The sequence below is a fragment of the Eriocheir sinensis genome, chromosome 5, assembly GCF_024679095.1.
Source record: "Eriocheir sinensis breed Jianghai 21 chromosome 5, ASM2467909v1, whole genome shotgun sequence".
NCBI classification, from domain to species: domain Eukaryota; kingdom Metazoa; phylum Arthropoda; class Malacostraca; order Decapoda; family Varunidae; genus Eriocheir; species Eriocheir sinensis.
The window spans coordinates 26,273,709-26,345,797 of NC_066513.1; the positions used below are offsets into that span (position 1 = coordinate 26,273,709).

A 72,089-nucleotide genomic window follows, 5' to 3' on the forward strand; every position below is an offset into this window, starting at 1 on the left:
TGTGTATATGTGTGTGGGGAGAGAGAGAGAGAGAGAGAGAGAGAGAGAGAGAGAGAGAGACCGACGCACACACACACAGACAGACACACAGACACACACACAAAAAAAAAAATACACACACACACACACACACACAGACTTTATTGCTAAATATTAATTTCTTGGAACAGTCGAGGAAACTGACTTAATATCAAACTTTGGGTCTCCAGAGCAAGAGTTTCATCTCCCGCTTCAATATTTTGTTTCAATTTTTACTTTCCGGGTCACTGCAGATGGAAAAGGATCCGTCGCCGACTGACTGACCGTGTGTGTGTGTGTGTGTGTGTGTGTCATTCACCGGGCTTTTTTTTTTATATCAGGCTTTTTTTTTTCTTTACGCCCTTGAAGTGTCTCCTTAGGTGTAAAAAAAAAAATGGTCTGATCGCCTGCTAGACTCATGATTGCCGGCCTGTACCCTTATTGTGAGCTTGAGTGTGGTGCTTGCCGTACACCATAGTCACGGATTTTGGGATACAGCTACACAAACACAGCCCCCTCCCCCTATGTTTTTCTTTTCTTCTGTATAGCAAATATAATAGTGTTTCTGAGTGCCTTATTGGCCTATCATGTGTCCTTTTGTTTCAACTCTAAGCACTTAGAGTCCTCAGAAATAACCCCTTCAGGTCCTCCCCCTTTCTTGCTGCATTTGTTAATAATATGAATGTTTTTGCTGCTGATAATGAGTCAGTATTAGCCCTGTCATTTCTATTAGATCAAAGCAGAGAAGTACATTTTCTTACCCACCATATCACTTCATCATTCATAGTTCATAGGGCTTATTTTTGTGTGTGTTTTTGCGCTTGAAATGTCTCCCTTGCTGGAAAAAAAAAAAAAAAAAGCATGATCACATCACATCAGTTAAGCCACACAAGGTATCTACAATTGTATATTTCACCAGCGTGAGTCACCCGCCTTTGAGACCTGTCTTTGTTGTGATTCATTTTAGTCCCCGTGGAGGCTGTCACAGCAAACACACCAATTCAGAAATGTTAATAATACACAGGCTAGGAAAGATGGTTTATTAGTGTTACCTTTCTATCAGCAATACTATGGAAGGTGTCACTGATTCTTTGGTCACCGTATGGCATGGAATAGAGGTTACCTGACGAAAAAATTTGAAACAATGTGCAAGAAATAGAATAAAAATATTTCTGAAGGTGTGATCAAAAGATGACTGTTTTCTCCCACATAGTCCATCCACAAGGGAAAAAAATACCTGTACTTCATTATCAAGTATTTTGAATCAGTTGCTTCAAACTATATGTTGCATGTATTTTTCTTTTTTCATAAATATGATGTTAATGTTTGAAATGTGTTCATGAGGAAAAAATTAGCCACAGCTCTACTAATCATTGCACGGAAAGTATCGTTACAATCACTGGTGAGCATGGCATCAGCACCACAAAAACCTGTCCTTTTTAATACAAGACCAATCCTGTTAAGCTACCTTTGAGTGGAGAATCAGTTTTCTACACTCAAAGCTGAAGTCTAGCCAAGTATGTATGACACCATTAATTTGCATAATTAACAATACCTAGACAATAACAGTACATAAATAGACTTTACTATATAAGTTTTCAGTAACAACAAACACTGTGCTGAAACTTGCTAATCATGGACGCAGGCAGATAACGTGGCACGTCTGCAGTGTTTGACTGAAGCGTCACCACAGATCAGAGTGCAGGGTCTTGTGCTGCCTCACCCACACAAACCTAAGGTGATGCATAGAGGTCCTGATAAGTACAAGCTGTCCTTTCCTTCAATTTGTCACTGTCAGTAAATAAAGGAGGCACAAAAACTTCTGTATGTATGTAAGGAACTTCTCTCAGCTTACCATATCACTATTTGCAATCTTTTCTTATTAAGAACTGGGGAGAGAGCTCACCAAGCCCCATTAGTCTATGTAAGTAACAGTTTCATCTGTCATACACATTAAAAATATACAGGCATGGATCCTTTAAATTTAAGTGAAAATTTACTCTGTTACACAGTATGACTGTTTACTTGTATCACTGAGTGACATTTCAAACAAAATTCAGAAACTTTACACAAATATGAATATACATTGTCCAGTTCTTAAGAGTGCCTACCAATCACATACTACTGCCAGCACCATGCACTCATATCCACCTGCTTTATGTTACTCCAAGGACTAATATTATGCAATCACCTGTCCCCATCAAACTGCATCACTGTAGCCGTCCATCCATTCAGTATCTCTCTGATCACACCTTAACAAGTTGACATTTGCATTATCATTGACACTTGAGTGACTAGAAAACACAATAGCAAAACTATATGTATGAATTCATAGTTTGAAATTTCCTTTTCTGAAGCATGTGCAATAAATTCATCAATGAAATACTAACTTCCATGCATACAGACTAACATTCAGCCAGCGGAGAAAAGGCAATCCTGAAGGAATGGTAAGTAAATATTTTCTGCAGCAGCTCTACGGAAGCGAATCTTTAATGCAAATCTCTGCCTTCAAGCTTTTCTACTCTTAAAAACCGACTAATCATGAAAAAGACAAACCTATCAGTTTTGTGACTGTATGCTTGCTTACAGAGTCAGTTGTGAATTCAGCATACCTTCAAAATTCACTTAGTATGTAAATGAGAAAATAAACAAATAAAACATATAGAAAATAAAATAAATAAGCAATAAATGCCATTTTTTCATGCAAAGAACTGATTATAAGTTTGGCATCACATCCCAAAGCCTTGTCAATACATTTAAAACTAAAACTACAAATTCACAGCACTGGTGAGTACATTTTCAAAATATACAGAAATGTCTCCAATCTCTTTATGCATCTTAACTGAAGCCACATTTCACATCTCTTACTTGGAAATGGCTGCAATGCATGAACAGCAAAGCCTAGTTAGTTGTATATATATAACAAGCCACTCATGGATAAATTTGTGCGGAAAAATAGTATCTACTTGGGCAATACTTTTATAATACGTATGTAGTCCTTTTAGAAACAATTAGTACTGACATCATTAGTACAAAATTACTAACAATAACAATCATGTGTTTTTTAAATGTTGCAACCAGTGAAACTTTACTTAAACTTTATGCACTAGAAAGTTATGAGTTAGGTAACATATCACCTTAAGTTATTTTTTTACATGCAGCCATAAAATCCGTACATTTGATGTCATAAAGAGTAACAGCAAACAGACTGAAGCAGTACTCATGACAAATCAACATTCTTCCCTTATCCGCTTTATACACTGGCGCTCGACTTGTACAAAATAAGTTTCGACTATTCTCTATGCCATTAGGGTTGTAGTCAAATAATTGTGTACTGTTCTTCCCTTCACGAGATAACAACAGTCAAGTTTGTAGCATATGTACATATGTAAAGCTGTCAACACACTCCTTTACAAATGATCCCATGTAACATGTAACAGTTAGTTTGAATTATAATCTTGAGCATATCTCCCACACAGACACACACACGCACACACACACACTTTTTCTTGTCCTATTTCACATTTTAAACTAATGCCCCTACACTCGGACACATACAAGAAAATACAGAGTTCTCTTAGCTCTACAAAACCTAAATCTAGTTCAGCAGTAATAGTGGTAACTGCTCATAGTATACTGACCAATCCAAGGAGTAACTAAGAAAATAAAGCGAAAACAAACTTCTCTGGGCTACGAAGGAAAATTATAAATAAAACCTACAGCTGAGACGTTAAGTTAGCTAAAACTACCTGCAATGATCTATATTACTTTCCTGCAGTAACGATTAGTGGATAGACACAAGACTAGACAGTGGAGAAAGAGAATAATACAGGGCACAAATCAGACTAGACTAATAAAGGAATCTGAAGCCTGTATCCATGGCATTGTAATGTTAGAATCAGTGATGAACAAATAAGTAGAGCTGATGGCTGATGAATCAATATATATATATAATGGGATAAGAGTGAGAGTGCACGGGTAAGAGATGATGACCAAGCCATATAATGACTCTTATCACCCACCTCCCGTAATCTCATTATTATACTTGCCTCTTCCAACCACACAATAAATGTTCATGCAAAAGTATCAGCAACAGATGCCATGGATAGGTGACACAGGTGATGGATAAGCCTCACTTTTATCTTAGCAACAAGCCCCTCCTTATCAGTTACATCAGTAGAGTGTTATCTCTGTAAGCCATGCACTCCCATTCCCCTATACAAGTGAAGGCTGCAAACAGTGTCCTTTATAGTCTGGTCAATATGTCCTTATCTTTAAATAGCACATTTTCCCATCCCTTCTGGCATTCATATTCAACATCGTCATATATTAAAGTATAAGTGTAGATATTTAACATGAAACTTAACCGTCACTGACCAATTTCCTTAAATGAGTAGTGAAATGAATATAAAATAATAACAATAAAAAAACATTATGTGAGTGAGAGTTTAAAGTTGCTCTGATAATTCTAAGAGAACTGGAAGCTGCTTTGAAGAAACTCAAATTAGTATTTCTTCAATACATAAAATACACATGACTCACCTTCCTTAACTAAGATAGCCATTTAAAAAAAAAGGCAAGTAAAATAAGCAGTTTAAAGCCAAGCCTCCAGGCCCACTAATGACAGTTCTCACACTTATCATAAATAGATATGTGTAAATTAGTAACTTAAAGTCCTTAATGGGCGGAATAGGTTGCAAATAATGAATTATTTAGCCGCCAGTAGCTTCTGTTTTGGCTACTCCCCTGCCTTGTTGGTGTGAGGTAGATAGAAGAGTTTTGGGTACTGGGTATGGATATGGCTCTAGGATCACATGGGCCGGGGTTAGACGAGAGAGATGCAAAGTGAAAGACGGTCCTTGAGTTGTTTTAATTAATAAAAAATAAAAAAAGAATCCCACTATACGAAAATTTTAAGGCAGAGTACTTTACTCTTTCTTGCATGCATATAAGAATATACTTATATTTATTTTATGCCCACTTAAAGATACTTCACGTGAGCACTAATGACTCCAGTGTGGAGGTACAGTGTGAATGGTATTGCTGTGCATCCCATCGTCCCTGCAGGCTGGTCTGGCTTCGGCAGTTTCAGATGGTTGCCCACATTAACCTCTTTGGGTTTAATTCTGATCGCATGAAGGATATAGTTAAGAGGGCCCCATGGCAGCCCTCATATCCATTAACAATAAGATAACAAATCACTATATGACTTAACTTGAGGTGTTCCTACCATGCACTTCAGCATTGCCAATAAGAAAGGAATGAGTACTTTATATCAATGGCTACTTTGTCAAGTTATGTGCTTGTCAAAGCTATTTGACTGACTACTGTGTTGATTTGGCAACTGGGAATAGCATTGTAACTGTGAGGCTCAGTCTGCACTGCTGCTGACAGGTTCAAGGGAACTATCAGAAGATGGAGTCTTTTCTGAATCCTCGCAGCTTCCAGCCTCCTCCGGGGAAGAGCACGGCGCCTCACTGCTGGACACGTAGTCTGGGGAGACAGGCGGGTCTGGTGTGGCAAGAGGGGCTAGAGATGTCTCTTCTTCCAAGGCCCCTTCATTACTCTCCTCATTACAGTCTGGGAGGGTGGAGTGGAAGCTAACCTCCTCCTCAGGGGAGTTGCCTTCTGACACCAGTTTGTGAGGGGTGTCTGGAGCATCCATGGAGGAAGAGAAGGCTGAGGTGTGGGAACTTCTCCTTGGTCTGGTGGGGGTGGGCAGGGGGCCAGTATCAGTTTCAACCAAGAGAGGTTTCAGCTGAGCGAGGACCTTGGCCTGTGCCTTCATATAAGCCCGGGTCTCCCACATCATCCTCATAAGACACTCATCATCATGCTCATCCAAGGCAATGTCTTGAGAAAGCTGAGGATTAAAGCGGAAGAATGGCACATGTATGTTTGAGCACCATGAACGGGCACGGTCCGTGACTCGACCCTCGGAGCTGCATGCTTGTTCCACCAGCACATTGAACAAGTTGTACATGGCCTGCAGCCCTCGACGCACGTCCAGGATACTCGGGATGGTCACATCAACTGTGTCAACCTGTGTAGAAGAATATTAGGGCCATTGTAAGTGCCTTCCTTTATCAGATCTAGATATTCTTATGAGATCTCTCTACACACAGAGAGAGAGAGAGAGAGAGAGAGAGAGAGAGAGAGAGAGAGAATCACCTTGGATTGACATTATCTTTGTAAATTAACGATACAAGAACTGCATGGTGCTAGAATGTAAGCATATCAAAGAATTAGTCTAATTTTACTTGGAATTAGATGAAAAGGGAAAGAAATGCTGACTGTGTATGTAACTCAGCAGCATGCAAGGGAGGGCATATGATGATGTGACATGTGATCCATGTGACTTACCAACATGACTGGAGGCTTGCCACAGCCCAAGGAGACAACCACAGTGGGAGTGAAGACCTCGGACTCTCTCCCCTTGGTTCTCACGGCCATGTTCCACTCCTCTATCTCTGTCAGCGTGTCAAGGATAGGGTTGTTGCCCACCAGACCACCATCAAGGAACTTTTCACTGGCACTGCAGGAAACATGAGGTAGCTGACACCGGGAATGGGTCTGGTCTTCTGTCCTTCTAGAGGTCTGACTAGTTTCAAAATTTTTAATAGTAGTTTTTATTCCAAACAGTACTCATTAAAGTCCAGGCACCATTTTTTGCAAGGCAGTCATTCTTCTTATGACTCGGTCCAGACATTCTATGGACTAGTGGCACCCACCAACCCAGTGATGGAAAATAGCACTGTCAGGGCAAGTTTTGATTGAAATTCTGGTAAAATTGAAAAATACATATTCCACTAATGTCATGTGCATTACATTTTTCATAGTATTACTTTTCATTAATGAACCTCTTCATACTATGATGAATAACTCTGCACTATTCAAACTAGACTTCTTACTCTAAACAAAAGTAAATAAAACCCATTCCATTATAATAAACTCTGACTGCAACAACTTGTGCTTCAGCAGGATATTCCTGTAACTTGCTTCATATGATGCAGTGATGTATGAATACACACAAATAAGATGCTTTTTATGATATGCTCATTAAGAAAATCTTGACCAGAGGTAAGATGCTTCCCAATACATATATGCTCATTAAGAAAACATTGACCACCACAAAGCAGATTCAAGCAGTATGAGTATTCTTATTTTTCTTTTCCAGATGAAACAATTGTGGAACTTTTAGGTGGCACACGCCTGTCTGGAAGTAAGACATAGGCATCTCATGTCCAGCTACACATACCAAACCAAGTTTAAGTGGCTCGCTATGCCAGGTATTCAGTAGAATGGGTTAATCATGGAAAACATGTTAATACCACCACTACCCTGCATTAGGTGTAATAGGCACAGGATCATAATTTTCAATGCTTGGAAAACACATATAATCATGCCAGGCCAAAGAGTTTCAGGGAACAAGTAGCCACATGCAGCACGTTTTGGGGGAGGTCCCAGAGGCTATGCTTGTGGTAACTTCTCCAAAGTGAGTTCAGGTGTTGAGACAAGTTCATAATTACCATATATCAGAGGAAGACTGTCGCACTCTCTTACTTGCTTCCTCTTTCTTAACTGTCCTGCCACAGCCAAGAGAGCGATTCCATTAATCCCCTAAGATTTGTGTCCTCTGCTAATCATTAAACTCTTTGAAGTTTGTCCTCAAAATATATGCATGCTCATGACTCCATTCTTATGTGAACATGTACAACCAGGGATGATGCAGCAGTTAAATAATGTGTGATAGGGAAGTATAGGAAAGGATGTTGATGTGATATAGAACATAACAAAGGTTTACTGAATATAAAGTATCTGGAGAGAGCATAGGGCTGATGATGGAAGGGAATGAAATGAAGAAAAATTTTCTACAATATGAAACAGATTTTAGTTTGGGACATCTTGCATTTTTCCCTTCTAATGGGGTTGGTTTGTGCAAACAAATCCAGGGTGTGAGAGTAGCCTTGGCAGAATGTGGATGATGACAGCACCAATGGGAACTGATCACTTAGAATTCATAGCTCAATAAATGTGTATTACTTGAACCACTTCATTATGGTGAAAATTGGAAAAAAAGATTTATAATCAGCCTAGTAAAGCTATCTTAATTTTAGAAATATGAAAATATATATTTCAGTGCCAGTGAAGGAGGGGTGACTCACCTGAAATATGTTGGGGCAGCGCCCGAGCACCGAGCTGCCAACCATATCTTTTGTTTGTCTGGCGGCTGAGTGTGCATGAAGACATTGTCTTCCTGGATACCTGTGGGGACAGTCACAGTGAAATGCATTTCAAGCACCTTCTTTCCACAACACACAAATCCTTAAGTTAGAATAGCCAAAACCAAGCAGACAAAATTTACTGAAATATTTCAAGTATCTTCTCCCAACAAGATAAAGACTGGGAAATAAATTGTGAAATATAAAAGGTAATTATATATAAAGCATATAAAGGTAACCAAATACTGAGAGATGAAGCACAAGGGAGTCCGTACAATGTTTCCTTTAAAGAGTAATTAAAGAAATGTCGCAAGCCTCACCCAGAACACTCATGGGGGACTGGTAGTTGCGGAACAGGTGGAGGTCTGGGGGCAGGCGGTCGGCCAGCGTTGAGGTGACCATGACTCGCGGTGACTTGATGGTGCTCATGACTGTGTCTTCCCCGAACTCATTGATAAGGATCTCCTCCAAGGGTCCTGCCTCGTAGGGCCGGCCACCCACAAACACCTTCTCCTTCAGGTTGTAATAGAGTGACTGCACGTCCTGCACTGACTTCCCTGCAGAAAAGGAGAAGGATTGTGTAAGGAAGCTTGGAAAGTGGAAAATAAACTCACTCTAAGAGAAAACTGACTCTGTGAAGAATATAATGATCATGGTGTAGCAAAAACATATAGTACCAAGTCCTTAAGAGGATAAAAGTGAACAGCTCTACATGCTAAACCCCCAAGAAAGGACAACATGGAAATAAGACAATAAGATGAAAACTAAAAATACATAATTAAAAAAGTTTAGGTCTCACTACTTATATATGTATGCGTTTATGTTTTTTTTCTGTTCTGCTTTCACTGTATTTTCTAAGTGTGTAAGTACGTATGTTCATAATTCCTCACCCATGCAGATCATGAGGGCCAGGAACCCGCCTGTACTGGTGCCGGAGATCCAGTCGAAGCACTCCTGGATGGGTTTGCCAAGAATCTCCTCCAAGACAAAGAGCATCTGTGTCATGACGAGGCCCTTGATGCCACCGCCGTCCAGACACAACACCCGGCCAGTCCGCTGAAGGTGACGTCGGTTGGTCATCTGCCACCTGCAGGAGGAGGAAGGTACGTTATTTCATGGTGAGTAATGGGGTGAAGCTTGTGTGTCTTTAATATGGGGATAAAATGTCATGGCTAGGTGAATATACTAACAACACATCTAATAAAGTATTCATCTGTCTCCAAATGTTTTTAACAATACATTTCAGGGTAACATTAAGGGAGCAGCTCACCTCATGGACTCGGCGGTTTGGCGACGGTACAGCTGCTCGTCCATGATCCACCGGGACCTTAGCAGAGGCTTCTCATACAGAGGAACACCATTAAAGTTTCCTTCCTCCACGCAGCCATCAGAACACGCTGCAAGCTTGACTGCACACCTTCACCACCAGGTAGGAAGGAGAGAGATTAAATTTTGCCCTCTGCTAACTGCCACATCACTTAACGATTTTTTTAAGCACCTGTTTCCTAAAGATATTTGCCTGTTGACCAATTGATATTTCTGAATACTGCAAAATTAGAGAAAATATCTGTCATGCTGTCACACTGAGGGGAAGGACTACAGGCTTGAGAAATTTTGAAGAATGATGATGATGACGTTAAATATAAACATTTCAAGCACATTAAATGATGGCAGAATCAAAAGACAGTGAGTCTCTTTAGAAAAGTATATGCCATGTTCATTCACCTTTTTGCCCCAACCGTGTGCAGGAGGTAGATGACCTTGTCCCGCTCAGACGCCTTGGTCTTGTCCTCCACCTTGCAGGCCGCCGCCAGGTGCCTCGGTGTCTCTCCCCTCCTGTTGGGGGCATTGATCTCGCCCCCAAACACTATGAACGCCTAGAAAAAATTCAAACATGATAACAGAAGCCAATTAAGTAGAAAATTACTTGAATTTAATCAGTTGGGTGCAATTAGAGTAAATATGTTTAAATAAATCAGAAGTTTCCAGCTTGGTCACAACATGAATTGCATAGTCACTGCCAGAGCCCTGTTAAAAAGAATGCACCAGCCAACAGATTTTTGGCTGCTACAATGATTAGTAGAATGGAAGTGAAACTGAGAACTCATAAATAGAGATGCGTCTACTGAAAACACACAGGAAACCAATTTATTCCATGTTCTTTATTTATAATTATCATAATATAAAGTTATGGATGAGTCAAATATAACTCATCTAGTCTTGAAGCAAGCCAACCCCTGATGAAGTATGTTGCAGTAACCAAGCTCAAGCATAAAACCTTACAATTTCTGCTCTCCCCTACCTGAACCAGGGTGGCGGAGCACAGTCCTGCCGCCATGTGCAAGGGGGTGATGCCTTCCTGGTCAGCACAATTAGCTTTTGCTCCCCGACAGAGTAGAGTCACGATGCACTGCATCCTATTCCTCAATACCTGAAAGCACAATCTTTGTTATGCAATGGAGTGGCATGACAATGTTGTATATATTCCAGTGTGCAAAGGTATCCCTTTTATGATTACAATTGTCACCATAATATGAGAAACTCACTTTCTATACAACACAGTGAGGTTATTCTTCGTGATTTATACCATAAGGTGCTGGCTATCATGTGTTTGAAGATACCCTAAACTTAACCTAACATATCCTAACAAAACAACACAAACATTATAGGTCTTGACTCAGAAAATTTATATATGCTTCCTTACTAAAGAGACTTTCTATACAACAAAGTGAGGCCATTCTTTGTTGATTTATGCCATTAGGTGCTGGCTATCATGTGTTTGAAGATACCCTAAACTTAACCTAACAAAACCAAAACAAACACTATTGGTTTTGACTCAGAAATATCATATACGCTTCCTTACTAATGAGACTTTCTATACAACAAAGTGAGGTCATTCTTTGTTGATTTATAACATAAGGTGCTGGCTATCATGTGTTTGAAGATACCCTAAACTTAACCTAACATAACCTAACAAAACCAACACAAACACTTATACGCTTCCTTACTAATGAGACTTTCTAAACAACAAAGTGAGGTCATTCTTTGTTGATTTATACCATAAGGTTCTGGCTATCATGTGTTTGAAGATACCCTAAACTTAACCTAACATAACCTAACAAAACCAAAACAAACACTATAGGTCTTGAATAAAAAAAAACATAAATGCTTCCTTACTAATGAGACTTTCTATACAACACAGTGAGGTTATTCTTTGTTGATTTATACCATGAGGTGCTGGCTATCATGTGTTTGAAGATACCCTAAACTTAACCTAACATAACCTAACAAAACCAAAACAACCACAATAGGTCTTGACTCAAAAATATCATAAATGCTTCCCTACTAATGAGACTTTCTATACAACACAGTGAGGTTATTCTTTGTTGATTTATACCATGAGGTGCTGGCTATCATGTGTTTGAAGATACCCTAAACTTAACCTAACATAACCTAACAAAACCAAAACAACCACAATAGGTCTTGACTCAAAAATATCATAAATGCTTCCTTACTAATGAGACTTTCTATACAACACAGTGAGGTTATTCTTTGTTGATTTATACCATAAGGTGCTGGCTATCATGTGTTTGAAGATACCCTAAACTTAACCTAACATAACCTAACAAAACCAAAACAACCACAATAGGTCTTGACTCAAATATCATAAATGCTTCCTTACTAATGAGACTTTCTATACAACACAGTGAGGTTATTCTTTGTTGATTTTTACCATAAGGTGCTGGCTATCATGTTTGAAGATACCCTAAACTTTTCATCCAATTTGCCTTTATGGAAGCTCATAGCCAATATCCCTGACAACACATCCTTTGGCAACAGAAGGTGACGGGGCAATGGTGTGTGTTCATGTGAGCGGCTGGTTATCAGTAATTTAGCTGTCTGCTTTACAGTTGAAATGGTTACCTGAACTTGTTATGTGAGTGTTTGCTGTACTAAAATTTCTTAAGCTGCTCATGCTCTCACCAGCACATGTAAAGGTGTCTGGTGCAGGGAGTTTAGGAGGTCAGGGTTACAGCCAATGTCAAGGCAGAGGTCACAGAGCTCCCTCGTCTTGACCCAGTGAAGCAGATTCCCTCCTTTGTGCAAATCCTGTGAATAAAGTACAAATAACAAAGATGCACACCACACTGGGAAATATTTCTAGCTGAGGCATTCACTCCTTAGCTTATCAATCTGGATGGCAAAGGAAGACTAGGAAATAAAACCAACAGCAAAGAACAGTAGGGAAAAAAGAAGAGGAGGAGAAGGCAGATATGGAAATTGAAGACTAGAATCATTCCTTCATAAACTATCAATCAATCAACCATTCCTTCACCTTTGAACTGATATCCTTGGACATACACAGCCTGTCCACTTTCTCCCAGTAGGACGGGTTGGTGGCGGGGTCAACCATCTCCTCGTGGTGGTTCACATTGGCGCCAATCTGTATGAGGTGCTTGATGTTGTCTAGTTTGCTGCACTGAGCCGCCAGAAGCAAGGGAGTCTCCTGGGCATTGTTCTTCCTATTCAGCACAGGGTGGAACTTGACCTTGAGTGCCTAGGAAGAGAAATGGTGTCAATCTTAACCCCTTGACTGCAGATTTCCTACAAGAAGACATCACAAAGCTACAGGAATGGAACATAAACTGGCTGCTACAATTCAATGAAGAAAAATGTAGTCATGAACATTGGGAGGGGATATCCAGCATACCAATACCACATGGGAAACACTCCACTATCCACCACAGAGGCAAAGAGAGACCTGGGAGTATATGTTACCAGGCTACCAGTGAAAGCCAAATCCATGCCAGTCGCAGCGGATAGGTTAAGTACACTGTGAATTAATCTGCCAGTCAACAAATGTTGATGAAAAACTGAAGTGTGTAAAGGCAAGGTAGTATTTTTGTTATCAGAAGGATACAAGTCGATATGCTAAAACAGTAGGATTAAAAACTGATATCTTTACAACAGACATCAAGATCCTCTCTCCTTCTCTCTCACCTGGATCACCCCAACAGACTTAGATGCCGCCACATGCAAGGGAGTGTTGCCGTTCTTGTCAGCCACGTCCAGGGATGCACCGGCCGCCACCAGCGCTGCGATGGTCTTCTCGTTCTCATTCTCGACAGCCACATGTAGCGGGTAAAGGCCCTCCTCACTCTCAGGCAGGTTAAGATAGCTGCAAAGGGAAACAAAATAACTATTAAAATGCCAGATTCTTGCTTCTTTTTGTGATTTACTTGAAGAAACAGCTTAGCAATTCCATGTAGCTAGATTTCCACTCTTGCAAAATTATTCATTGTAGAAGCTGAAATCCTGCTCTCTCAATGCAATTAGTTAACCCGTCTGCTGCGATTGGCATGGATTTGGCCTTCACTGGCAGCCTGGTAACACATACTCCCAGGTCTTTCTCTGTCTCTGTGGTGGATAGTGGAGTGATTCCCATGTGGTATTGGTACACTGGAATTCCCCTCCCAAGGTGCAGGACTTTACATTTTTCTTCATTGAATTGTAGCAGCCACTTTTTCTTCCATTCCTTTAGCTTGGAAATCCACAGTCAAGGGGTTAATACTGCTGAACAAAGAGATGGGTTAAAGGGAGCTAAATGTATCCGTCCTCACCTGAGCACCTCCTCATTCTTCAGGGCCTCCAGGAAGCCAAAGTGAGTGGTGATGTGAGCCATGTGCCATGACGGGTGTTCTCGGTGGAAGTCCAGGATCTTTTGCAGGACATTATGGCTGAGGACTTCCTTCCCACAGGAGTCCACAAGGGGCAGCAGGATCTTGCAGTAAGCCTCATGTGCCTTCAGCGCCTCCCTCTCAGTGCATGTTCTCAGGAGGCTGCAGGGATTGGGTGTAGTATATCGGATATGAATTTACTTTCACCAGAAATAAGATTAATTGTAGCGATCACTAACGGTGCTCTCAAATGGCTTGTTAGGGTGTATGGCTTTGTGTCAGTTTGCATGTGCCTATTGTTTTTAGATTAATGAGCCTTAATTAGGACCATTGAAGGATATTGAGATGCAAAAATAATTCATATATACTTATGGAAAAATAACTAGAGCACATATCATCAGTTGTTACTCATGAGAACTCTTAATTAATAATCTAAAAAAATAAATGAATATTACAGGGCAAGCAGTACCCAGAATCAGAGAAAGGAGAAGGAGAGTGGTGGTGGTGGTGGTGGAGGAGGAGGAAACACAACCACCATGCACTATTAAGACACCCAGCCAAGACCAAGATGCGGCAGATGAGTCTAGTGCGGGGGATGCCGTTCAAACAAGGAAACATTAGCTTATATTTTTCATTTTGCCATTATAATCTTGAATATGAAGATAATTTTACTACAGCTGGCTTCTCTCTATCTTTTTTTACAGGAAAGGAAGCAGCTCTCAGCCAAAAAAGAAGACCAAACAAAAAAGCCCACCGGCGACACTCCTGTGAATAGATGATAGGGCAGCCGAAAGAAGGTCAGAATCAGAGAAACGTCTTGATGTTCCCCTCATCATATTCATACCTGACACTGCACAAGATGATAGACACAATTTTGCACTGGTACAACATTACCTGATGACGTTAATCACTCAGTAATGGCAGAGTCTTTATTGCTACAGTGCATGTGCCTAAAAGAGTCCCACCAGTTTGATTTCCATGCAATAAAATTTACCACCACCTTCACCACCACCACCACCTGTGCCAAGCCTCTCAGCACTACACCGCACCTGTAAGCATTGCGGGAGCTGTTTATCTCCTTATGTATGATGAGCTCAAAGGCCAAATTTGGGTCTTCCTTTATATCGTCATCAGCAAGTGGAGCAATGATAAAGGGACCCTCGACAAAAGTGAAAGCGCGGTTGGCATAATCACTCCAGTTGACGCTGTTCACCTGTTGGAGGAGCAGATGGGATGCAAGGGGAATCAGATGCAATGTCGGCGATGGTGGAAATCGGAATACCATGTCTGAATGGCTGAAAATCTCGTAACCATTTGTGCGTGAAGCTCTCCTCTCCGACATGAAGACTGTCTAACTGTCTAATATCACAGTAACCATGCATTATTTTTTTCATGTCACAAATAACTCAAAATAAGATATGAAGGAGGAATATCTTTAGCGTAATAGCATGTGATATTTTGATACAGCCAGACAGATTTCATTCAGGAGAGTATACAATATGCTCAGACTGTGTAAATCCCAATGGCAGGTGATCCAATCCATTCCCAATCAATCCCAAGAGTGTTTTGGAATCATGCCAGACATAACCTTTGCTGACCTTGGTTGGCTGTGGGCCCCAGCCGAGGCCACGCGCCAGTTTCCCAAAGAACTGCGACATCTTGACCTGCAAGCTGTCTTCGCATATCACCGCATCGTCGGACAGAAGCTGCAAAGGGTAAGTGATTAGCTCAATATGTGAATCAATTTTCTTTATTAATTATTGCAAGTTAAAATGTTTGACTATACTAATGTGCTCCTCACTGTCACCCATAATGCCAACAAAGGAGTTCTCTCAAGTCATTCATATACATCTGCCAACCTCCCCGTTGAAATACCTCTCAATAGTTCATGTAGAAGGCTATCTGTTTGTGTATGTGCCATGGAGCAGCAGGAATTAGTAGCGTTTTCATTTATAAATACATTATCAATCACAAACACATACAAAATGCCAGCATTACATTTTGCAAAAATTTGGCAAATTGGTGATCGACAAGTAGTCCAGGTAAATTTAATAAAGAAAATGGAAAAGATAACAAGGCAAGAAGAAAATACCAGATGTATGCATACGTTAGCATCAGCAGTGTACAAAGAGGACATCCAGCATTAGAATCAGCCGTAATGTAATTAAGGACACATTTTTAGAAGCGTTTCACATAGACTCCAGGAAAGACGTATATCCACAAAATTAGAGCACTTGCATGTTATTGTTCTGCAGGGTCAACCTTCCTCACCTACCTGCCCCATCTGCTGACCATAAAGAGAATGTCGGGCCAGAGTGCTGGCTGCTCTGAGGTGCCAGCACAGCACTACAGCAACTAAGCACTATGTGAGGCCCCAGTGCAGGCAAGCAAATGGTGAGTCTTTTTTTTTTTTATCTCTTCTTATCTCTTTCTCAACTTTTATTTACTTATATTTTATGCAATTTGTTGTAACAGCAGTCTTGGCTGTAAAATTCATTAGGTTTAGTATACTATACAACCACAATCTTGGGATGCCAAAGTTAGCGTGTGCAAATTCTAAATGTTTTGAGGTTATATGAAAATTCAGTGTAAAAGAATTACCTACAAGAAATATCAACCATTATCTTCCTCCATATCATTACATACAAGGCTAATCTCTGTCACCTTATCTAAAAAGGTCAGCTTTATGATGACAGCTCCTAATCATCATTCAGCATATCATTTACAGCTGAATAGATAAGAACACAAATTAATATAATCCATCACCTATGTGTACTTCCAGAGCCTGGGGAACTTCTATAATGTGAAGTGCACCTAATTTAGACATAAATGTTATGGATAGGCATCAGTATCATGGCCCCACTCCTTGCTCTGAGAAGGGTTTGTTTAGGGCTCCAGTGGGAGATTTAAAAGAAAAAGTCAAAGAGGTAATTGCCCAGTGCAGCTGCTCATGTTATCATTCATTCACAATAAAAGCAGTGCCTCCCCCCGTAGCAGTGCCTCCCCCTCCATCCTGACCAGTTAGGAAAGCAAACACAGGTGAAAATTCATATTAAAACTTTCACCTTCATAATTATGTAAATAAGTTTTCTTTAAATATGAAAATGTGCAATGGTTAAGTGTCTGCTCCATATTCATGTATAACACCTGCTTTAATAACAACAGTTCCAATATTTTTCATCTTGCCATTGGTATTTTGTGGTTATTAATCAAGGTAATGTATTAAGTTTGCAGACCAATTAAATGCTGGGATACTTTTGGTTGTAGTGCCATAAATTATTAGCAATTTTAAGTCTACATTATTGTTCCTAAGCAATAAATACTATTGATACTACAATAAAATAGTGAATAACTACATTTACATAGAGTAATATACAAAAAGATTCAGTATAGTTTCCAAAATATACATGTAAAAAAATAAATCAGGGAATTTATTTGCTCATAAACAAAACTAGTTCAAGGTAGCAGATGGGATCCCACCTTTCACTCGGATGTACATGGAAATAAGCACTACGGAACAGCCGATACACCCACAAATATTTCTTCAAGTGGCAAAATACTCTCAGTAAGCCCTAAAGCCCTCTCCATACAAGCTCCACTACCATACAGGGTAGGCTACATGTTCACTTGCACCTACACCCATCCACACCAGTCCCTAACAACTGACCTCTGAGTGAGCATCCAGGACGTCTTCAAGCGCATCCATAATGTAGTAGTTCCCTGCCCTACCTATAACGAGGCACCATTAGCCACAGCTCCTCACACGGCCAACTGGCACAGCACACCCACCAACTATACCAAATAAAATTGTGCTCTTCTCATGATGATTATACATGTACGTACTATTAGAATGTGTATCAATTTCTCTCATATATACACAATTCATTATATTTTGTCACCCTGTTGGGGGTTTGAAAAAGCACGAGGGTTATTTAGTAGTAGTTTGGTAGAGTCTAATGCAAACAGCAACATGAACAGCCATTTGGTATGACACAGGTAAAAAAATCTCCCTCGTCCAGCTGTCGCTTCACATTAACAAGCAAAATTTGAGTACGAGAAAGCCACTGGTGACGCCTAATACTAATAATTCATGTCTATGCACCCTCTGTTCATGACTGTTCATTGCAATTTGGAAAAATGCATATACATATCCTATATTATAAAGACATGTGTTAGTGCAACATATTGGTTTGGATAATTCTGTCAGCAGGCGTCACTCAAGTGGTGAGTGTGACGAGCTGGGCCAGGGAGGTTTGACCTGTGCCATGGGTAAGAGTTATATTTTCTATGAGGCAAAATGTTATTAATCCATGCATGTGGCAGCCCTGCTAACAAAATATGTAATTAATTTATACATTAATTATAATAATAGAAAAAGCTAAATATATAGCGACTGATATGCAAGTTATAAGTGGTTATGTATGAACAAACTAAGAAAGCTAAATATCTTTCAGCCACTCAGTAATAAATATTATTAATTAAAATTATGAGAGAGAATAGAACTTCACTACAGTACTGAAAGACCTTCAAAATTATCATAAATATAATATATATGATCAAGCAGAGATAGGGAATTAAATATCACATAAGGGGACACTCTGTAACATTTAAATCCCCTCTGTAGCATTTAAAATCAGGTAGCTACTTATGCCACACCACGCCTCACACCGTAAAGTAACCAGTGTATTTTAACCTAAAAAATAACATTAAAAACAATATATATGATCAAGAAAAGATGGAATTAAATATCACACAAGGGGACCCTCTCTAGCATATACCTCTCTAGCATTTAAAATCAGATAGCTACTTATGCCACACCACTTTTCACTCCCCAATGGAACTTCAGCCTTGTATTTTAACCTTCAAATTAATCTCAAAAATAATAATAAGCCCAAGCGTGGATGGAGAATCAAACGTCACCCTCTGTAGCATTAAAAATCAGGTAGCTACTTATGCCACACCACTGCACTTCACGGCTGTATTATAACACCTTCAAAACACTCTTAAAAATTATATATATGACCAAGCAGGGATGGAGAATTAAATGTCACACTCTGTAGCATTTAAAACCAGGTACATATATGGTTACTTATGCCACAATATATCTCACTCACCAAACTTAACCTCCAAAATGACCTTACAAACAATAATATGACTAGGCAGAGATGGGGATTTTTATGTCAAAGAAGGGAATTTTCTGTAACACTTAAAATCAGGTATATAGCTACTTATGACACACCACTTTTCAATCAAGTGGGCAAGGTAATACTGAACAATGATGGGCAGGTAGAGGAAGAGGCTGAGTGTTATAGAATGATCCAATTAACTCATTAAGCCTCATCACACTTGGCACGGCAACACGCAATCTAATCTCTGGACCTTGACAGCGTGTGTGTGTGATTTAATTAGACTTCCCTTGCACGTCATTCTTATATTCAAACTTCCTTCCTTTGCCTTTCATTATTCATTTAAACTTCCTAAGCTTCTCATTATTCATTAAACTTTCCTGGCTGGTCTTTGTCTTTTTTTACACAAAATTACTATGTTTAAACTTACTTTGCTTTCTTCTCATTATTAATTTAAACTTCCCTTGCATGTCATTTCTATATTTAAACTTCCTGTGTCTCAGTATTCATTTAAACTTCCCTGGCACGTAATTGTTATATATATTTCCTTTACATACCATTCTTATATTTAAAATTTCTTTCTTTTCGTCTCATTATTCATTTAAACTTCCCTTGCATATCATTCTTATATTTAAACTTCCTTTGTTTCTCATTATTCATTTAAACTTCCCTTGTACGTCACTGCTATCCTTCCTTGACACGCCATTCATATATTTAAACCTCCTTTCCACATCACAATTCATTTATAAACTTCCTTTCCACGCCATTAATTCCCTTAAGCTCATTCATGTATAGCTTTCATTAATAAGCCACGGGAGTTCCTTGACGCGGAATTAAAACCACTACGAAATTGAGGATGAGCTAGTTATTACGAGGGCCATAATTATATGACTAACTGCACAGGATGTAGTTATTAATTAGTGTAACGAGAACACCAATTACATCAAGCTCTCTGGACTTGTTAAATTGCATGGGGTCAAAACGAGGCAAACTGTGAGTATTTAAATGACTATATAGACAGTTAAAAGCCAATATTCCAATGGTCACAGAGGTAAGACAGGTACTTCAATGGTTACAGAGACGCAGAACAGGTAGTACAGTTGTTTCAAAGACGTAAAATTAAGTAGCTAAAGGCGCAGAATATGTATTTAAATGGCTATAGACACAAAGTTAGTTATTCCAATGGCCACAGGTACAAGACAGGTACTTCAGTTACTAGATAGATTCAAAAATAGGTATTCCAGTTATTACAGAGACGCATTTAACTGGATAATGACGCACAACACTTATTCCAATGGTTACAAAAACGCATTTAACTGGATAATGACGCACAACACTTATTCCAATGGTTACAAAAACGCATTTAACTGGATAATGACGCACAAGTTATTCCAATGGTTAGAAAGACGCAAATAACTGGATAATGACGCAGAACAGTTATTCCAATGGTTACAAAGACGCAAATAACTGGCTCAAGACGCAGAACAGTTATTCCAATGGTTACAAAGACGCATTTAACTGGATAATGACGCAGAACAGTTATTCCAATGGTTACAAAGACGCAAATAACTGGCTCAAGACGCAGAACAGTTATTCCAATGGTTACAAAGACGCAAATAACTGGCTCAAGACGCAGAACAGTTATTCCAATGGTTACAAAGACGCAAATAACTGGCTCAAGACGCAGAACAGTTATTCCAATGGTTACAAAGACGCATTTAACTGGATAATGACGCAGAACAGTTAGTCCAATGGTTACAAAGACGTATATATATTTAAGTGACTAAAGACGAAGAACAAATATTCCAGAGGTACTAACACGTAAAAAAGGGGTATTTCAGTGGCTACAGAGGCACAAAACAATTATTCCAATGGTTACAGAGACGCAAAAGAGGGATATTAATGACCCCAATGACGCGGAAGAGGTGATACAGTGGTTAAAATGACTACAATGGCGCAAAACAAGCAATACAGTGGTTACAGAGGAACAAAACATATATTCCAGTGGTTACAGATACGCAAAGGAAGGATATAAATGCCCACAGTGACGTAAAAGAGATAATACAGTGGTTGAAATGACTACAATGGCGCAAAACAAGCAATACAGTGGTTAAAATGACGCAAAACAAGTACCATTCCAAAGGTTACAGGGACGCAAAAAATTAACAGGAATGATGCAACAAGAATATTATCCTCACGACTTCATTATAATACCCCCGATTCCTCGCTTATTTCACCCCCTTTTTCCTTATTTATTGGACTGGCGGGAAGGTTAATGAGTTGTCTTGCCTCTTAATTACCGTATAAGCCAATGAGGTGCTTGGAAATAGGTGTTAGAGGCGTTAATTAAGGGAAAGGTGCACATCCGCTCACCTGTGCTGGGGTTTGTTGTGACTGTGCAGACGACAAGTTTTACATAGACTTACATAGATAGTCAGGTCCTAATCTGCGAATTCATATATTTTAGCCTTTTTAACGTTAGACAGGACCGCACCGAGAACTGTAATAGGGGCAGGGGGTCTTGTTCCACTAAATATGATCTTTGTAGCCATTTGAGGAGGTGCGAGTCTATAATTCTTGCCCAGGTCCCAAGGTGCGACCTCGTATAATTTAGGCTTTTTACTATTAGACATGACCGTACCGAGAGCTATATTAGGGCCAGGGGGTCTTGTTCCACTAAATATTGATCTTTGTTAACATTTGAAGAGGGGCGAGTGCATTTGGAGTGAAGCGGTTTCGAAAAATAAGATTTGAGATTTACATAGATACTCAGGTCCCTATGTGCGAATTCGTATATTTTAGCCTTTTTACCATTAGATAGGACCGTACCGAGAGCTATAATATTGCCAGGGGGTCTTGTTCCACTAAATATGATCTTTGTAGCTACTTGAAGAGGGGCGAGTACAAGGCGAGTGAAGCGGTTTCGAAAAAATAAGATTCGTTTTATTGGTTTCTTACTTGATCAGCTGCTCTTCTGTTGTCATATTCGTGTTCTGCTAATCTTCAAACCTCCCGGAACTGAATAGGAAAGAGCGTAGAGATCGAAACTCTACCATGTTGCCTCTGTCTTCAGCTAAGTTTAAGGTTGTCTTTGAAAAAATTCGCTTTGCACTGAAATTCTGAAGGTGGAACTTTTTTCATTCCCATAGAACATTTACACCTACGTTTTGCGCCATGAAGGACAATGTTTGAGAGAGAGAGAGAGAGAGAGAGAGAGAGAGAGAGAGAGAGAGAGAGAGAGTGTTACATGGTCAAGGTAGGGTTACCTGTCCAAATATCTAAACCTGAACTTCCCTGCCTACGGAGAAATTTACTCAGTAGGAGGAAGTTGGGCCATACGCACATAGGATCGTACAAGTAGGTCAATAGACGTTAATTATACAAGCAAGCTGTGTATCACTTAACGTGTTTTTTTTTTTTTTTTTTTTTTTTTACAGCAGAGGGAGCAGCTCAAGGGCAAAAAAAAGGAAACAATTATGAAAAAAAAAGCCCGCTATTCGCTGCTGCCACAAAAAGCGCTCAGAGGAGTGGCCAAAAGAGAGGTCAACTTCGGAAGGAGTATTTTATGTAGCAGAGGGAGGCCCTCAAAACGTGAGTGATTTTAGATTTCCATTCAATGTTTGTTTTTTTCCCTGGTATCACCTGTCTTTTTTTATGATTTTAATGACTTCAGGATCATTTCTGGAGCAAACCGCTTGGATCTGAGTACCTTCTCCCTCCTCCCCCTCGTCAAACTTGCGGGACCTGTAGGAAAGCTGTTTTCTCTCTCTCTCTCTCTCTCTCTCTCTCTCTCTCTCTCTCTCTCTCTCTCTCTCTCACACAGGGTAGCAAGAACACGTAATCTCTTAGTCTTACCTTCGTTTTGAGAGTTTTTTTTCACTTGGCAGCACTGGCGATGGTCGGATGTTCTCCCCACACGCAAGCCTTCCCTTTGTTCACCCAGCTGGTCTCCGTCATCCTTATTTTCCCTCTCGCCTCTTCCTTCTGCTGTTTTTCCTCGCCTCTTCCTCCTCTTGATTACCTCTCTCCATTTTCTCTCATCCTCTGATTGTTTCTCTTCCTTCTTCCTAACTCTCGTAAGCCAAGGTAAGTCTCCGTAGGGAAGATAGTTCCTTGCCTGATACTACAGTGTTGCCAAGGGACAGGTGACTGCGATGTGAAAAATAGTTCTTAAGGAAAACAAACAAGCTAATTTGTATCCACATTTAGTTTTATTATAAAATAGATTCATAATTCTGCACACCATGTTAAATATTGTGTTTATGTGTATGAGTACATTATTTTGTTGTAATAAATATAGTATCATGCCAATATAATGCCTTGTCTTGCTTGATGTCCACAGTGGAAGAACGGGATCGTGATAACATATCATTTCCCAGTTGCAGAAGTTCACATGGATATAGTATAATGGAATACAATTTAGCGTGGAGGTGCATGGAGCGAGTATATTGTCGGGTATATTGCAGGACTTGTATCACGAGCGAGTGCAATTGTGAGGAAAAGGTCATGGCAGCAGTCAGGGAACATCATGCAGGTTACAGCTAGAGATGAATCCGTCATGCACACACACACACACACACACACACACACACACACACACACACAGTAGGTTACCATTTACAATCAATGATATGCCTACAGCTTCAAATGCACCTTTGTCTTTTCCTTCCATCACACTCTCCTTAAAATAAAAATGGTGAATATTTCTCCATCATTGACACAGGTTGACTCGACCTAAGACTAATGATGATGTTGGTAACAGGGGTGATGATGATTACAGTTATTACAATGAGGATGATTATAATAAGGAAAAACAGCGTGTGACCAATTGCCTTTCTCTGACACACTTCACAAAATATAAAAGTTTCCTTCCTATTACTTTGTGCCCTTTATGTGTTTGGGCTAAGAATATAATTTCCAATAAACTGGAATTACGATCTGGGGGTTGAATAAATTTATCACGACTCGGTATTCAAAAGGTTTCGTTCACGGTTCACTGTTTGTCCCTATATCGTTGAGGATCAGATTCCATTATTATGTTTTCTATGGAACACATGGAAAACACAATGGAAGGTTTATATAATCAGCCACTCTCGAGAAAGGGTTGAATAACACAGACAAGCTTAACACAGTCTTGCTTTGCAGGAGGAACTGCGGCGGGAACACTGACTCGAAGCTTTTATGGTGAAACAACGAAACAGTCGCCCTTTCCTCCCCGCGTCAGCGCCTACCCGTGTCTGGGCGGCATGTCGGGGTGGAGACTGTTGAACTTGTCCCAGTGGCTGTCCACCACGTTGGCGTGGAGGTGCGGCACGCTGTGGTCTGAAAGACACAAGGTAATTATAAGATTTTAATTAAGAATGGTCCAACTAAAGGATTAAGATAATAAAAATTAAGAAATACCTAGATGCTGCCGAAATGACTCTGGGATAGTTAATATTTTAACATTTGACTCAAATTTAATTAATTAAAATAAGGAAATGTTGATTGATGCAGGGACAACTTGCCGTTCAAGATTGTAATTTTTTTTTTCAGGGTATTCCTTCACTTATCATTCATTAAGACGTCACAAAGCTACAGGTAACTAACTAAATAAATAAATAAATATGTTGTTAAATCTCCCTCAAACAAAAAGTGCTGGAGGCCGTGCAGGTTCGCCTTGACAAGCGGGAAAACCTGCCGCCCCGAGTAGCTGCCAGTCTTACCGTTGGCCGGCACGCAGAAGCTGCACGCCCGGGCACACGTGGCGCGCATGTACGAGTAGTTTTTCTTGCACTCGTTGTTGTTGGCCCAGGCGGGGCACTGCTCGTTATAGTCTTGGCATGCTTCGTCTGGGAGAGAGAGAGAAAAGGGTTACGAAAACTCTTCGCCATTTTATTAGGGTCAGTGGAGGTAACTATTTCCGTGTTTCTAATCCTCAAAGGCCAGTGCAGCTACCGCGTGGTTACCTGCTCTTGCAATACCCCTCCCACTTGCAACCTCCCGCACCTTCCCCCATGTCTGGAGGGCTGGGTCAGCGAGCAGCGCCCCGCTAACCATACCTTGCGGCACGTCTGTATATAAAGCGTATTTCCCAGCCCTCCACAACCTGCCGCTCTACAGGTTCGCCAAAGTTTGCGGTATACCATTAACCTAAAATAGAAGAAGGAAAAAAGAGGCTGCTTACGAGCTCAAAGATAATTGCTGCAAATTGTGGGTCGAAATAGAACATCATCCATTTATGCCCTCAGTGTCAGGATGAAGTAACAGTGTCTCCCAACCTCCTTCATCGATTGGTAGCTTGCAAGAAGTGCCTGACATTCCTGGACGGGTTAACAGGAAGAAAAATAATTCTCATCTACTGCAACTAGTTTTTGCGAAGACTGGAAGGACACCTCGCTGGCCTGGCTGCCATCTCTTAACTCATAACCTTTGTCAGCCCATACTGCCTCGTATAACTGTCTGCTGCATAAACACGTCATCCTTTTCATGTATGCAAGAAGCTCTCCCTAGCAGCCAAATCTCTCTTTAACCTCTACAATTTTTCTTTTCGTCTCTCAATATGACAACAAGCTCTGAGTCTTGCCTTCTCTCGATGAACATCTGTCTGCTCATAAAGCCTCACATAACTGTCTTTTGCTTAAACACTTCACCCTTTTTATATATGCGAACAGCTCTCCCTGACAACTGACCTCTCTAACTACAGTCATATTTCTTTCCTTCTTTCAGTATGGCAAACTCCTGAGTCTCGCCTTCTCTAGACGAACCTTACTTAGTCTGCCCATAATGTCTAGTATAACTGTCTTCGGCATACTCACACACCTTTCAACACCATTTTTTTGTATGCGAATAGCTCTCCCTGGCAATTTGACCTCTAACCCACACCATATTTCGTTACTCCTTACAGTCTGACAAGCTCTCGAGCCTCACCATCTCTTGACCCCCGCGGACAAAGCTTTTCATACCTTGCACGACGCATTGGTGACACGACTCGGCGCAGTGGACGTGCATGTAGCCGCGGTTCTTAATACACTCGCCGAGCATGGCCCACTGGAAACACTTAGGGTTCCTGTCACTGCAACCTGTGGGGGGAACGGTGCGGGGTGAGTACATTGAAGATGAATGTTAAGTAAGAACAGTATACATAAGGCAGCAAAACATATGAGAAGGTATTTTAGTATAAGAAAGATGGGTAGTTTAGACGTTAGGAAAAGTAAGTGGGAAGAACAGTATATATGACTGAAAAAATAAATGGGGGAGGCAATTTAGTATAAGGAAGATGGGTTTGACATTACGTAAAGAAAATTTTAAAGAGTATTATAATTGGCAACAAGCATAAGGACATTTTTAAGTAAAGGACTGATATGCAATCGTGTTTATTAAGAAAAAAGAAGCGTGGGAAATAAAACGAGTGGAACATAAGAAAACAGAACAAAAAATAAAGAGTAAATTCATCAAGCTAATCATGTCGCGGAGGAAGCAACCGGCAACACAGAACAGAAAAAAAAAAAACACCGGTATTCACGTCTAATTACAGGCTCCAATTAGTCTGACAGAGTAGGTGGCGTTAAAAGATACACGAAAATACCTTTAATAACACCACGTACATAGCTTAGAGCACTCATTAAACGTCAAGCCTCACATTATAAAAGAACTAACACTAGTCAAGCGTCAGGAACCCGCGGCGTTTATTGGATTACATCACGAGAGAGAGAGAGAGAGAGAGAGAGAGAGAGAGAGAGAGGGTGAACGCCCAGCCCCTACCCAATGCCCAGTCAAACCTTTCCCAGTATCCCCTCCCTCCCCTTCTCTCCCTACGAGTCTCCCAGTCCGTTCAGGGATTACCTCACAAGCTAATAATACACGCTTTGACTCTCCTCCGCCTCCTCCTCCTCCTTCCCCAGCCTCTGAACGCTTCACCTACCAGACCGTTAGCCAGACAGGGTCGGGGAAGGCAGTGGGAATTCAGGAGAGTCTTCTTTGCTTCGGCCGTGAGGGATAGCCGCTGACCTTCCCTCTGCCACTCCCGACGCCTCGCTGACGTCATTCGTTGTCTTCAGCTCGGTAATTCGTATTCATAATGTTGTTGTCGTGTACGCATTTTTTTTACGATGGTGTCAGTTTTTTTTTTTTTTTCCTTCATTTCCTAAAAATTGTGTGAGGGCTTCTGGTTTTCTTTGTTACGTTGATCGAGGTTTTGTCAAATGTTGCTGTCTTTTGTAGTTTAAGAAGAGTTTTGATCGTGTGAGTTTTCTCTTCTGTCCCTGTGAATTGTGGCTGGGTTTGTTCTTTTCTCTGTTCCGTTGAAGTCTTGTCTAGCAGGTTTTTCGCCGCGCTGTCGAGATCGATATCCAACTGCACGGTGGAGGCAGACCCTGAACACAATACTGTGACGCCTGCATCCTAAACACTGCCTAACACGTGACCAAATGAGGCGGAAGGACAAATTCGCTAACGGTTGAAACGCCTTTCGAATTTTACGCTCAAGGTGAGTGAGTCTTGAGCAGGAAGTGAATCCTGGGACAGTCGTGCCGGGGCGGGGTGAGGCAACGCAGGGAGATTCAGGGACCAGCCCGCGCTGCCACGGCCATCCAAGATCAAGGTCATTCGAGACGGTTGTTGACTCCACGCTTGAGAGACTCCTGCTCCTCCGCCGCGCCCGTCTGAGGCAGCGCGGCGGCTTGGTGCTGCCCGCTGTCGTTTTGAACAGAGACAAGATATCCTTCCTTTCTCCTCGGCTTTATTATTTTTGTAGAGCTAAATGCAAGTCCAAGGCTTTAGATGAAGACTTAACAAAATACTCTTTAGATCCAAGGAAAAAAGTTTAATAAATAAATAAAATAGGTTAATGAGTAAAAAGTGTAGACAAGATGATTTTAGTGTTGTAGGCATTGTCTGAGGCTCTCCGATATTTCCCCTGGGAAGTTTTCATGAAACTTGCTCTGATGAAAGAAAATTGCGGAGTTGCATCCGCCCACGGCTTCAGCTCGACCGGTCAGGAAGGAAAACCCAGAGTACGGCCCGCTGCGCCCAGGGGCAAGGCCTTATAGTGTGCCAGGGGACGCCTCCGCCTGCAGTGCCGGCGCCGCATGCCTCCTGCTGGCGGTAATTCGCGGTGGGCGGCAAGTCACTGTCAAACGGAAGCCTTGGCCAGGAAGCATCGTCGGCCTGGCCAGCACGTTTGCCTTGCAAGGTCGCCGCAGGGAAGGTTTTCGTGGTCCACGCCTTCCCGAAGTGTTTGCCGCCGCGCGGACAATGCACACTTCCTGGTCCCGGAGGCTTTGCGTAGACGAAAATAGTGATGAGAGGCGAGCATTGTTTCGTGGGTGTGAGCACTCCCGCTCCGAGGCCAGCCTGGAGTTATTTATTGTGGATGTGAAGTGGAGGCGTAAAAACAGCCGCACTGTACCACGCCGACCATTTGCTTTGCCTTTACCTTCGAGTAATTGGCGGTTCGAACACCACGACCCTCGGACACGGCCAGCTGCACCATCAGGTTTTCTTGCGCTTGTTCACCATCACCCATAATGAACAGATGGCCGCCGAGTGTCAGCTACCATGATTAAGAGGACTATATCATCATCATCAGCCAATGTTAGTCCATAGAGCAAAGGTCTTTCCCAGCGTTCATATCTAGTCCTCGTCATAGCGATCAAACATTGAAGATTTTAATGAACTGAACCCTTCTGACACGACGGTAGATACTTGGCGCTTTGCAAGTCACGATGGCGCCACAAGAAACTTTATTCTCTCCTCATTAGATGTTTGCGAGGCACGTCAAGATATAAGATGTTTTTCTTGTTTCCTTTTTCTTTATAATAATCCAACCTTCAATATGCCACAGAGAAAAAACAAGACATTCCATTGGCACTTTGCATTCACTTTTAACAAACCCGGGCCGCTGATGTGAACTTGAAGGGTCGGTCGGTCACTGCCAGTCTGAAAAAATATCGCCACGAGGGGTTCAGCTCAGCTCAAGATTGCGTGTGCCGGATCAAGGCCGTCCAGCTGTAGGCCTCGCTGAAGAACTTGATGGTGTTCTCGACCCTTATAGTCGAAAAAAAACATCTCCACCTTCTGCTTTGATCGTGGCGGACTTCCCCGCTACGTCACCTACATCAGGCAATGAAGACACGCAGCTTGCTGTGCCGTATAGAAGAAACGCCGCCTCCGCGACCCCTATCTAATGGTGACACACTGAGCCCTCGGGTAACAGCTCTAACGACTCAACCTTTCACCCTCGTTGGTAGCGATTTCACATAGCTGTCAGTCACACATTCTTTCCAAAACCACTGTACGAAAGGAAATAAATAGGACAGCAGTGATAGCAAAGGCAAGTTAAGTTAATGCCAGCGTTAGCAAAAACAGATTGAAATAGTTTGCCTGTTTTTACCGCCTCATTCTCTTCCCTTCGACCCATGCACGTGTACAGAGAGAGGGAGGGCGCTGTCCAGGCAAGGAGACAAGCTACCTCCCGCCTTACTAGCATTCGAAGCAACACCATAAATTAATCTTGTTTTTGCGGCACTGATCCCTGACCCAGGCGTCCATGGGCTCCTCGTCCAGGGCGCCCCTCACCCCTAGCTAGAAACTGCCAGAGTGTCCACGTGCGATACTATGGCGAAGAGAGAATGGGTGTGCTACGAGATGATAGAGTTACGAGAGTTTTACGGCGGATGATAATTAAGCCTTTTGCCATACTTGTCCAACGAACGTTTTGGTACAGAGATAAGACGGCGAGGGGCTTCAGTAAGGACGTGTTTCGCAGTGGGCGGAGTGCAAGTCATTGGCTACATTTTCTTGCTAACGTCTCCTTATGTTTTCCTCGGGTGAATCGAGATGGATGTTAATGTAAAAGAATGGTCTTGCAGTGGAGGTGAAATAGAGATACTGCTCTGATTTTGGCAGTAACGTTTTGGTGTTTCGTTGAGATAAAAAAATAATGGACGAATGTAAGTCTGCAACATCAGATAAACCGAAAGTAAAGTAGAGCAGAGAAAGCTTATCGCTGTGGCCTGAATTTTGGGTCTGAATCGCTCTCGGGGGAAATAAAAATCATCGTAAGACAAAACAATTGAGCACTTCTAACAACCTTGCGTCATAATCATGCCTGCCTGGCGCCTGCACTCGAACGGACGAACACTCACTTTCCTTTCGTATTACCTGCATGTTCTATATTTCCAACACCTACCACCTCAAATGGGTGTCCTTCACTGCCTACCTGCCTACTTCTCCCGGCGGTATTACGACAGATCAAGTAACGGTACGAGTCGTTCCTGAAGGCGAACCTCATTTTCACACGAATTTACGAACTCACACACGAGGATCTGGGTCTCGGCGGCCGCACATCATTTCGTGTTCCGGTTTGGGTCATGTTAGAAGTGACTCCCGTGTTTCAGTGACTCACGCTCCCTCGTACACCCGCTCACTCACGTACGAGGAGGAATGCTGTTGATGCAGTGTTTTGGGAGTAACAGTGATGCGTGGAAGGAAAAGTGAAGGGCTGGCGTGGCTCATTCACCGGTCCACCTTGGCACACCGACGGGAGGCTGAGGCGCAGAGAGGTAACAGCTTACTGCGACGCCCTCCTCCGCACGCACACAGAAAAATATTATGATTTCAAATGGAACACAATGAGAGATCGACATATAAAGTTAGCCTTTTCGTATCATTCTACTGGTTTGTTGTTAACGTTTGTGAATAGGGGTTAGCAAGCCTAGCCACGAACCCACGGGCCCCAGTTCGATCCCAGCCCGGGCAGTTGGCGTGCGGCTCACTCAGCTGTTCATTCTCCTTTTCGTGCTGGTCGATAAATATGCACCTGGGCAGCGTAAACTATGGTGACCCGAATGTTACACCTGCCCAGTGCTCAAGAACCCAAGGGCCAAAACCAAGGAAATGAAAGCCGACGCAAAGCACATGTATTGAGTGTGCTACAAATAATGAGAATAATAATAACCGCAGCTCATCATATCCACCATCGTCTAGCATAAGTGAGACGCGGAAGAGTCCAGGATAAGAGAAGGGTCAGAGAAGAAAAAAAGAGGAACCATTAAGATAGAAAATGGACCAGGCCTGAGGGCGGGGCGACGCAAGTACAAGAGGGACTTCCGTAGAGTGGTAATTAAGGATGGGACGGAAGTGGCCATGGAGGTGTTGATTAGCAGCGTTGACCAGTATCGGCACCTGGACCTTTATTCTCACAAGCAGAGGGGAATATGTATGCCACTGTATAGCGAGTCACTTCCGATGCGTGCCTGTCCTCAAGTAGTACCGATCACTGCATAAGAATCACCGTTAACACCGCTCGAGTTCACCCTTACGACGCCGGGTGGAAGCTTAGGCAGGCAAAGGGGAATCTCCATGTCCCTGTAGCGATTCACTTCCAGTATGTGCCTGTCCTCAAGTAGTATCGATCAGTGCATAAGAATCACCGCATCGGCTTACTTTTACTTTTACAACCAATATTTTCAAAGGCCGTAAAGGTGACAAGTTGGGTTTTCTTCAGCGTTTTCCTTAGTCAAAGTGAAGAAGCTATATGTCAAACTCTCACTGCACTCGCAAAACTACCTATGGAAATAACTACAACGTTTACGAAAGCCTTATCAAATGTGCGTGTGTGAGCCCCGAAATGTGTGAGAATGTGACACTTGGCCCTGCGCACACAGAATAGGGTACTGCGACAGATGGACACGGACAAACAAAAGAACAACGGTCATCTTCTATCATATGGGTAATCAGGACGGGGGACTTCTTGTATCTAAGTGCTGAGTGTGATGACCTACAATAATTGAAAGTTTCACTCACATTCGACTTTGACATTTTGGGTGACACTTGAGAGCCTGCATGAGGTTGTAAAGAAAGCATGATTTTTTTTGGGGGGAGGGTCTATGTGGGCCAACACGCGTGATGCATCTCTAACACCAACCATCTTGTATCCATTATGTAATTCCTAATAGTGTTACGTATTGCGGTCTGATCCTCGCTCGTCTTTCATTGTTTTTACTGTGTTCTGAGACGAAAAAAATCCGGTCACGTACCAGTAAAAAGAAGTGAAGTCATCTGTTAATGCAACCACCTGGAGAAAGTGTGGAGCGGGTGAGCTTCGTGCAATCCGAGGTGAATCAGCATAAATGTGAAAGGAAAAGTCATGAGATCGATGTTCTTTCTGCCCATAGGTAATGACTGGCCTCACCTGAACCTTCTCCTCACCCTGCCTACTTTTAAAAACGATACATCTTTTTTTTCTCATCCTACGTTCTCACTTTTTATTCCGAATCAGAACAAATCAAGAAAAAAAATAATGTAGCTGACGTCTCTTTATGTAGGTTATTTCTTTTCGTTCTAAATAACAAAAAAGGAAATGAAAAATAAACACTAAATTTCTTCTTTTTCTCATCTTATATTCACACTTTTAATTTCGAAGCAGAACAATTCAAGCAAAAGCTCACGTCTCTGTAAGTATGTTTTTTTTTTCTGCATAATAAAAAGGTAATGAAAATAAGACTCGTGTGGCGTCCCAGTAGCTATATAACACAACTACATCGACCGTCTCAACCCGTGGGAACATTATTTACCGAGCTGTTTTTAGTGTCCCGGGTCGTCCGTATCTGAGACTGTGATCTACTTCCTCAGCATCATAGTCCCAGCTTTTCCTATATGGTCCCTATTGAGATCTTCCGCATCCACTCTCCTCCACCCACGGCCGGTCCTTCCTTCTGACTCTTCCTGGTTATTGTCTCTTTATTGCTTGATCGCGTGATATATGGACCTCCAAAGAATTATGTAAGGTATTTCCATTGATCGCTTTTAGTATGCACCTGGAAGTGACATTTGATCTGAAGGTTATTATGATTGTGGTCGTGAGATTCGTAAAATAATATAGTTTACAATTAAGTCCAGGAGTCAGATTATGTATAAATGTTCTAAGTTAACGCCATATGGTCCCTCTTTTCTATGCCTTTTCATGTCTAGTTTCCTATGTATCATCTCACTGGGAAGTTTCTCATAATTTCTTGTTTGCGTTACCGTAACTCTTGCACCTCTGTCACTGTATATCAATCCGTTGCTTGTTACGAAACCACATCCTGAGAGCGTGTTGGGGCGAAGTCCAAGAGTATTCGTGTCACCTAGCCATCCATTTCACTGACTTAAAGGTACATTTTGAAAGGCATAAGCAGAGGGTAATATGTATGCCACTGTATAGCGAGTCATTTCCGATGCGTGCCTGTCCTCAAGTCGTACCTATCACTGCATAAGAATCACCGTTAACACCGCTTGAGTTAACCCTTACGACGCCGGGTGGAAGCTTAGGCAGGCAAAGGGGAATCTCCATGTCCCTGTAGCGATTCACTTCCAATACGTGACTGTCCTCAAGTCGTACCTATCACTGCATGAGAATCACCGTTAACACCGCTCGAGTTCACCCTTACGACGCCGGGTGGAAGCTTAGGCAGGCAAAGGGGAATCTCCATGTCCCTGTAGCGACTCACTTCCAATACGTGCCTGTCCTCAAGTAGTATCGATCAGTGCATAAGAATCACCGCATCGGCTCACTTTTACGACCCCGGATGGAGATTTAGTCAGGCAAAGGGGTCTCTCTATGCCCCTGTAGCGATTCACTTCCGATACGTGGCTGCCCTAAAGTCGTATCGATCACTGCATAAGGATCACCGATAATACTCCACCGACTCACCTTTTCAATACCGGATGGAGGCTTAGGAAGGGAAAGGGGAATATCCATGGCCCCTGCAGCGATTCACTTCCGATGCATGCCTGCCCTCGTGGTTACTGCATAAGAGTCACCGGTATACATTAGCTCACCCTTACGACACTAGGGAGAGGCTGAGGCAGGACATATTCGGCCAAGGTCAGAGCGTTTCCTTTCTCCCCATACCATACGTAACACATCCGTAGGGGAGGCGACAGAACTAGGGCAGTATGCATCAACACCAACCAGGAACTATACAAGACCTTTTTCTGTCCCCCGTAGAGACAACACACCTCATATGGGACCTCACCTCAACAGTCATTATTTCCGATCCCGCCCTAACCTTACATATACACCCGTTGGCGATGTGAATATGGTGAAAGACAAACACCAATGAAGACTTAACACATAATATCACAGTCTGGTCTCCTCCACTTGTTAACCTTTATCGTTTCTCGTATTTACCATTGCTTCCGTTTCTCTAGCAGCACTCTTAAGGTCGGTACTCTTAAACGCTTCCGCCTCCCACATCACCTATTCCCAGAGGCCAAAAAGGAGATCAGTCGGGTGCTAATGCGTGTTTTTTTTAGGTTCACGGTACAGAGGGAGGGTCAGACTACCACCACAGGGTCATAATACTAGCCGTGGAAATGCCCAGAACTCCTACGAAAGCCTTTACTAATGTGTGAGCTTGGGCGCCGTAATGTATAAGTATGTGACCCTGATGTTTGGATGGACGAGAGAGACCAAAGAGAGAACGGTCCTAAGGGAGGGAGCGACACTACTATAAACAAACCTCCTTTGACTTCCTCGTCGCGGTGACCTTGGGCGAAAGGAAGTCCCAATCATCCACTACGTCACACGAGGAGTCCTGATGACGCGCCGAACTGTTACGAAACGCTTCTTCATTCCTTTCACTTACGTTGGCGGCCTTTTCACCGGGTTTTCCTCACGTCCTTGCCCCCGTTTTGTATCTTCCCTTCCGTTTTCTTTCAAGGAGTCATTGTTTTGCATAACTAATGATTCTCTCGACGTCGTCATCGGCATCTCGTAATATTTGCCATTGTGCGTTTTTTTTTTTTTTTTTTTTTTTTTTTCTCACACTCGAATCCTCATTGTTGATTCAGATGAACTCTTTCACACGGACTCAGTGAAATATTTATTACGACCTTTCTCTCCTCCCTCCCTCTCTATTTCTTCCTCTGTCGACATGAATAGACTAGTAGAAATAAAAGTGAATGCATGGCTGGTGTAATCGAGATGCCATGCGGAGGGAGGCTTGGGGTGGACTCAGGAGGCCTCGTGGTCGCCTCGCGTCGCCCTGAACTCATAATGTGTGTGCTGTTGGAAAGGAGGAAGCGAGAAGAGGCATCGGGAGTGGACTCAGGAAGAACTTGGGTGCGGAAGTCCTCCTTTGGTCACATTAGGAAGACACGTTGCATGAGGAGAAATGAGGGTTTCGAGGGAGGGTGACTCTGGGTGTGTGGGTGTCGTTGGAAAGGAAGAAGGGAGAGGAGGCGTTGGAATTGGACTCAGGAAGAACATGGGTGCAGAAGTCCTCCTTTGGTCACAATAGAAAGATACGTTGCATGAGAAGAATTGAGGGTTTCGAGGGAGGGTGGCTCTGGGTGTGGGTGTCGTTGAAAAGGAGGAAGAGAAATAAGGCGTCGGGACCGGACTCAGGAAGAACGTCCATGGGTGCGGAAGTCCACCACCTCCTCTTGTCACAATAGGAAGACACGCTGCATGAGGCGGATTAAGGGTCTGAGGGAGGGTGACTAAGGGACCCGACGCCGCGGACACAAGCAAGGTCGCGTCCGTAAGCTGCTTTACTATGATCCGCACGGGGGCGTTGAGGGCTTGGTATTGTGTGCCGGGTAGGGTGCGTGTGCGTGCGTTTGTGCTTTTGTGTATGTGCATGTGTGTGTGCCAAACAAACGGAAAAGGAGAAGCAGGAAGAGGAAGGGATTATGGGAAGCATACAAGCATGACCTGTACGGAGCCATGGAGAGCTGTGCATAATAAACGAAGAGAGATCTGCCTTTGAAGGATATTGATTGCAACTGTAAATAATGGCGAGGTGAATCTCGGTGTATTTATTTATAGTCCTGAGAGGTGGGAAAGTTTAATTAAGAACCCCCTGTTTGGACGCGGAACCCGAGGTGCTTTCCTGTCCTGGTGTTAAATATTAATTCTGGGACTCACCATTTGCCTTTAGCTATTTATGGGGTGGATATGGTGACGGTATATTTGTAAAAGCCTGAGAGACACTCCATGGGGACCCCGCCAGGTTACTTCCGTGGTCCCTTGACTATTTGATTTGAAATGCCTCCTTGATGGGCAAAACAAATTTCGTCGACACGTTTGCATTGTTAGAATACATAAAAAGTGTCTGCAAAGGCAAGACATTCAGGCAGACACTTTAGGACTTTCAGGCTCCGCACGGAAGACTTTTATCGCGTACCCTGCGCATCTGTTTAAGCAGAATTAATGGTGAAGATGTGAACCGCTCCTTGTGCCTGAGTATATTCACCATGTAAGGTCAAGCGCCCTTCGTCCTCTTCGTACTTCTACGAACCATGTCGGGCCCAACATTTCATTTTTGTCTCATTAGCTATGCCGCGGTGGGTAAAGGTGATGTATGATGTTTTGCAAGGACTGCTTGCTAATAACAAAAATGAATGGACAAGAAAATACACTCCATTGATCACTAAAGCACGTTGTCCATCGCAGGGGGGCGCTTCCCGTCACCATTCGTCGCATGAAGGTGATGTGCTTCGGGGACATGCAAAGCCTCAGCCTCGCAGCGGCCTCCCAGCCTCTTCGTCCTTGGATCCCAAAATATCAACCTGAATCCTTTACTTCAAGACTCAGGGTTGGTGGTGACAGGTACCACAGATTGTGTTTGGAGCAATGCGCCGAAAAAAACTCCAGGAGTATATTCTAAGCTCTGGAGAAGAACCCAAGACCTTGTATAATCGAACAGAGACTCACGGATACATAGGAAGCCACGCTGACAGCCGCACCACAAAGACACTGATGGGAACAACTGATGTATTCATGACTTTTACATATACCATTTCTTCAAGACGTTTGTTCCACCGAAGCATCACGAATAAAGAAAAAATAATAAATTGAAAACACTGAACTATACTGGTGGACATATTGCAACAGCACCCGCCGCCCATAATGCCGCCCACGCCCCCATCTCTGCTCCTACGCGGTCATGAACAAGGAGTCCTGAAGTCTTGGTGGTCATGAGGTACACCGGTCTCCACCAACTCGGACTGTGATCTGCAGGAGGTATGAACAGAGGAAGGTACCACACGGAGCCCATGAGAGCCATTATCCTCTGCGCGGCGTGGCCCAGGCGGGTGAACACTCCCTCTAAAAGGATATCCTGCGTCTACAGAAGGTGCATGTGCCTCAGGCTTGGCAAAAAAAAAAAAAAAAGGAAATATCAGCGAGGGTAAAATGAGACCTGGAGACTGGGAGCGCAGGTAACCCGCACCACTTTCACTACCGGGGTGCGCGCTGCCAGACGTACGGTAGCATCCACTTCCTACTCATCTCGGAGCGGCGACACCGGACTTCAGCGATTCCAGATGTGCGACAACTATTCCGACATACGAGAACCAAAACACCTACAAGACCACCCATTTCTCCTTTCCCTTCGTGCAAAAACCATCACTAATCAAATTTCAGACCATAAAGCTTGGTTGTGGGATGTTATTTGTGCATGTGCGATAGCTTTGGGTTAGAAAGATATGGTTGCAATGTGGTGAGTACGGTAATCTGTTGTCGCTGCATCCGAGAATCGTGTGGCATTGTTCGGCCTTCAGGAAGAGCTCGGACGGCGCCTTGTAATTGATGCAGACCTTGGCAGCCTCGTATTGTTGTTGTCACAGGGGATGATTACAGGACAAAAAGGTTCGGGGAGTTAACACGTCCGCAAATATTGATAGGTGAGTATTGACGTTTGAAGGATGAATTTTTTTTTATAGTTTTCGTCCATTGTGTATTTTTATTTTATTTTTATTTTTGAAGCACTGTAAAGATATGTTTTAGAGATGCACTTAAGTTGTTTTTTGTGCTTACCGAAACGCGAGATGGCAGAAAGTGTGATTGTTTTTTGTTACTTAAACTCCCGTATCGATTAATTGCGTTTTACTTGCAGCGAATTTCCATCTTTTCGAGTTACTACTAATAGGAAATATACAACACTTTATTGACACACGAGACGGCAGAAAGTGAGATAGATTTGTGTTGATTAAATCCTCGTATATATTTATTAAGTTTTAGGCGCATCGAAATTCCATCTTTTGGGGTTACAACGAATAGGAAATATCCAACACTGTCTCTGATTAGCCCTTACAGTTTTACTTGTGGGGGAAGAGTAATACAAAGCGAAAAATAGCAGAATAAATCGTTACCTTCAAGATGAAATTAATACCACAGAAACTAATGAAAAATGGAATATATCTTAGAGGTTTCTTAATAGATAATTGTGTATAGCAACGTAGATAACAATGTAAAATAAGAAGTGAACGAGCGATAATATAGTTTTAGAGAGAGAGAGAGAGAGAGAGAGAGAGAGAGAGGCAAACAAACCGACAGACATCCTCCTTTTTTTTTTAGGCCTGCACTTGAAACCGGAGAGAGAGAGAAGAGAAAGGTAGGCATGGGTAGGGCTGCTCCACCCCCCCTTAAGGTGTCCAAGGTCAGGAATCCTACGACACGCTTTCACACTCAAGGCCAAATGTTGTGTAACGCGCGTGCAGACAGGTGAGCGGCGAAAGTGTGTGTGTGTGTGTGTGTGTGTGTGTGTGTGTGTGTGTGTGTGTGTGTGTGTTAGGTTATAGTTTTCTCGTTTTTATGTGTTAATAAATTACTATTATTTGTTATACTGCCTCTGATAGTGTTACGATCTGTGTTTCAACTATTAATACAGTGTTTCTACTACTACTACTACTACTACTACTACTACTACTACTACTACCACTACCACTACTACTGCTACTTCTACTACTACTACTGCTGCCACTACTACTACTATCACACCCATAAAAGCTATCCTCGAGATGCAAGACACACGCATGCATTATCGCGTCTCAGCCTTCGCATCTGACTGCCTTACACTCGTCAGTCAAGGCAGAGAGGACCTTTAGAATCAAGGTTCGTGCAGGAAACTCCCCGTTCTGTCACATAAAAAGACACACACGGCTCTCGACACTTGGAAGTACACACATTTTTGCTTTAGATCAGTTTCTCCTTGCACTAAAATATTGTTCTGTGAAGGAGGCATCGTATGTTATGTTTATTAGAGGATTTGTTGACGTTTATGGTAGTTTTCCTTCTAAATTAATGGTTTGTGGATAGATTTTTTCCTTGATCTCTCCATCCGTTGAGAATTCTGTTAAGGACGCATCTTATATTAGGTTTATTAGCGGGTTTGATGATGTTTTTTAGTAGTTTTCCTTCTGAAATAGTGGTTTTTGGATAGATTTTTTCCTTGATCTCTCTATCCATTAAGATTTTATTAAGGAGGATTTGTATATTAAGTTTATTAGCGGGTTTGATGATGTTTTTTTAGTAGTTTTCCTTCTGAAATAGTGGTTTTTGGATAGATTTTTTCCTTGATCTCTCTATCCAATCAGATTTTATTAAGGAGGATTTGTATATTATGTTTTTAGCGGGTTTGATCGTGTCTTTAATAATTTTCCTCGAATCACTAAAAATTCCGTTCACGAGGCATGCTGCATTAGGTTTATGAGCAAGGTTAATGTTTTCACTTGTTTTCCTCCCAAATTAGTCTACTCTGAATGCATAATTAATAGCACCGTCGATGATATTTACGCTTGTTTTTTTTATATGACCCGAAAACATTCAACGCACCATCTCTCTCAAACCACTAAACACTTCGTTCATGAGGAATGCTGCATTAGGTTTATGAGTAATTTCACTCGTTTTCCTCCCAAATTAGTCTACTCTGAATGCATAATTAAAAGCACCGTCGATAATATTCATGCTTCGTTTTTTTTTATATGACCCTAAAACATTCAACCCACCTGCCTGCTTGCCTGCCTGAGACACGTTCCAGGAGGCGTGGTCGGCAGGTAAGTGTAACATCATCGCCGCCTCTGACTTTCGTTTTCGCTCTGAAGGTTATTTGCTGGATATGATTTTTATTTTTATTTATTTCCCTCGGGTATGTGCATTATTATTTTTTTCTCGCGTGTCATCACCTCACGGCCACATGCACGCTAGAGTTACACGGGGTCGTAAATCATGCTCGTCGGGGGAAAGTTGAACACGTGTTACCCATGGACGCCTGCCTAGCTCCTGAGGTCCTCTATATAGTTGTGTGTGTGTGCTAGTTTCCCCTTCGAGTTAGAGAATGCCCGCCAGCGCCATGCATGAATCTTATAGTGCAGCAGCTTAATGTATTCCTAAAGTGTAAACCAGTGCATTAGTATGATTTCCAAAGGTGTAATAAGGTTGTCATGTGTCGTTTTCGTATGTGAAGTAAAAATATAAAGACCTTGTAAGATATTGGGTCTGATCTTTGTTGTTGTTGGGCACTGGGCAATGTATTATTATTTAAAGTAAAGCAACTTTATGTTTCCCGTTCTTTAGTGTGTCTTTTAAATGAGTAAGCGAGTGAGTCGTTTTCGTCTGTGCAGTGAAAACATGAGGACGTCGTAATGTCTTGGTCCTGATCTGGGTCGTTGTTGGGCACTTTTAGCTGTATGTTGTCACCGTGGATTACCTTCAGTGCATTGGTGTGTTTCCCAAATGAGGAATAAGTGTGCCGTGCTTCGTTTTCTGAATCTGGCTTTCTTATGTTCAGTAGAAATATGAACTCTGTAAGGTCTCGTGGTTGATTTAAGTCGTTTAATGGGCACTGGTAGCTTCATGTTGTTACTGTGCCTTACCTTCCGCGCATTAGTTCGTGTCCCAAATGAGTGAGAGTAAGTATGAGAAAGAGTAAGAGTGTGTCGTTTTCGTACGTTTAGTGTGTCACCGGGCGTTCAATGGGCACTTTTAGCTTCATGTTATCACTGTGCCTTACCTTCAGCAGCGACACTGGAGAGGAAGATTACAGCAACAGCGGCAGCACACGTTACTTGCAGACAGCTCAACGCCATGATCACCCAGCCAACACAGTCTTGCGGACGAGAAGGGCGGACACAACAGTTCTCGAAGTGAGGGACGGCAGCTGTCAAGCACTCGCGCGCTACTCCACCTTGCACCAGACTCCAGCAGCACCAAATAACATTGACCAAGTCCGCACGTCGGGTTTTATATAGCTGGCCGCCCGTCCCCCCCCACCGCCGCCGCCGCACAAGCTCACCTGACGTCACCGCGTGTCCTGAGAGGTATAGAGAACCCCGATAGAGCGAACTCCTTGTCAATCCTGCACCGCTTCCGGCGCTCCATCGGGGTTTTGGTGTAACTGAGGAAGGGATAGGGATTTTTACCGTGCCGTACATTAGGATTTGCTTTTATTTAGATGTTTGAGGATTAAAAGCACAACGGAGTGTCAGGAGTGGCACTGGCTCCGTCGGGTGCCACCTTCCTACCTGGCGCGGCTCCCATTGGCTCTGGTGACGTCATACTTTCTCTGGCTTGCTATTGGCTGCCGACTCGGGCCATCACGCTTGTTGTAAAACATGTATAAAACGTGATGTAATAATACGCCCATGGTAGCGCCCTTAGCATATAAACACGGACGGCTTTTCATCATCACCACCACCACCACCACCATCACCACCACCACCACCACCACCATCACCACCATTTTATCATTCTCATTACCATCACAACTCTTTACCATCCTCACCACCACCACCATCACCATCATCACCACCATTCCCGCTAACCCCAAAGCACCTCCACCATCACCACTACCAACACCTCAACCTTCACCCCCAATACCACCACCACCATCACCACCACCACCACCACCACCACCACCACCACCACTCAGGGAAAGGTGTTCGTGGTCGGCCAGACAGGTGTTACTACATTCCATTCAAGGTTCTTTTTAAAGTATTCGATCCTCCTGGTAATCAAGAGTTGCGATCCTTCTTTCTTCATTGTTGGAAGCGGCAAGATGAGTGAGCGGTCAGTTTTTGCGTTTGAATTTCGTTTATTAGTGCGATGCTTATAAGTAATCAATGGTTGTTATTAGTGATTGGATATGGATAACAAAAAGAACTACACTTAGACTCAACCACCCAAAAAAAAGGAGAATAAGAGCAAAACTACATATTTTAAAAAGCTTTCCTACTATTTTATTGCTTAGAGAAAAGAAATACACTTAATCAGACTCAACCATCCAAAAAAAAGTAGAAAAAGAGCAAAACTACCGATGCGTATAAGTAATCAAGGGTTCTTATTAGTGATTGGATGTGGATAAGATGTATGTATTCAGAGGAGAGGATCGGGACACCTCATCTCTGCTCACGAAATTGACTGATCTCTCTTTATTAGTGCGATGCGTATAAGGGTTGTTATTAGTGACTTGATATGGATAAGATGTATGTTTTCAGAGGAGAGTATCAAGACACCTCTCCTCCCGAAATTGACCTCTCTTTTGACCACTCTTCTGACCTCTTGTTTTTTATAGGGGCAGCGCTTGCTTAGTGGGCCTTTTATTTCTCATTACTGCTTTTATTTTGCCCTTGAGCTGCTTCCTTTACTGTAAAAAAAATGCTATACTGGTTTTCTTCATTGTTGCCAAAAAAAAAAAAAAAATCATAAATAACTCCACAACTTTAATATTTTTGTTGTTTTTTAATCATTTTTCATTATTCATCATTTATCATTTCCTGTTATTTTTTTGTATTATTTTTCATTGCTTCATTTTTTTTTATCATCATTTTGCTCTTCTTCCTCCTCCTCTTCTTCTACTGCAAAACAAAAACAAAAATATCAGTAAGTGCAAAGAAAGTTGTCAGATGTCTTCACTAACCTCTAACGAACTCAAACTGAACCTCAAGTGTGTCAATCAAGTCACTTAAATATATACACGAGACACGAGAATGTTGACAACCTTGTAAAGTATCAGTGTGTATCTTTTCCTTCATTTTTTTATGCGTTGATCAGTCACTTTATTTATTTATTTTTTATTTGCACGTGTATTCTTCGGGTCATACAAAAGTGTCGGTCTTTCTGTTTTTATTCTGTCTGTAAATCTGTTCGCAAGTACGAGCATAATATAGCGAAGTAGTAAGTCATTTGGGTTAGCGCTCGTTACTAAGGATAGGTAAGTGAGTAGATAGGCAAATAGTTAGGTAGATAGGACAGAGAGAGAGAGAGAGAGAGAGAGAGAGAGAGAGAGAGAGAGAGAGAGAGAGAGAGAGAGAGATGGATAGATATTGATTGATACATAAAAAAGAAATAGGGAGGTAGACAGATAGATAAATACAGACATACATACATATACATACATACAAACATACATACATACAAACAGACATACACGCAAGGAAAGAATAACACAGACTAACATACACAAAGAGAAACAAGAGAGCAATAATTAAGGGAGATCAGAGACATGAATAACCATAAAGACAGGAACATGAAAAATACAGGAAGGAAAACATGAAAGAGACAAGGAAGGAAGGATGACGAAAAGGCAGAAAAATAGCAACAGAAAACCTTGCACCTTAAAGCAACATTAGCATATTTAACGTGTTCTGAAAACCAAGGTTGTTAGAGTTACGAAAGGGGAGAAAGGGTATCGAATAATAATCTTGATATGAAACTAGTAATTTTTCGGTGAAGTTTATGTATTGTTTCGTTTGTACGCTAAAATGAAACAGCCGGAAATGGGTCTAGAAATGAAACGGGTACAATTTTCATGTTTCGTGTAGGAGCTAACTTTTGAAACAGCCGGAAATGGGTCTAGAAATGAAACGGGTACAATTTTCATGTTTCGTGTAGGAGCTAACTTTTGAAATAGAATGAAACGCATCTTGATATGAACCGAGTGGGCAGTCATTCGGTAAAGCTTCCCCAAGTTTTGTATGTACGCTAAAGTGAAACAGCTCCCGGAATTGACCTCTCTATTGGCCACTCTGTAATCTTTAGGAACAGTAAGTAGCGGGCTTTTTTTTTCATTATTGTTTTATTTTTTTATGTGCCTTTGAACTTTCTCCTTTGCTGTAAAAAAAAAAAAAAAAAAAAGAAATGCGTCCATAAATTAAATGTTTCGCATATTCCGCTAACTTGAAACAGCTGGAAATGCATCTGGAAATGAAACTGGTGATCCTTCAGTAAAATTTCTTCGTTTCATTTGCACGCTAACCTGAAAAAGCACAAAGGAAACACATGAGGAGCAATGACCTTTCCCCTTTTGACCTCTTCAACGCTTAGCTTCAGGAAAAGAGGAAAGAACAAGCAGGTGGAGCCTTCATTGTCTTGCACTACAGCGCCTATTTATATTCTCCGCTTTTCCATAATCATGTTTCCTCTATTATGCACCGTCCTCGCCAAAGGTGCAGGACCGATTAGGGTGCGGGGAGCCTACTGATGCGGTCTTCAAGGAGAGTCATCGACCATCAGCTTGTGGTTCCCATGCTAAGTGTCGAAGATTTCCTCCTACAATGTGGACAATGCACCCTCTGGTCGTTGCACATTTCTGTTTCGGTGGAAGTGCTGCAGTATCGGTCTTTCAACGTACTCTGTGTGTGTTACTCTGTTTTGTTATATGGAGGGTGTTTTTCATACCTACGTTTTTACCTTGGAGCGGACTGTCTTTTTTTCCGGGTTTTATAGGCAGTGCTCTTCCTTAGAAAACATAACTCGTGTTTTTATCAAGACGCTGTATCACTGTTTTTACGTGCTGTGTTTTGTTATGTTTTGTTATATGGATAGTTTCGCCTACCTGCGTTTACCGTGAATCAATCTATCCTCCTTTCGACGTTATAGGCAGTTCCGTTACATAGACATTACAGTACGTGTTTTTATCAAGGTGCTACATCGCCCTTTTTACGTACTGTGCTACTTCGTGCTTTGTTATATGGATGGTGTATCGCCTACTAGCATATCACCGTAAACCAATCTACCTTCCTTCGACGCTATAGGCAGTGCTGCGACGTGGACAACCTTGAACGTGTCTCTATCAAGGTGGCGTATCCAGTAACCTTTTTGGGAGGCAGAGGGACTCGCTAATTTAGTTAACATGATGACGAGGAGGAACCATGAAGCCAATAGCAACACGTACTGAAGGATGCAAAAAAGAACTGCACACACACACACACACACACACACACACACACACACACACACACACACACACACACACACACACACACACACACATGGCCCTGAAGTTACGGCTTCCTGTCCCCCACACATCATTGCATCACATTAAAACCGCGAAACCCGAGGTACCCAATGACACGTGTAGGCCATTCACGCCCCTTGGAACCCACGAATCATAGACTTTTGGGGGCTATAACACTATGGAAACATGTCGTAAGCACCTTAAGTCATATATAGATTCTTCACCTTTTTTATGGTCATCGTAAGGTATCATAATGGTGTCGTAATTGGAAAGAAAAGGTGGTCGATAAAGGTCTCTCAAGAAGGCTTCCCTGTGATATGGTTCCCTACACACATTGGAATTACTCTCCATGACAGCGGCAAGGACCCTCCCATTCACTCCTCCCTTCCTCCAATCCACACCTCATCCCCCTTCTCCCTCCCGTCCATGTTCACTCCACATCCGAGGCCTCAACCACCCAGGGAAGGCAAGGACGCTATCCATCACAACACCCCGCCCTCCATCCCCTTCCACACTTGAGTCGTCCCTCTGGTCACCTCGGGGCGTGAGATCCTGCAGCTTACGGCCGGCGCTGCGTCCCCGTCAGGAAGAGAAAGAGGAAATGAGCGGGGAAGGTGTTTCGGAATTTATTGTCATGGGGTGTGGCAAAGAGGAAGAATAGGGGAGGAAAATTGCTCCCTCTCTCTCCCCCAACCGATTATGTTCCTCCTTCCTTCTTCCTTTCTTCCTTCTTTCTCACCCTCCTTCCTTCCGTCCCTCCTTCTCTCCCTCCTTCCCTCCCACCTTGGTTATAGCATTCGTTTTCATGTTGAGTCATGGTGGGTGAAGGTTTCCCACAACGAGGTTCTTGACCCGTTGCCCTTTGAGGTTGACCTTGAGGCACCAACCGGTTAGCTCAACGTTCACTTCCTCACGTCATCCGGGAATTTATTCATGACAATGTTTTTATGTTTTCCTCCTTCAATATTCATTCATTCTTCTTGTCTCGACGCTGCCCGTATAAGTGTAAGTGCTTCTACTGTGATCTCCGTCTTGCTTAGTTTCGTTATGATGGGATTATCTAAAGTGTTTTCTGTCCGTCTTTTTCTCAGTTTCTTTCTTACTTTACTTATTTCGCACTTTCTTTTTTTATTGTTTCGTTCATTTATGCGCCGTTCGTTAACACACTCAAGTCAGAAGGCAACGCTATCTTAAGGCTATCATAATTACACGTAATGAATAAGTCTTCCGGCGCGTCACATCTCATCACGTTGCTCATTATTTTCCTGCTTCGCTCTATTACACGCCGCTCGTTAACACACATGACTCAGAGAACAACATAATCCTAGGGCCAAAAACTACGTCATGAGTGAGTGTTCTGCCGCCTAGCTCTTCCGTTCGTCTCATTTCTTAGTTTGTATGTAGTTCAAGGGTCCTCATGTGCAACGTTTCCTATTGATATCAGTCCTTTGCGTCACGTCCTTTTGTCCTCCTTAGAGCATTGTCCCTTTCCTGTGAGCAAGACGGGGCGGGATGTTGGTGTGTGTGTGTGTGTGTGTGTGTGTGTGTGTGTGTGTGTGTGTGTGTGTCCGGCAGCATCCGTTTATACCTTTCCTAAATCGAGGTGGCGGTTTCCACAAGGGTATGAAGGGGTTGTTTCTTTTCTTCGCCTCCTGTGCTAATGAAATCGTGTAAATGTGTGTAAATTCTGCATGCGGAGTTATTTTTTTTTTATATACTTATCTGTTTACGTATTTATTGATTCCTTTACTTGTTTGTTCTCTTTTCTGTTTTCTTTCTTTCTCTCTTTCTTCGTTCTATCTTTCTTTATTTCTATCTCTTTTTCCCCTGTGTCTGTTTCTTTGTATCGCTCTTTCTATCTTTCCGTAATTCTTTCTTTCTTTCGTACTCATCTCTTTCTCTATTTATTTATTTACTTATTTGTTTATTTATCTATTTATTTATTTACTTGTTTATTTATTCTATTATTATGTGTGTGTGAACGTCTCTGCAGTCTTCGGTCAAGGTCTCGTCATCCGAGTCACACCGTAGCAAACAATTGATATATATATATAATTTCACCACTATTTTGTTTTCCTACACACCCATGACCCCAGCGCCTTCACGGAACTTGCCCACCACATGACCTGCCCGCGGGAGAACCCAGTCAAGATTCCTCGTCTATCTTGTTCCTCCTGTCTAACCTTTGAAGTGCCTCGCTGCCGCTAGTGATAAGCCTGTTTAGGTGGCGCTGCACATCAACAGTTAGATAATGCAGGAGTGTATGTAAATCTCAGCTATAAAAGAACATGAGAAGAAGAACATTTTTCCCCAGTGTCAATTCCAGGAAAGTTACTGTTCTAGATATATATTTTTTTCTCTCTACCTTTTCAGAGCAATAAGAAAACAAGGTATTTTTTTCTATGTTAAATAATAAAGTTACCAAGTCTGATTTTTTTTTATCTCTATCGAATAACAATAAAATTTCCTTGCTAATGTTAATACCAAAAAAAGTTACTGTGTCTGATATATTTTCTACAAACCTTTTCAGAACAACATGAATTTAAGGCCTTTTCTTTCTCGATGTTAATTCCCCAAAAAGTTACGGTCTAATATATTTTTTTCCTTTTTCAGAACAGCACGACGACAATAACACTTCTTTGCTAATGCGAATACCAAGACGCTCCAAGCCTCATTTCTCGCCTACCTGTTCAGCGCCTTGTCCTCGTAGGTTGATAATTTAATTAATACCTGGCGCAAATAAATGAACGGTGGACGCTGGAAAACAAGACGCATACCCAGGAAACGCCAACAATCCTCCGAACCTTAACATAACATAACGTCTTTTTGCCTTTTCCAGTGTCTTGTCCTTGGTGGTGACGACTTCTTAATCCTGCAAATATACACAACACGCCACACGCAAAAAACAACAATATGGCAAACGTGGAATATGCAAATGAGCCTCAAATCATTGACGAAATCTTATGTCGTTTTACCCTTTCAGTGCGTTGTCCTTGCCTCGCCTTGCATCACTGCCCCTCAACGAACGTGCTGCAGATTCCCCGTAACTTACCTCCTGGTTCTCTTGACGTCACCTAGGCGCCGCGTCTCGCCTCAACGCACGTGGCCGGAGGTAAGTGTGTGGGTGGGAGGTTGATGAATAGGGTGCGGGCAGGTGGGCGGGCTGGTGGGTATAGGTGGGTAGGTGTGAGGCCCGACTAATAGGTGATTCACGGCTTGACTCACGGGGTACTCATCTACTATTTCTGGCTGCTTCTTCACCCTTTTGTTTCTTTGATGTGTGTGTGTGTGTGTGTGTGTGTGTGTGTGTGTGTGTGTGTGTGTGTGTGTGTGTGCTTTATACAAACACTACGTAAGTTCTTCTTCCCTGGTAACTGCATGCAATATTATATGAGTCCCCCCGCAGCGCCGAGTGTTCCAGAATCGTGATAGGTTATGTTCCAAGACAAGAAACGCCCGTATTTTATGACCAACGTGCATTGTTCGGTGATAATAATAATACAAGAATACACCATTTATGTTAACGTTCTCTACCACTCATTGACGGTATTGTTAAAAGCATCATCCACAGTTATATAATCGATGCTTGAAAAAGGAAAGTTGTTTGTCTGTTCCCACATGTCGGTTCTCCTTGAGCAAGCCACGTCTTCCTTGTGTGTGTGTGTGTGTGTGTGTGTGTGTGTGTGTGTGTGTGTGTTGGAGTGCTTCTGTGGGTGTGTTCCAAGACGTAAAAGTGATCTTACACACACTATTCGTCATTTCTAAGGTGCGTGTCAAAAGCTTCAATTCACAATCTGTATAATATATTCTCTGATCTTCCTCGCTCTTCATCTCAACACTAAACATGTAAACAGAACATTCTCAACGGCCCGGGAGTATAAATTATGAAAAAATATGACAAGCATGTTTAAGATATTCGATATTCTGCCGAAACCTGAAGCGAGCGTTACTTCAATACGAGTGTGAGGCAAAGCATGGAGAGAAAAATAAATCGTTTACATATTCAGTCGCCAATATTTCTAGTTTTTGCATCTTATACGCGTGTTGCTTTATACTTGCAGAGAACAAACTTTGAATCATTTTCTTGTTGCCGACGTCCACAAACCTTGGTGTGTATACTTTCTCACCTCTTTTTTTTTCTTTTCACTGATTTGAGCTTGAGTTTTGAAGTATAAGAATCACTGAGGAGAATATTTTATTTTTTTTTTTATTTTTTTATCGAGAAACAGAAATCACTTAAAATCGAAACTAAAATTGCTTATACTTTCTAATTTTTTCCACTGATTTGGCCTTGAAGTGTGAAGTATGAGAATGTTAGAGAAAAACACTTTTAATCGAGAAACCAAAATCGCAAACATCGAAAAAAGAAACTGAAAAAAAAGAAAAATCAAAAATATAAAAATGAACTTGTAAAACCGAAAAATCACTAAAATCGAAAAAAAAATATCACAAATGTCGAAAAATGAACTTGGAAATAACGAAAAAAATCACAAAAATCGAAAAGAAAAATTGAAAAAACAAAAAATCTAAAAAAAAAATAAATCACACAAAAAAAGTAAAAAAAAAACTCAACACCTGCATGGACTCGGCAAGAGGAAGAAGCTTTTAACATTCACACCTCCATCGATTTAGGGACCTGTACTTAGGCAGCTGATTACCCCCTTCACCTGTGCGACACACCTGGCCGTAATAAGTTTGCTTTTCCGCCCCTTTCCACGCGTCGACACACCCTCCGCTGCCTCCCTTCACCGCCCGGCTTACATATCTATTTACGCTCGTTACCCTCGTGGTGTGAGTACGATAGATACACTTAACGTTTATATAGTCTTCTCTCCCCCCTCTCTTCCCCTTCCTTTCTCTCTCCTTCCTTCTCCCTCCTCATTCATCTTCCCCATCTCCCTCTCTCCCCCCTTTCATCTCTCTTTCTCTCTCACCCTTTCTCCCTTCCGTTCTCTCTACCCCTTCATCCCCCTTCCATCTTCCCTTCTCTCTCCCCTTTTCTTCCTCCCTCTCTCTCTCCCCCCTTCTCCCTCCCCTTCTCTCTTCCCCCTTCTCCCTCCTCCTCCTCTTCCTCCTCCTTCTTCCTCCCGTCTCCCCTCATATTCAGTTTTTGCTGTTGCGTTGTATACATGCAAATTTCATACTAATAATTGCTAATATCTATCACATCGAAGACACCTTAATATTTACCTTGCTTTTGAAAACTCTCATAAAGATTTTGTATGAGATATACATCCTTAATAAATCGTGTGCTGGATAATTGTTGGCAATATACATAAACATAGATGTCAGACGACGGATTTTAACATATAGCTCTGCATCGCTTTCAATGTTCCCGTCTGTTTAATCATTCGTCTGGATACTATTTACCTGCGTAGCTATTAATTATTTTTCCTTCATGATTATATAAGGTGCCTGTCAGCCATCTTTGAAACTAACTATATAATCATCATAATATTCGTGTGTTTAGGCTACATGAACGTAATATTGCGGATAATGCCACATACAAGTACTTGATATTCGATACACGTGGAAGGCTTCATGAATAATACTTTTAATCGTCTTATTCTACGAAAATTACCAAGACAGCAAATGGAGTGAAGCGAAGTGGACCTAAACTCGACTTTTTTGAAGTCTGACTGATTTATAAAGCAGGTGTAATGATATACTGCTTGACCGAAAGAGGGGCACACACACACACACACACACACACACACACACACAATTTACCTCTACTACCATACACTGCAGGTACACAGTAAGGGAAGGTAAACCGCCCTGTTCCTTCCTCGACATTTCCTTATCGCCTTCCAGTTTTTCGCCTCGCCGCAGAAATAAGAGTTCCGAGGAGGCATAAAAACCGCGCGAGTACCGAGGAGAACTCGGGAGGAAGTCGCAACAAAAGAGAGCGACGATCAGAGGTCTGCGCTCTCTATGGGATCACGAGAAGCCAGTTTTTGCGAGGGAGTCTGACCTTCAAAGCGGCGGTGTGGAGGGATGTGGGGCAGAGGAGAGGCGAGGCAGTGAGGATGGAAGCGAGGATGGAAGTACCTACCTAACTCTCACATCCTCAAGCCACGGCGCGGACCACGGAAGTTGTGCGCCTCTGAATTTATAAATATGAAAATAAATAGCTTAGAGAAGGTAGCGGGTTAACTGTGTACAAAAAATGAGGTAGTGTGTGTGTTAGTTTTGAGGCGGTATGTTGGGACTTACTGGCAAGAGAAGGGTCGTATAGTGTCTTTGCTTTTTATGAATACGAAATGAATAACGTAGAGAAGGTAGTGAGTTGAGTGTGTACAGAAAATGAGGTAGTGTGTGTGTTAGTTTTGAGGCGTTCCGTAGATATTTATTGGCAAGAAGAGGGTCGTATATTATCTTTGCTTTCATGAATACGAAATTGAAAACGAACAGAAGGTAGCTGCTTGTATATCGCCGCTGTTTAAAGAAAATGGGGTAGTGTGTGTGTGTGTTAGTTTTGAGGCGTTACGTAGAAACTTATCGGCCGAAAGAAGGGTTGTTGTGTATCATCTTTGCGTTTACGAATAACGAATACGAAATCAGACGATTGCGATTTACAGAATATGGGGTAGTGTGTCTTATTTCTGAAGCGTTACTCTGATACATGTCGGTCTAAGGAAGGCTTGTATATCGCCTCTACTTCCTTTTATCCGAATTTCTGTGGCAATTTTCAGTCTTAGAACTAGAATTAAAAGGAAGTTGTTGTGCTGAGGAGTGTTGGTTAGTCGAGGCTCATTAAAATGCAAGTCTAAAAACGGTCGTAATTATTGCCGAACTCTCATTGTAATTTCCGTAACGCTTTTTCAGTCTTCCTCTTTCCTTGTTTTGCTACTTCCTCTTCTTTCCAGCCTCTCTGTTCCTCTTTCCTTCCTCTCTCCCTGCTCCTCTTCTTCGATCCTCTCTGCCTCCCTTCCCTTCCTATATTCACACGTGGTGCCTATAATTAGTGCTGTTTTCTTGTGGCTCATTTGAATGCATGACTAAGAACGGTCATACTTATTTCCGAAGTATCATTTTAATTTCCGTAACACGTTTCATTCTTTCCGGTTGACCGTCTTCCTTGTATAGAATATTCTCCTTAATTCTCCCTAACCACAACCTCCTCCCCCCTCCTTCCCTCTCTCTCTCTCCTTCCTCTCCCCCCTCTCTCTCTCTCTCTCTCCCTCAAGGTTTCGTCCCTGCCACTTCACTTCACTCCGAACTATTGAATAAAAACTCCACGTCTTCCTCCCACCCATGACTCAAGATATCGGCCTCATTTTCCTCCTTTCTTCCTCTTTCTTCCTCTCGTGGTGGCTAATGTACCCGCTGTGGCGCTGCCTGAGTACCTCCTGTCTCCCTGTGGTGGGCTAGTACTGTGAGTCTTTTTTACGGGGGTACTAATACGGAACCTTCCTCGGCGGTGTCTCTCTGTGTGTTTACATTCGCCACGAGTCTCCTTATGCGGATTTCCTCTTCGCCTTTTCCGTGTTTACATATTTAGATGGCGAAATGTGCTATAGGAGATGTCTGTCTGCCTATACACTCAACATCACCGCAACTTCAGTCATCATCATCATCATCATCATCTCCACTGCCACCGGAAGCCGCCAGGTGTTCTCTAGGGCCGCTCATCCCACCCTAATGACCCGTAGCGTTGATTAACCCCTCCTTGTATTCACCTCACGCCGCATACCTGTTGGCTGCACCTTTCCTATTCATCGCTAGGGTATAAGAAGTAGCTGCTTAGGTATTAGTTCTGCTACATTTCTTTCTTTTTATAGCTTAGCATTATACCGAAACACTTGATCATGTTTCATCTTTTTTCGTCTACAGATTCCTTTTACATAGATAGATAGATAGTTACAAAAAAATGATAGATAGATGGATGGATAGATGGCTAGATAGATAGATGGACAGATAGATAGATAGATAGATAAATAGATAGAGTGAGTGAGATAGTCCAAATGTCTATGTGTGTGTGTGTGTGTGTGTGTGTGTGTGTGTGCGTGTCAGTCATTCTGCCAGCCTGCCACTCTTCTGAAATCGTCGCGGTGTAAGGGGGGAGCCAAAGTGTGTCAGGTCAAGCAAAGTGCAGGCAGGTCAGGAAAAAGCCGCGGTAGGGGGGCGAGGGGATGCAAGTCACGCGGCAAAGCTCTGGAACGAAAAGTCTCACCCACCAATTACTGAATTCCAAAGAGACCAGACCAGGAAGTCGCCTCTTACCAATGAACCGGGCAAAAAAAACACTAACCTAAACACGGCGTGATAGAGATAGAGGAGACACCCCGCCTGGATAGCATATTAAATCAAGCTGAAAATGTCGATGATGACAGTGAGGAGCTAGCGTGCGTACCTGCCTCAATACCTTCCCCGCCTCCTCGATACCTGGGGAAGGCGTTAGGGGATGTCCCGAGGGTGAGGTGGGTTCAGAGGTTAAACATTTTTTGCGTTTTTTTTTTTGCGAAGGGGAATAGTACAATGATTTATTTTTGCTTGGGAGAGGAAAAGGGAGTTGGGGACGAGTATACAGCTGGCGTTAAGAACAATATTCCCTCTCTGTTTCTTCCTGGATGGCAAGCGTCTTCAGCATTCCTTCGTCAGCACTGTTCGCCTTGATGGAACTCGGCAAATAGAAACGGGTGGCGCGCGGCCTTCAGAGCCTCGTGCGCCGCAACCGCCCCGAGCCCCTCCACTTTCTTCCCTACTGTTCTTTCGTTCTGTCTTTCTTTCTCTCTTTCTTTCTTTCTTTCTTTCTTTCTTGTTGTCCACTGGCTCTCATCCTAACCCTCTCTCTCCCTGCTTCCTGCATCGCCGCCACCCTTCTCTCTATCGCCCTGAAGCCTATACTTATCCCTTCCTTGTTGACTTTTCTTGCCTCTCTGCTGTCATGTCTCCTCGCTTCTCTTCCCTTTCCGCTCCTCTTCGTTCCTCTGTTTCTCTCCCTCCCTTGAACCTATACTTCCCCTTCCCCATCCTTCCTTTTCTCCCTGCCACTTTCTTGGTTCTCTGTATTCCCGTTTTCTTTCCTCCTTGTTTCCTTTTCTTCCTACTTCTCTTTTTCTCTTCCCTACTCTGTCTCTCTGTCTCTCTTTTTCTCCCTACCTCCCTGAAACCTATACTTACCTCCTCTTTTCCATTTTCTTTCTTCCTGTCTTTTTCTTATCTTTCCGCCTTCCTGTTTCCTTGTTTTGCTCTCCTTTCTCTCTGTTCCTCTTTCCTTCCTCTCTCCCTGCTCCTCTTCCTCGATCCTCTCTGTCTCCTTTCCCTTCTTATACTCATCCCCTCCCTTTCTTCCTGCTCCTTTCTCCCCTCTCAACCTTCCTGTCTCCTTGTTTCCCTGTTTCCTTTTCTCTTTACCTCTCTGCTCTCATCCTCTCCGGCCCCCTTCCCTTTCTGCTCCTTAACCTCCCTCCATCCCTCCCTTCCTCCCTGCCCCGGGCGACCACTAGCCTTTCCCCACAATGAACTTAATCGCTCCACTAAGCTGTGTGTCTTGCATGCCAACAGTAGCGAGTAATTCAGAGAGCGAATATTGTTTTTTCGCTTGACTCTTCCTCCTCCTTCTTCTCTACTCTTCCATCCCTCTTCCTCCTTTTCGCTCTCCCTCTCATTATATATGTAGTTTGCTTATCACTGTCGACTATGAATGTTTACTCGGCAAGCTCTTCAACGTCGTCCCTTCCATCCTCCGTGCCAGGGTTGCGTGTCCGCCGTCCATCGCTTGAGGTAACCAGCCCTTCCTCGCTCTCCCTTCGTCTAATTACGCTACCTTAAGATTTGTGTTAAGAAAGATGAGGCAAAAATAATATTAATGATGGTGATGAGGATAGTAGCAATGACGGTGAAGAAGAAGAAGAAGAAGATGATGATGATGATGAATGAAATGTCGCTTGGCTTCCGGAATGGCGTGTGTGTGTGTGTGTGTGTGTGTGTGTGTGTGTGTGTGTGTGTGTGTGTGTGTGTGAACAGCACTTAAGACAATGTGTATTTGCGTTCGTGAGAGACACTTTGCAAGCAGTATACAGAGTCATTTGCTATTGTGCTTTATCCTCCTCCTCCTCCTCCTCCTTCGCCTTTGCTGTCCTGTGTCTCTGACTCGTAGATTAGAGTAGATGGTAGCAACAACAAACAGCCTAGTTAGGACCAAGAGGTCTGTTGCTGTTTGCTTTTCCTTTGTACTTCTTTGTAGCCTCCTCCTCCTCCTTCTCCTCCTCCTCATCATCATCATCATTATCCTGCTTGCCGAGTAAACATTCATAGTCGACAGTTATAAGCAACCTACATACCAACCTGCAAACCAACTCAAGAACTAAAAATAACGGTTTACCCATTCAGTTGAGTCGATGTAACACAGACATTGGAAGGAGTTTCTTTTCAAACCGAGTCATCTGCCACTGAAACAATCTTCCCTCAGAAGTAGCAAATGCGAATACCATCAACTTCAAATATAAAATCGACCGTCATTTCGTTGCGTCGGGAGTAAACTGAATAACGAGGTGCTTTCATCTGCTCCTCAATATCGAGGTGCTTTCATCTGCTCCTCAATATCGAGGTGCTTTCATCTGCTCCTCAATATCGAGGTGCTTTCATCTGCTCCTCAATATCGAGGTGCTTTCATCTGCTCCTCAAGCCCCAAGTGGCTGTCGGGCAGATTAAATCTTCAATGCGGGCGACCTCGTAATGAGCCAATAGACTTTCTGTTGCCTGCATTTTCATGTTTCCATGTTTCCTCCTCCGCCATAGCAAGATCTCACATTCCACCACTATCATCACCATTAAAATCACCAGAAAAAATTTAATAAGCTTTACAGTCCAATCAGTCTTGATATGATACTCATGAAGTCAATATCCTGATTTCATCATGCAGTCGCCTTAATTTCCGGTTCTTCAATGAGGTTTTAAACACTGAATTAACTCTCGATGCATGAAGACATCTGTGCCCTTGCAGCCTTGGTAGTATGATCAACAGCGAAGTGACATCCTTTCCTCTGTCTTCCTCCCTCGCGCAATGGTGACTCAGGGCCCTTCAAGGTGAGGGAGCGACGTTGGTGACACCCACGGACGAGTGTTTACATTTGTTCATGACATTTGCCTTTTTCATCGCCGGCAAACACTGGCGGCTCGTGATGCAATGAGTTACGTTCCTGCGTCCCCTAATCCGACTGCAAACCTAAGTGTATAGATGCCAGATCGTGCTCGCTTCCTCAATTCTTCCTGCAAAGCTAAACAAAAGGAAGAGCCTGAGTCCTAAATCGGGTAACAAGCCTGGCATGAATGTTGACTGAATTTAAATTGGAGGCCCTGTGTTGGCTGCGTGTGTCCTTCGTGCTCATCTCCTTCTCTTCGGCGTTTGGGTCACATGCGCTCTCCAGATTTCTTCATGTACCCGCCTATTGACCATCCTGAAAGAGAGGGTAAACAGCTGGTTGAGCTTAACACCGACTTCCCTGACGAAGATAAGACTAGCCTGCGGTCGTGTATCCAGACGTGCTAATTACTACACCATGGAGCCGCGCAATATCCTTCCGTGTATACAAATTGGCCGGTAAACTATCGCTGGTGTGTTGTAGGAAACTTTCGGAAGGCAGACTGTTGCCATCAAGAGGGTAAACTTGGGCAGGCGAAGGCGTTTGTACTCTCGGCCAGCTCAGAGGCCACGGCTGAGGCCTTTACGGGATGCAGGAGAACAACGACTGTGTCCCTTCGATTCCTCACTCTTCATCGCGGCTCGTCAGGACGGCGGTCAAGGCGGCACGTTAGCGGCGGCCTTGGGGAACCTCCTTTCGTATCTGCGGGGTCAACAGTAAACACATGTGTGATTTATTGCATCGTTTTATGGGGAAAGTGAATGAGGGCTTACACGTTGGATTTCCCTTAATTTCGGACTCACTGACGTAAGCATTCACTTATATTTGTAGGAAAACATTGTTGCTCTTAACACGTAACACACGGAGAGAGAAAAAAAAACATGTGTGTGCCCTTAAAAAGTTTTCATGTTCACTTAAATTAAAAACACGCTTCCCAGACCTCAGAGAGTTGCTATTACATGTTTTTTAGTAATGTTTAAAGCGGCAAGAAGATTCAGAGTTTAAACAGCAGTGTGTAAGCTCACTCTGACATGGACGGGGAGAGAGAGAGAGAGAGAGAGAGAGAGAGAGAGAGAGAGAGAGAGAGAGAGAGAGAGAGAGAGAGAGAGAGAGAGAGAGAGAGAGAGAGAGAGATGAAGAAAAAATACTGCGATAAAGCGAAAATGAAACAACAACAACAACAACAACAAAAACAACACGAAAAAGAAGATACAGAACAGCAAGAGGACCAAGAACACGATGCACAAGAACAAAACCAGGAACTCAAAAAAAAACGAAAAGGAAAGGAAACTAAAATAAAAAGGAGGAAACGAAAAACACACCAAAGACCACATAAAAAAAAGAATTATAGACCCAAAGAACCAAAAGAAAACGAGGATATCATTTCACGAGAGCCAGCAGGGCGGAGGACAGGACCTTGGACACACCCTGGAGGATCTGGGGTGGCGATGTCTCCGCCGGCGTGTTGGCTCGTGGCGTAAGTGTCGTCGAGGCTGAAGGTCACACCAACATACGTGTCTCGCCCTCCGTCTACCGAGGAAGTGCAGCGACGGAATTCTGCTAGCGACGGTCACCCCTCCCCCTTCCCTTCCTTACTTCCTTACTCCGACCCATTCTTCCCCTTCCCGTTTCTTCTTTGCTGCATTTTCATTCTCGTCTTCTTCTCTCTCTCTCTCCTTCCTCCTGTCTCCCCTCCATCTTCTCCTCCTCCATTCTTTCAGTCTCCTTTCCCTTCCTTCCCTTCTTTGATACGCTTTTACTCCTGTCTCTCCTTCCTCCTCCCTCCCCTTTTTCCTCCTCTCTCCCCTCCCTTATCCTCTCGGTCTCTCATTTTATCTCCAATTCACATCTTTCTCTCTTCTTCTAGTTCCCCCTTCCTTCTCTCTCCTTCCTCTTCCCTTCCTTCCTCCTTCCCGTCCTTCCCTTTCCGTTTCTCAACTCATTCTCATTCTCGTCTCCTTCTCTAGTTCCTCCTTCCTCGTTTCTCTCTCTCTCCTTCATCCTTCCGGCCCCTCATTTATCTCCACTTCTTTTCTTCCTCACGTCTCACCCTCCTTATTTGTTTTGCCTGATATTCCTTTGTTTTCCGTGCACTCAAATTCAGCAACAGCCAAGCTTATTTCTCTTTACTTATTTCTCTTGATTCTCTTCTTTATCATCCCCTCGTTTTCATTCCTCATCAATCTCCATCTCCATCTCCTATTACCCATGCATCTTGTTCTGTCCTCCTGCCTTCACATTAATTTCTTTCCTTCAGCTTTCAACGTTCCCTACGCCCCCATCTCGTTATTCCACTTTCACAACACAAGACTCGTACCACTGGATGCTAGAAGGAGGTTGGGCGGGTGGTCACACTGGCGAGATATAGGTCAGAGAGGCTTGTTGTAAATGATGCTCTGACTCCGACTCTTGCAGCGTGACTCAGCAGCTGCCCACCGACCTTACCGTGGGGCAAAGAAACATCATCACTGAATAAGCACCCGCCTACCCGCCTCCCGCCCACCTGCGTGCCGCCTACCTACCTGTCGGACGCTTACAACCCGGCCGACCTCGATGCCTCATTATTTTTTTCACTGTCTCTTTCTCTCTCTCCATCTATCTGTTTATTTATCTATCAAGGAGAGGAGGAGAGTATTCGTTCAAGAGGAGAGTATCAAGACACCTCTCCACCCGAAATTGACCTCTCTTCTGACCTCTTGTATTGATTTCTTTGTGTTTTTTTTATCTTTGTTGTTGTTTTTGTGATTGCCCTTGAGCTGCCTCCCTTGCTGTAAATAAAATCCATCTATCTATCTATCTATCTGCCTATCTATCGATCTGTCTTTTCTTAGCATTACCAAACACAAGAGTAATTAGATGTAACAGGTGGTGGAGTTCCCTTCTAATCGTGAAAGCCATGCACGTGTAGCTACCACTATTAGGTTCGTGTTTGTATTCTTCTCGTCGGTGGGTTGCTCATGATAGTTGATCGAAGGGAAAGGGAACTTGACTGGACTGAAGCGGCTTGTGGATTCCTGTAGGAAGTGGGATAGCGTACTTTTGAAACAATGTGGTGAGGTTAGAATACTGAATAAGGACAGGAACCTACACACACACACACACATATATATATACGTAACACATTTTAATTCTTGTCTCTCCCTCTCCTTCCTTTCTCTTTTCTCCTTTCTCCCTTCTCCTTCAATCTTTCGGTCTCTACTTCCCTTCTTCCGTATTCTCTCCAACCCTTTTCTTACCTCGAGTCGTTTACATTCTCGTCTCCTTCCTTACTCCCATTCTCTTTCCTCCTCTTCCTCATCCTTTCAGTCTATCATTTATCTACTCTTCCATGCCGTCTTCCCCTTTCTCTTTCCTTTCTGTTCCAATTCCGTCACCGCGTAGTGTTGGAGTCCTTTTTACCGTCTCCTTCCTTCCCTCCATCCTCTTCTGTCCCCTTCTCCTTCCTTTCAGTCTACCATTTATCTCCTCTTCCCCACCCTCTTCCCTCATGGTCATTCCCACCCGCTCCGATTCCGTCACCGCGCAGTCCCAGAGTCCTTTTCACCGTCTCCTTCCCTCCCTCCATCCTCTTCTGTCCCCTTCTCCATCCTTTCAGTCTACCATTTATCTCCTCTTCCCCACCCTCTTCCCTCATGGTCATTCCCACCCGTTCCGATTCCGTCACCGCCCAGTCCCGAAGTCCTTTTTACCAGCTTCCTGTGTTAGCGTGGGTGGCGGTAGTGGTGGCTGTTGATGAAAGTAAAGTGAAGGGGAGTATGCTTTTATTTTGTATCGTATAAGTTAGGCAAGGTTGTGGGATTACGTACAATAACTGGATTTCTGCCGTTCATAGACCTCGCTGAAGAGCGTTTTTTTTTCTACCATTTGTTTATACCCAGTGCCAGCAGTATCCAGTATCGATGCAAGTGGATCGTGAATTTGATTTCACCACAACACAGGAGCTAGAGAACACTTTCCATTAAGCCCAACGGTGGAAGGCTTCTCGATATGTGTTACCTTATTTTCCGCAAACACTTCATATCAACCTTAAACACCTTGCCAAATCCGGTTAAAGTGAGGGATTTGTTTATCAGTTGTTCTAGGTATACACAAGGGAGATGAGCAGTGGGAGGGGAGGGTGGTGGATGGATTAAGAAAGCTACCGTAGTCAGTGTCATGTTAACAACGGTGGCGGCAGGATGTTGGGTTTTTCAGCATTTATTTCTAGAGCCTTCCCTGCGATGACATCCTGCTTAATTTGGGCATGGTTATTCTTATGCACCTGTTGCCCTACTTGCGGACGTAGAATGCAGTATGATCACCTCCCCCGCATCCTACTGCAGTAAGTATTCTGCACCACTGATCCGTATCCTTAATTTATGACCCTTCAGTTAGGACACGAGTGGCAGCCGTATGATGTGTAAGAAGCTGAACCGAGGTGAATATATACTCCCATAGCAAGTGAATAGGAAAGAATGCACCTTAAAACACGCACCCACCCAGTAATTCATCTTCCCTGGCGAGCTGAAGCTATAATATATCTCCCTTTAGTCAGGACGCGAGTGGCAAAAGTATGATGTGTACGAAAGCTGAACCGAGGTGATCATACGTACTCCCATAGCAAGTGAATAGGAAAGAATGCACCTTAAAACACGCACCCACCCAGTTATCCATCATCCCTGGCGAGCTGTATCCATAATTTATCACTCTTCGGTTAGGATTCGAGTGGCAAGCGTATGAACTGTAAGAAAGCTGAAACGAGAAGAAAATGTGCCCCTATAGTAAATTAAGAGGAAAGAATGCAACTTAAAACAGCTTCCCATCCAGTTGCGGCTTTCTATGATTTTGATTCAGTACATTCTTCACATTTTTGGCATTTTCATCTGTAGGTCATGTTGATAGTCGTGTGCAGAGGCGAGGTAACAAAAGGTCATGACTGAACGGTATTTTGTGTGTGTGTGTGTGTGTGTGTGTGTGTGTGTGTGTGTGTGTGTGTGTGTGTGTTTTTTTCCTCCTCAAGACTATTAACTTTTTTTCCCACACCGCGTTTCGTAAGATTTGATTACCTCGTTTCTTTTGTCTTTGCACAGGTCAGTCACACCGAAAAATTAGTCTTATATATATCCAGCTACGTTTCTTAGAGTCGTATTTGAACAGCTGAAGTATTATAATCATTTCTTGCATAACCCGAGAGAGTGGGGAAAAAAATTGCAGTGTTCTCGTTGCCAATATGTTGCCTCGTCATGCTGGTATTTATGTTAGTGGCTTATCGTGATCACTTACTAAATGTGCAAGAGACGATGCTGATAAATAATAACAAGTTTAGATGTGACACGAAATTTTTCCTCGTGGTGTCCGTCTGGAAGGAAAGGGGAAAGAAATACACGAAGAAAGCTGAACAGAAATTAAAGAGAAAAGAAGCAGAGAAAGAAAGAGAATAAATAGATGAATATAAAAACGAATTGAAAGTAAAATAAGAAAAAGCTTTGTAGTGTCCGTCTGGAAGGAAAAGAGGAAAGAAATACAGTATGAGAGCTGAACAAATATTAAAGAGAAAAGAAGCAGTTTAAGAAAGAGAATAGATAAATGTATATAAAAGGAAATTGAAAGAAGAATATAGAAAAAAAAGCCAAGTGAATTGAACAGTGAATTGCAGCGTCCATCTGGAAAATTAAATACAAAAAGAAAGTTAAACAAAATAAAAGAGAAAAGAAATAAAGAAAAAAATGGATAATAAAATAAAAATGAAAGTAAAATAATGTAAGAAAAACTTAAGTGAATGAAAAAAGTATAAAGCTCCTTACGTCACTTTACTAACATGTACAATAATAAAAAAAAATTGTAAATAAAAGGTCAAGTATTACACAATGAAAAAAAAAAGCGAGAACAAGAAACAAGAAAGAAAAAAAAACACCTACCCACTCGCACCTTTAACTTTACCACACACAAAAAAAAGAGGAAAAAAACAAAACAAATAAATAGAGATAAGATATGCTTTGTACCGCGACTAATCAACATACAAGTAGAGACACCCCTATCTTGTTTAAGCATAGCAAGTCGGACAGCCCAGGTAGACAGCGGGGAGGAAAGGGGAAAGGTAGAGGAGGAGGAAGGGAAGACGGGGGAATGCGCGGGAAGGCAGACTCCGGGTGTAGGTATGCGTGCAGAACCTCCCCGGTGTGTTGCGTGTTAATGAGCGCTAATACGAGAGGACACAGCTGCTTATGAATGAGTCGCTTAGAGGAGCAAGCAGTGCCGTTTGTAGCGTCTGTGTTTTTCTCGTAAATTCGTGAAGGTCCTTGGCGTTGAGAAGCTGTTAGTTTTCATTTGAGAGGAAAGAGATGCAAATGAATAGAGTCGTTAGCGTCGTTTGTCCTTTATTTGTGTGCGTTAGAGAAGCAAGCAGTGTCATTTGTAGCGTCTGTGTTGTCCTCGTAAATTCGTGAAGGTTGTTGGCGTTGAGCAGATGTTGGTTTTCATTTGAGACGAGAGAGATGCAAATGAATAGAGAGGTTACTGTATATATTAACGTCATTTCTCTTGTGTTCGTGTGTGTTAGAGGAGCAAGTAGTGGCCTTTGTAGCGTCTGTGTTGTCCTCGTAAATTCGTGAAGGTCGTTGGCGTTGAGTAGATGTTGGTTTTCATTTGAGACGAGAGAGATGCGAATGAATAGAGCGGTTAGTGATATCAACGTCCTTTCTCTTGTATTTGTGGGCGTTGTAAATCTGTTGTGCCTGTGTGTGAAGCTTGTTGATGGTGTAAGATGGTATGTGTGGGCGTGTGTATTTGCGTGTGTGGGTGATTGTGGATGTGTGAGGAAAAGGAAGGGGAAGAAGAGGTGGGTTTTGGTGTGGGTGGGGTGTGTTGGGGTGGAAGGGGGTGGTTTTCCTGTGTGTGTGTGGGGGGGGGATTGTGTAGAGGGAAGGGTTGGTGTTCCTGTGCGTGGGTGGGTGTGGGTGTGTGAAGGGGAAGGAGTTGGTTTTCCTGACTCACCCCTTCTTGCGTTGTCGATCTTATAGAGGCTTCAAGATATACAGACACGCAATGGCTTCTTGTTTATCTCATCGAGGCTTCATTATTTTCACCTGTGTCGGCTTCATTGCTGCCCTCGTTACCTGGAAGCGTCTCCTCTCATCGGCACAAACAATCAATTATGCAGATTTATACAAGATCAATTTTATCCTTGACATCTTTTTTATTAAGTCCGCCTCGCACCGTTTGTAAATTAATGCATCCGATTAAGACTCCGCCGCGACAGGTAATGAGTGAGTGTGTACCTTACTGACTCACGGCTGGGCGATGAAAGTGAAGGTTTTGTTTATCGTTTGTGTGTCGCTGAGTGTAAGGGGATCATTATTCATCTGTTATTATTACTATTACTTTTATTATTATTATTATTATTGTTTTTTTTTATGATTGTTGGTGTTGTTAGACGTAATGTGAAGGGGAGAGTCGGAGTGGAACAACAAGAAGTGATTAGCGGGCCTCTTTTTTATTTATTTTTTTCCCTTGAGCTGCTTCGTTTACTGTAAAAAAAACAAGTCGCCGAGTCTGTATAAGCCCGACACGCCTAAAACACAGGAGGTCATATTCCTAAACATTTCAGCGCCCAAGCACATGGCATTTAACAAGGCTTTCGTAGGAGTGATGGGCATTTCCAGGAGTAGTTTTATGACCCTGGTGGTATAGTTTGACCCTTCCTCTGAACCGTGAACCTTGAAAGCCACTCATGGCAACCCGATTGATCTCTTTGGCCTTCGGAAATAGCTGACGTGAGAGGTGGAAGCGTCTACCGACCAGAGCATCAAGGCCGAAGGGGAATACAGTAATAGACAAATACTTAAATGAACCCGATCCGGCAAACTGAGAGGATAAAGCAATGAAGATAAAAGTTTAAGAAAGTATAGTGACCTTCAGTGAAACATAGATTATTACGTGGAAAAGAGAGGAAGACAGACTGGATGCACTGGATGGATGGATGAATGCACTTGGAACATGAAACATCGGAAACAACTAACAAAAATGGAATAGTCTGCTGAATTTTGAATGCCCTCCAAACTATCCTTTCACACTGTAACTATTCCGGACACTATCGAACGAATGTGACGCTTAAATGCTAATTTAAAATCGATAATGTTACCAAGAATCGTCATCTCAGCTACATATAGGAAGTGATGAGAGGAGGAGGAGGAGGAGGAGGAGGAGAAGGAGGAGGAGAAGAACTGGAAAAATGTATGAGATGAATCTACCAGTTAATCATAAAAGAAAAGGAGAGCGAAGAAGATGCGGAGGGGTCAAGAGGAGGAAGAGAAGGAGCAAACTGCAGTCTTGGAGAGCGGCCAAGTGACTGACGCTCCACAACAGCCTTGCTTTCGCAGCCGACATGAACGTCGTGATTAAGGGATGACATCGATTTATTACCCGCAACCCTTCTTTACCAGTGAATAGCCTGAGCTGGACCTTTACCTTTAAGTCCACAGCGAGGGCCATAAAATGTGACGTAATGGGCGCTTAGAAACGTGTGATGTTTGTGAGGGGACGAACGGCAGCTGGAGGAAAGTAGAAACACGCGACTCACCGAACTCGTAACTTGTGGGGGCATCGTTTTCTCTCATTGCCTGGTGCGTTTCTCTCTCTTTTCTCTTCGTTTGGTCTCGTTTTCTGGTGCATTTCTCTCTCTTTTCATCGTTTTCTCTCGTTTTCTGGTGTATATCTCTCTTTTCATTGTTTTCTCTCGTTTTCTGGTGCATTTATTTTTTTCATTGTCTTATCTCGTTTCTGGTGAATTTCTCTCTTTTCTCCTCGTTTTTCTCTCGTTTTCTGGTCCATTTCTTTCTCCTCCCTTCGTTTTCACTCGTTGGCTAGTTCATTTATCTCTCTCTTCTTCGTTTTCTCTCATGACCTGATGCATTTCTCTCTGCCACAAGGACACCGCATGCAAGGCTCTGCTTCTGCATCCCTGTGATTATTTCCTGGCTGGCGAGGGCGAGGAAAAAGAGAGAGAGAGAGAGAGAAAGTTGACGTGCAGCACATGAGGCAGCACCGGGATCCACAACACGACGCTGCGAAACCTCGACTTAGTCACGTCATGTAGCAGGAAAATTGCATCTGCCGGACAGGAAGCGATGCGTCCTCGGGAGATTGACTTCCTCTTCTCTCCCGTCCATGCAGGCATTACCAGACACCGGAGGAGGGTCATCGGGTTGCAGGAAGGAAAGCAATAATAAGGATCGTGGTGACCTCTGAATGACATGCAAAAAAGGAAACTGGAAAGGGATGTCCGTCGTGTGTTTCTGAGCAATGTTTTTTGGGGTGAAGGATAGTCAGGATAGTTACCAAATTTCAGGAAAGAAAGTAATCATAAAAGAACGTGATGACCTTTGAAAGATAGGAAGGAAATTGTAAACGGATGTCTGACGTGTGTTTCTGTTTAATGATTTTTTCGAGGGGATGGGATGATACTCAGGATAGTTACCAAATTTCAGGAAGGAAAATAATCATAAAAGAACGTGATGACCTTTGAGTGATAAGAAGGAAATTGTAAACGGATTTCTGACATGTGTTTCTGTTTTTTTTTTTTTTTTTTTTGAGGGGATGGGATGATACTTAGGATAGTTATCAAATTTCAGGAAGGAAAAAAATCATAAAAGAACATGATGACCTTTGAGTGATACGAAGGAAATTGTAAACGGATGTCTGACGTGTGTTTCTGTTTATTTTTTTTTTTTTTTTGAGGGATTGGATGATACTTAGAATACTCGTAGTTACCAAATTTTAGCAGGGAAAGCAATGATAATGGACCACGTTGACCTCTGAATGACAGGAAGACACTAAACACGCATTTCCCTCCTGAATTTCCGTCTCGAATGATCATAATTTTCATAGTTTGAGAAGTATACAGGGGGCTTCGTGGTGCACACTCGGCTTACAACCGAAAGAGCCCGGGTTCGATTCCCGGGCGGAGTGGAAAAAAAATGGGCGGCTTTTCCGATACCCTACACCCCTGTCCACCCAGCAGTGAATGGGTACCAGGTATTAATTGGGGGTTGTGTTCCGTCTCCTGGGATCTGTTACATTCTCCTATAATTCCTTCCCCCTCCTGTCTCTCTCCGGCATATGACCACAGATGTTACGCCGACTAAACCAGACTTTTTCTTTGAGAAGTATACAAAAAAATACTCCAAACACTTGCTTTCATTTTACTTTGCCGTTCCCTTTCCTGAAACTTGACACGTCCGACAGGCCAAGGAGAGCGAGAAAATCATTTAAGCCTTCTCCTTATTCGCACGAGAGGAAATCCTGCAGGAAAAACAGGCAGGGATGTGAGGGTAAACATTCTTCTCCGTGGTCTGTTGGGTTGCGTTCCCCGGCTGTCTCGTGGCTGGTTCCTTACGCGTTCGCCACAAGAAAGGAAAACAAAGGATAGACTCAAAAGCTGTAGGCGAAAGCGATAGACTGGGTGGCGATAAACTAGTGACACTCCGTTCAAGCGCATGGCAAGTTAGTGGCCAAACACGTTTCATTATCAAGACCAAGACAAGAAGAAAAAGACATGTCCTCGTGCAAGTAAAATGAAGGTTGTGTCTTGTGGTGGAAAAAAGAAAAGAAAAAGTAAATAAGTTGTTCTGACGAGCTTGGAAAGAGGGTTACACTCCTCCTCCTCCTCCTCCTCCTCCTCCTCCTCCTCCTACACACACACACACACACACACACACACACACACACACACACACACACACACACACACACACACGTAATGGACACACACAAAAAATAAAATGCTCTGAAAGAAAAGTAATTGACAAGGTTGTTCCGCACCTTTTAAAAGCCTCTTCCTGCTACTCCGGAACCTGTTTTTTTTTTCATTTTATTTCCATTTTATTTTCAACGCTATTATTTTTTTTTACTTTACCCTTTTGCGCCCCTTAGTAATAGCATGATGTCAGTAGTTTTAAAGTTTATCCTAACGTGAGTATTACCTTAGATAGATAGTCAGTCAGTCAGTCAGTCAGTTAGTTAATTAGTTAGCCAGTCATTCATTCATTCAGTCAGTCAGTCAGTATCCTTGTCTTAGTCAGTCAATCAGTCAGTCAATAAGTAAGTCAGTCAGTTAGTTAGTTAGCCAGTCAGTCAGTCAGTCAGTTAGTTAGTTAATCAATTAGTTAGTTAGTTTCCTTATTTATTGATTGATATTTCATTTATTTGCATTCATATTCAAGTTTACATTCGTCTTTATTAACCAGGAAGACGATTTTCAGCGCACACTACAATGTATCGTGATCCAATTCGATTCAACAACAACAAAAACAATAGAGAACAGTGGATTTATGAGCAGTACAATGTAATCACTTTCTTCTTCTATAATTACAAGTTGTGTCGAAGATTAATACAGACCGACACGACCAGTACCTGTTTCTCCCTTTTCTCCGCTTCTTCCTGTTCCTTTTCTCTTTTTTTTATTCCTCCTCCTCCTCCTCCTCCTCCTATTCACACCTTTTTGCCATGACTCCTGAAGCCCCGTCCTCCTCCTCCTCTTCCTCCTCCTCTTTCACTTTCCGCACCACTTCCTCCTAAGCATCCCTCCTCCTCCTCCTCCTCCTCCTCCTCCTCCTCCTCCTCCTCCTCCTTCACACGTCTCCCTTTCGTACCCTTTCTCCTTCTCTCGTATCTCTTCCCCATGCCACTCATCTACCTCCTCCTTACTCTTCCTTTTCTTCTTCCTCCTCCTCCTCCTCCTTTTCTTCCTCCTCTTCTTCCTCCTCCTCTCCCGCTGTTCGCTTCCCGACTCTCGCGTGAAGTTCAAGGTTTTGCGGAAGTTGTGGATGACGCTGCGTTTTCCTGCGCTGCTAACAATGAGCGCAAGTGTGTGTGTGTGTGTGTGTGTGTGTGTAGCGGTAAGGCGGATGGATGTGTTTATAATGAGTCGTAAGAATGATGTGTCCTTTGTGGAGAGTGTTAATGTGTTGTGTAGAGTTGTGACTTGGTACTATTCCGTCGTCTTGTGTGTGTGTGTGTGTGTGTTGTGTATGGCTTCGCTGTCTTCCTACTTATTCTTGCGTTTGTGTTGCGAGTGTTGATTGAATGTGTTGTATAGGCATGACTCTGTATTATTCTGCATCTTTATTTCTTATGTGTGATCGATCTGGCTTCGTTTTTTACTCATCTTATTCATCAACTAAGTAAGGAGTTTAGATATTATGGTGTTGTTGTTTTTACATTAAAGGAAACAGCTCAAGGGCAGAAAAAAAGACAGCAATAATGGAAAATAAGCCCTCAAAGAAATGCTCCTATAAAAAGAGTTAAGAGGAGTGGCCAAAAGAGAGGTCAATTTCGGGAGGTTAGATATCCCGATACTCCTCCTCTTGATTTTTTTTTCATACATCAGAGGACACGGCTCAAGGGCAATAGAAAGAGTACCAAAAAAAAAAAAGCCCGCTACTCGCCGCTCCTATAAAAGATACAAGTAAAGAGTAGCCAAAAGAGAGGGCAATATCGGGTTCATGAAGGATTATTTAAGAATACTGGTCATTGTGTTAATTGCTTGTTGCTCATCCGATTATTATGTCAGATCTCGCTTTGTAAATTGTGCCTTTGAAGTCATCTTTTTAATTCACTGCAAACGATTATGATGAAAGTCGTATTGCCAGTAACTGTGTTTGGTTAACGTCGCGAGCACTTATTTATCTTTTTAATTCACTGCAAACGATTATGATAAAAGTCTTATTGCCAGTAACTGTGTGTGGTTAACGTCGCGAGCACTTGTTTATCTTTTTAATTCACTGCAAACGATTATGATAAAAGTCGTATTGCCAGTAACTGTGTTTGGTTAACGTCGCGAGCACTTATTTATCTTTTTAATTCACTGCAAACGATTATGATAAAAGTCTTATTGCCAGTATCTGTGTTTGATTAACGTCGCTAGCACTTGTTTACGTAATCTTACAAGAGGGCTCATCAAGACATCTCTGGAAATTAATATGAGCATTCTTGTTTGATATTATTTTCTGTTTTCATTAATAGAAACAGTATTATGCGGGTTTCTGCTTTAATGTCTAGTCTCCTGTCTGTCTCTTGCATCGTTAAAAATAATAATCACATACCACACTTGAAGACGAATAAGTATGAATCAACAAATTATGATAAAATGCTAATTCCAACGAGGGAGGGGTCTGTTCTGCCTCTTACCTTTCCTCTTTCCGTTTTCTTTTAATGAGTAGGATTGAATAAGGTTCTGGATATGAGCAAACTCCTCTTTCGCCCATCCTCTTTTTGGAGTAGGGATGGATGAGACGTTGGATATAAGCAAACTTCAACGCGTTTCCTCTATGTCCTTGGAGGGAAATCGGGGAAATGGGGGATGGATTGCCCACTAAAGTTTTTACAAAGGCAAGAAAGAAAAACAGTCCGACGCTATCTTTTATATGAGAGCATTGATTAATCTTCCCGTGCTTCTATAATACGAGTGTTGATCAGTCTTCCTCAGCCTTCTTACCGCGCGTTACCAAACTATCGTACTCAGCCACTCAGCACATCGCATTTTTCGGTTTTTGACTCACAACTATAGGAAACAAACACCAACAAGTAACGCTTTTCACGATAAGTTCACCTAGAATCGCGTTATCTGTGTGGCTACGAAAGTTTTGGGCCCTGGAACTGATGAATGCGATGTTTTGAGTACGATAGTATGGCAACGCTGCTTCTACCTCGTCTCCCCACTCCGTTGTGTTGCTGCGTGAGATGATCTATTTAGCGATTTACTCCTCACAAAACGATATCCTAACTAACAGCTCCGGACAAGGTACTTCACCCCCTTTCCCTAAACATATATACGTCCTGTCAGCGAGAAAACTTACGCATCACTTGTATAAAATAGAGTGCTAAGTAGAGACGGCGGCCCTCACGTCCCTCTCCACACGTCAGGCCTGAGTGGGTTGGCAGAGTCATAGCCGGGCCGCCCTCCGTCAAGCCGTCTTCCGCCCGTCGCCGCTTCCTGCCATTGAAGTAGCAGTTTTTAGGGTTAGTTTAGCGTCTAGGAACCCTTTTTCTTTCCATATTTACGGCCATCAACACCTTTCTGCTTACTCCTCTTCCGCCCTCCTTAACCTTCTCGCCACTCTCTATTTCCCACTTCCTTGCTCTCACCTTTACTTATTCTTCCTTATTCTACTTCGTGTTAGTATGTAGAACAAGGACGTCGCCGGGTTGAGGATTATATATTATTTTCTACGATGCTGACACTTAGAATCGTCTCCTTATATCTTTATGCACGGCTCTATCGTCCTTCTTCTACTAAGTGTTGGTGTTTATATATGACAGAAAACGCCTGACGATAACTTTGCCTCTCGCCCTCTTGCTCTCTCGTTCTGTAAGGCGTTGTAGAAGTCTTTATGGGATGTAGCTGTACCATTGCGCCCAGTACCTTGTCTACGTCCCTCTTTCTTGTTCCTTCAATGTACGCGGTGATAGTTCGAACCCGCCACTACCTAACACGGGATGAACACCTGCATGGCTGATACGATATACACATTGGTACTACATACATTTGTGTCCCCAAGTACCTTATTTACCTCTCCGTTGATAGATTAACAGCCACAGACATCGCTGCTAACATAGTATACACAGTGGTACCTACATTTACCTCCCCAAGTACCTTATTCACCTCTCCGTTGATAGATTAATAGCCACGGAGGACGCTTTCAACCCGTGATAAACGCTGTGGTACCTACATTTGCGCCCCAAGTACTCCTTATTCACCTCTCCGTTGATAAATAAGCCACGGAGGCCGCCGCTACCCTATGATAAAGTCCTGGGTAACTGTGATAAAGTCCTGGGTACATGCCTTAAGCCCGGCACAAAGAAGACCTCAAGGGACCTTTCAGACGGGCGCATCAGGGAGTCCGCCCACCCGCCGCGCCGGACACAGCCCATCGGACCCTCGCGAGCGTCGCCATAAGTAATTTCCCAGAGAGAGAGAGAGAGAGAGAGAGAGAGAGAGAGAGAGAGAGAGAGATCGTGACTAATCATTATCGTTCTGTCGACTTACTTGTATCTCTTTTAATACCTCCTGAAGACAAACATTTCACTTAATACATCACCGAGGTTAATGTCATGTTTATCTTAGTTTCCCGAGAGTCAAGAGCTTAAGAAAACAATGGTAAAAAAAATCATCCCTTCCGAAAACAAGGTTAGTATTTTATCATGTTATTTTTCGTATTATTTCAACACGTTTCTTCTTCTTAGTCGAGCGCAGAAAAAAACATATAATTCTCACACCTGTTTATCCTTCACCGAGTGGCCGCGCTCCCTCAGGTGTGATGCCTCGTTTGTGCCAGGAAGCGAGGAGCAGGAAGCACACACTCACTCGCTACCCGACACGTTTTCTCTTGGTTAATTCCGCGAACTTGAGAGTACCTGCCTTAACCTTTTGTTTTACGTCCACGACAATACTCTACCGGCGCTGAAACGCGATGAGACACTTCAAGATTCATAGAAATTCACGTGTTTTTTGCTGCTATTGTGTGGAGGAAAACAGCCACTCATTAACATTACAAAGGTATTATTCCCACGGCTGAACTTGAGTACCTGCCTTAACCTTTTGTTCAACGTCTACGACAATACTCTACCGGCGCTGAAACTCGATGAGACACTTCATGATTCATAGAAATTCACGTGTTTTTTGCTGCTGTTGTGTGGAGGAAAACAACCACTCATTAACATTTCAAACGCATTATTCCCACGGCTGAACCAAACACTAATTAAAAACAATATGCCAATACGAATTAACAGGAGTGGTCGCACATGCCTTCATTAAACAGCAATTCTTTACCGGCTTATATAAAAAAAAGATCAGAATAGCAAGAATTAGCTCAAGAGAAGCGGCGATTTAATATACAGAAGAGGAGACAGCTCTAGGGCGAGAACATAAAAAAAGAGAGAAAAAAAGGCTGGCGCTGCTCCTTTGAATAGCTGATAGGGTACCCGAAAGAGGAGA

The 72,089-nt window shown here is 42.7% G+C and overlaps 2 protein-coding genes across 10 annotated transcripts; both read right to left on the reverse strand.

The window, feature by feature from the left end:
- Nucleotides 1–1,044: 1,044 nt before the first annotated feature.
- LOC126985711 (85/88 kDa calcium-independent phospholipase A2-like) lies at nt 1,045–21,441 on the reverse strand. 9 transcript variants are annotated; one of them, XM_050840911.1, is made up of 17 exons: nt 21,418–21,436; nt 17,586–17,647; nt 15,517–15,624; nt 14,968–15,131; nt 13,862–14,080; nt 13,242–13,419; nt 12,577–12,798; nt 12,225–12,350; nt 10,543–10,671; nt 9,966–10,117; nt 9,511–9,657; nt 9,131–9,327; nt 8,561–8,797; nt 8,184–8,283; nt 7,548–7,604; nt 6,382–6,553; nt 1,045–6,061 (listed from the first exon to the last, which is right to left on the reverse strand). In XM_050840911.1, exons 2-17 carry the CDS (start codon nt 17,622–17,624, stop codon nt 5,390–5,392), a joined length of 2,919 nt encoding a protein of 972 aa, XP_050696868.1. In that variant the 5' UTR covers nt 17,625–17,647; nt 21,418–21,436; the 3' UTR covers nt 1,045–5,389. The 9 variants fall into 9 exon arrangements, with proteins under 9 accessions (XP_050696868.1, XP_050696847.1, XP_050696857.1 ...); XM_050840890.1 differs by having other exon boundaries at nt 17,586–17,710; nt 21,418–21,435; XM_050840900.1 differs by lacking the exon at nt 21,418–21,436 and adding an exon at nt 19,033–19,915.
- Nucleotides 21,442–23,224: 1,783 nt separating this feature from the next.
- LOC126985732 (putative tyrosinase-like protein tyr-3) lies at nt 23,225–41,017 on the reverse strand. The gene is made up of 4 exons (XM_050840972.1): nt 40,806–41,017; nt 25,989–26,105; nt 24,750–24,875; nt 23,225–24,366 (listed from the first exon to the last, which is right to left on the reverse strand). The coding sequence occupies exons 1-4, from the start codon at nt 40,879–40,881 to the stop codon at nt 24,272–24,274; spliced, it is 414 nt and encodes a 137-aa protein (XP_050696929.1). The 5' UTR covers nt 40,882–41,017; the 3' UTR covers nt 23,225–24,271.
- Between the last annotated feature and the right edge of the window lie 31,072 nt (nt 41,018–72,089).

Excerpts from the sequence above, each read along its gene's own strand:
- LOC126985711 (XM_050840911.1), bottom strand. The coding sequence starts at position 17,624 with ATGGATGCGCTTGAAGACGTCCTGGATGCTCACTCAGAG. Across the intron at positions 9,658-9,965 it reads CACACGGTTGGGGCAAAAAG|GTGTGCAGTCAAGCTTGCAG; the intron begins GTGAATGAACAT and ends CTGGTGGTGAAG. Across the intron at positions 8,284-8,560 it reads GTCCCCCATGAGTGTTCTGG|GTATCCAGGAAGACAATGTC; the intron begins GTGAGGCTTGCG and ends CTGTCCCCACAG.
- LOC126985732 (XM_050840972.1), bottom strand. The coding sequence starts at position 40,881 with ATGGCGTTGAGCTGTCTGCAAGTAACGTGTGCTGCCGCTGTTGCTGTA. Across the intron at positions 24,876-25,988 it reads TCACCAATGCGTCGTGCAAG|ACGAAGCATGCCAAGACTAT; the intron begins GTATGAAAAGCT and ends TCTCTCTCCCAG. Across the intron at positions 24,367-24,749 it reads CTTCTGCGTGCCGGCCAACG|ACCACAGCGTGCCGCACCTC; the intron begins GTAAGACTGGCA and ends TGTGTCTTTCAG.